Source organism: Hibiscus syriacus, unplaced genomic scaffold (assembly GCF_006381635.1).
Source record: "Hibiscus syriacus cultivar Baekdansim isolate YM2019G1 unplaced genomic scaffold, ASM638163v2 tig00110889_pilon, whole genome shotgun sequence".
NCBI lineage: Eukaryota > Viridiplantae > Streptophyta > Magnoliopsida > Malvales > Malvaceae > Hibiscus > Hibiscus syriacus.
In genome coordinates this window covers 179,749-251,837 of record NW_024062899.1, presented here as the reverse complement: position 1 = coordinate 251,837, position 72,089 = coordinate 179,749, and the positions used below count along the sequence as shown (strand labels likewise).

The 72,089-nt window shown below is 35.9% G+C and overlaps 2 protein-coding genes, 1 long non-coding RNA gene and 3 pseudogenes across 3 annotated transcripts; 3 read left to right on the top strand and 3 right to left on the bottom strand.

Annotated features, from left to right (window-relative positions):
- Positions 1-6,124: 6,124 nt before the first annotated feature.
- LOC120144362 (paired amphipathic helix protein Sin3-like 2) lies at positions 6,125-8,090 on the top strand. Its single transcript, XM_039158442.1, has 7 exons — positions 6,125-6,169; positions 6,284-6,457; positions 6,543-6,810; positions 7,323-7,459; positions 7,602-7,677; positions 7,762-7,791; positions 7,957-8,090. Exons 1-7 carry the CDS (start codon positions 6,125-6,127, stop codon positions 8,088-8,090), a joined length of 864 nt encoding a protein of 287 aa, XP_039014373.1.
- Positions 8,022-13,384, top strand: LOC120144361 (annotated as a pseudogene).
- A 4,453-nt stretch (positions 13,385-17,837) lies between these two features.
- On the bottom strand, positions 17,838-20,567 carry LOC120144409 (annotated as a pseudogene).
- A 16,432-nt stretch (positions 20,568-36,999) lies between these two features.
- Positions 37,000-39,956, bottom strand: LOC120144359 (annotated as a pseudogene).
- Positions 39,957-41,543: 1,587 nt separating this feature from the next.
- Positions 41,544-62,926, bottom strand: LOC120144394. Its single transcript, XR_005518028.1, has 3 exons — positions 62,686-62,926; positions 62,476-62,581; positions 41,544-41,989 (listed from the first exon to the last, which is right to left on the bottom strand). It is a non-coding gene; the product is annotated as an uncharacterized LOC120144394 (long non-coding RNA).
- A 6,550-nt stretch (positions 62,927-69,476) lies between these two features.
- LOC120144400 (U-box domain-containing protein 40-like) lies at positions 69,477-71,473 on the top strand. Its single transcript, XM_039158464.1, is given in 2 exon segments — positions 69,477-70,742; positions 70,745-71,473. Coding segments are annotated over 2 exon segments (1,698 nt in total). The 5' UTR covers positions 69,477-69,739; the 3' UTR covers positions 71,440-71,473.
- Positions 71,474-72,089: the final 616 nt, after the last annotated feature.

The window sequence follows — 72,089 nt, the reverse complement described above, 5'->3', positions numbered from 1 at the left end:
AATGGAGTGTTGGCCTCCTAACAATATAAAAGCTCAAACAAAGTTAAACGTGTAATAGTAATAACTTATTTATAAACATATGGTAGTATTTGTGTTAACTTACATTATTTATTGTAGTATACGGTAGTAAATCTTCCCATTGCTGCAATGATGTTTCCTCTTCCAGGAAATAGCCCTAGGAATATCATTAGAAGTTTTTAATGCATATGTTTGCATGGCGGGAAATGCCTCAAATATCCAAATCTACAAATAATATAATAACAAACATTAGTAATTGTTAAAGAATTAATTATAATTTTGGAAACATTATATAAAAATTATTACCTTAAAGGCCCAAATAAAGCCTGACAAAGTGTATTTGGAACCATCGCCACGTAAACTTTTCCGATCATCAAAGACAGACGACAACTTATTCCATGTAGCTTTCCATAGATACGAACCCCACGGAAACAAGTTCCATGCATTTAGGTCCTCTACCAATTTAATTAGATCATTAGAAATAGGTTATCTGGCCTCTCTGCCTAAAAAGCCGGCTTGCAAAAGTATTAGAAGGCATACTCGGACAACATCGACGTCAACCATCCGAGTAAAACCATCTTTCTTATTCAATAATCTCGTCAAGTCTTCCACGTGTAAATTCAACTTCTCCATTGACAGCTCAGGAAAAACTCGGGAAAACCATGATAGGCGGGTTATATGTCTAGTGTATCGATCTACATCATCGTGTCCGAAATGTAGACCGATGATTAAGCAAAACTCCTCCCGCCAGAAACACGTATACGCCGGTGGAAAATAAAACCATATCTCTTCATCACGAAGTTGTATAGTCTCTGGTAGATCGCTAGTCATGGTTTGAAGAAACAGATGGGTCAACATAGCATCTCCACCCGGATGTTGTACTTTCAGCCATGGCCTGAAGCAAGTATCCTCAAATATTTTTCTTTGTGCAGGTGAAAGCTTCGACGCAATTGTTTTGGCCAGGCTTACTTTATTTCTTAAGGTCAATTGAACCGAATAAAAGTTCTACAAAAACAATAAACATACCAAGTTATATATATCAAAAACTACACTGTGAATATATAACAAGAACAATAAACATAAAGAGTAGTAGTTTATTCTTCAAACTTAAATTTGTAACACTGTGAATTTAGTATTTGTCTTTGTTTTTTGGTTGAAGTAATGCAATTCATTCAAATTTCAATTTACAGAAGAATAATAGTTTCTGAAACTTAAAATTGCAACACGAAAAATGAAAATCGCTACACGAAAATGAAAATCGCAACACGAAAATGATTATCGCAACGCGAATTTGACTATCGCAACGACAGAATCGCATTGCGATAGTCATTCTCGGTTTCAAATACTAAAATTGAAAGAAACTTGAATAGATTGCATTACTTCAACCAAAAGACAAAACAAAGACAAATACTAACTTCACAGGGTTAAAGACTAAACAGTTTAGCAGTATTGGCAGCAATCGAATGAATATAATAAGCAATCTAAGTGAAATGGTTAATCTATTATTGAAAACACCCTGTAAACTTATCATCAATTTCAATATGAAAAACCTAATAATAATGCAAAAATTTTAAAATAAAAATAATTAAAAAAAACTAACCATCGGTGGTTGATTTGGTTGATTTTCCATTTCTGACCGTGAATGATTTCGCCAGAGATGGAGACTGATATCGTTGGAGATGGGGACTGATTTCGTCGGAGATGGGGACGGATGTCGCCTTAGAGAGTGAGAGATGGAGATGAGACTGAGTTGTGATTTAGGGTTTTAGGTTATGAGTTGCGATTACGGGATATATTGTGGACGGTTCAGTGTTCCGATATATTAATATATTCGTGTTTGGAATTTGAAAAAAAAATACGCGTTGGATACGAATGGCGCTATGTAAATCGCATTGCGATAGTCAGATTCGCGTTGCGATTTACGTATTCGCATTGCGATAGTCAGATTCGTGTTGCGATTTACATATTCGCATTGCGATTTACGTATTCGCATTGCGAATTAGGAAAATCGTAACGCGAATTTGGAAAATCGCAATGCGATAGTCAGAATCGCGTTGCGAATCTGGAAACTGATTTGCGATACCGGAGATCGCGTTGCGAATTATCGATCGCATTGCGATTTAGTTGGTTACTTTGGCAAATCCAAAAAAAGTTGGTTAAAATCGCATATTATAAGGCATTTTTTGTCACTGATGTTATTTTCTCTTTACAAAATCATCTCTCTATAGGAATGGTAACAAATCATCTCTCTATAGGAATGGTAACAAATCATATATCTATAGGAATGGTAACAAATCATCTCTATAATTCCTACACTCCCCCTCAAGCTGGAGAATATACATTGTATAATCCCAGCTTGAATAGGAATTTATTGAAAACAGGCTTTGGCAAAGCCTTAGTAAGAATGTCTGCAACTTGTTCTTCTAAAGGAATGTATGAAAGTGTGGCTGCCTTTTTGTTAACTTGATCAGCAATAAAATGCCTATCAATCTCAACATGCTTTGTCTGATCATGTTGAACTGGGTTCTTGGCAATTTGAATAGCAGATTGATTATCACACAAAACTTCAAAGTGATCCTCTTGATTAGTGACAAGTTCTTTCAGTAGTTTAAGTAGCCAAATTCATTCGCATATTCCCAATGCTAGTGCTCTAAATTCAGCTTCAGCACTACTTCTTGAAACGACAGATTATTTCTTACTTCTCCAAGTTGTAAGGTTTCCCCAAACAAAGGTGCAGTAGCCACTAGTAGATCTCCTTTCAGTAAGGTCTCCGACCCAACTAGAATCTGTAAAGATCTTAACAGTTCTGTCTTGTGCCTTCTTAAACAATAAACCGTATCCTGGAGTTTTCTTCAAGTACTTGAGAATTCTATTTGCTGCTGTCATATGCTCTTCAGTAGGATTAGTCATGTGTTGACTTATCACATTTACAGGAAATGTTATATATGGCCTTGTCAATGATAAATAAATTAGTTTCCCAACTAATCTTTGAAATTTCTCTTTGTCTACCAAGGACCCATCTTCTTTGTTAAATTTCAAGCTTGCCTCCATTGGTGTATCAATCGGCTTACCACCAAGAAAACCAGTTTCTTTGAGTAAATCAAGTACATATTTTCTTTGGTTGATCATAAGTCTTTCTTTTGACCTTGCCACCTCCATTTCTAGGAAATACCTTAGCTTTCCCAAGTCCTTGGTTTCAAATTCCTTATTTAACAACTTCTTCAAATTGCAAATCTCTTATTCATCATCTCCGGTAATAATTATGTCGTCCACGTACACAATAAGGATAGCTTTCTTATTTGTAGAAGTTACCTTGATGAAAAGAGTGTGATCGGCGAGGGATTGCTTGTAGCCGTTTTTTAGGATGACTTTAGTGAACCTCTCGAACCAAGCTCTGGGTGATTGTTTTAACCCGTATAGAGACTTGTTGAGCTTGCATACCTTGTTACTTCCTTCAACAGACTTTAAGCCAGGTGGCAACTTCATATAGACTTCTTCTTCTAGCTTGCCATTAAGAAAAGCATTTTTTACATCAAGTTGGTGTAATTTTCAATCGCAATTTACAGCCAAACTTAGGAGTACTCGAACAGTATTCAGCTTCGTCACAGGTGCAAAAGTTTCTGTGAAATCTATCCCATATGTTTGTGTAAAGCCTCTGGCCACTAGTCTCGCTTTGTATCGTTGGATGCTACCATTTGAGTTATACTTTACAGTAAAGATCCATTTATAGCCAACAACCTTTTTTCCTTGAGGAAGGTTCGTAACAGTCCAAGTAGCATTTTTCTCCAGTGCACAAATTTCCTCTTTAACAGTCCTTCTCCATTTTGAATCCTTTAGAGCTTCAACTATGCTTGTGGGAACCTGTTCTTTATCCAAGTTTGTTGTAAATGCTTGAAAAGACGACATCAATGAATTATAACAAACAAATTTTTCAATAAGATGCTTGGTGCACTGTCTAACCCCTTTTCTAATAGCAATAGGGAAGTCATCTAGAGTAGGGGAAGTGGACTTACTGATTTCTTCTTCTATTTTGGAAGCTGGACCCAAATCCAATTCTCGGCAAGCATCAGATTGCAAAACAGCCTCAGGAATATGTTTTCTTTTCCTTATATAGAAACGGAGCTGTTTGATTGGTGTTGTTTGTGGAATATTTTGAATGGGAGTAGGCGTATTTTCAGGAAGGGTATTTAAAGTGGGTATGGGTGAAGTAGTGATAGGTACTACCGGTGGATCAATGGGAGTAGTTACAGGTGACAAATCTGTAGGTAAGGACAAAATTGGTGGCAATTCTGAAGGTTGCGAATGAAGAGTAGGATGAGATACCTGATGTGGTTGAAAATCCTTCCATGTCTCCCCCTGAATTTCAGCCTGAATGAAATAGAGATCCTGCTCATAAAATGTTATATCTATAGTGGTAAAAAATCGTTTTGAAGGAGGATGATAGCATTTATAACCCTTCTTAAGTGAAGAATACCCAACCAGTACACACTTTAATGATTTAGGATCTAACTTGGATTTATTAGGAGCAATGTTTTGGATAAAAACAGTACAACCAAATATTTTAAGTGGAAGAATGGAGGAGATAGGTTTAAAATGGGGAAAGTATTGCAAAAATATAGATTGAGGTGTTTGAAATTGTAAAACCTTACTAGGCATTCGATTGATTAAATATGTGGCAGTTAATAAGGTTTCTCCCCACAAATATTTTGAAACATTAGTGGTAAAAAGAAGATAACGAGTAATTTCAAGGAGGTGTATTTTTTCTTTCGACAATACCGTTTTGTTATGGGGGTGTCAACACAAGAACTAATCTGAACTATGCCCTTTTCCCTGAAAAGCGCACCCAAAGACTTAGCAAAAAATTCACTGCCATTATTAGATTTAAAGAGTTGAATTTTTTACCAAAATTGAGTGAGAACCATGTTATAAAATTGGGTAAAAACACCTGCAGTTTCAGATTTATCTTTTAGCAAATAAGTCCAAGTTATCTTACTGTGATCATCAATGAAAGTGATAAACCACTTACAATTATCAGCATTCTTCACCCGAGAAGGACCTCAAATATCACTGTAGATCAAAGCAAAAGGGTGAGAAGGCTTATATGTAGAAGGAGAATAAGTTGATTTAGTATGTTTGGCAAGAGAGCAAACTTTGCAAGAAAAAGAATTTAGCCTTTTATGAATGAATAGAGTAGGAAAAACTTTTGCAAGATAGTGAAAATTAGGATGACCTAAACGATAGTGCCATAACATAACATTATCAACTTTTTCTAAAGCGGTGAAAGATTTCGAGATTTCGGTTTTAGTAGAGGCGGGAAGAATGTAGAGACCATTCTGCAAGCTGGCCTTACCAATCATCTTCTTCGAGTTCAGTGCCTGCAAAGTACAATCAATATCATTAAAAATTGCAGAGCAGTGCAAGTCGGTGGAAATTTTACTAACGGAAACGAGATTGCAAGCCAGATTTGGTACGAAGAGGACATTTTTAAGTACAATCTGATCATTGAGAATAACAGTGTCATGTCCTTCTATTTTGCACAAAGAACCATCAGACGTTTTGACAGCTTTATCAAAGTTTGGAAAAATATTGCAAAACAAATCTTTATTACCAGTCATATGATCCGTAGCACCAGAATCAAGGATCCAATTAGGGGACGACTGGGAGGAGAAAAAAACTGTAGCAAGAGGTTTACCTTCTGGTTCTTTCATGACCAAATTACCTACTGATTGAGTAGCAGAACCAGAAAAATTTTCTGGATTTGAAGTGATCTCCGGAGTAGGAGAAGAAGTTGTGGACATCATCTAGGTTGGAAAGAAACCGTAACCTAAGCTGATACCATGTAGAAATCAGAGTAATTCTCTGTAATTTCTTATTCTTTTCAATATGACAGACTACATATTTATATACAAAATCTCTCTCTAAAATGGGAAACTCTAAGAAAGGAAAAATAATAATCCTAGGATATGATCCCTTAAAATAAGAGATTGTAGAAATCTATTTACAAAATCATATCTCTATAGGAATGGTAACAAATCATATATCTATAGGAATGGTAACAAATCATCTCTATAATTCCTACAATAAGTCATTCTTGGATATCTTGAATATGTACCGGAAGGAACACAAGGACATAAATGAGGTCTACAGTGAGGTTAAATGTCTTATTTGGCTTGTTACCAAAGTTAATTGGCTATTTGATACTAACCAGATCTTATAAACATATTTTTCAGAAAACGTCACTTGTTTGTTGTTTCATCACTTCCAGGTTGCTTCTCTTTTTGAGGACCATTCAGATCTGCTTGAGGAGTTCACTAGATTTTTACCAGATTCTTCTGGTGCACCTTTGACACAACAAGTTCCATATGGTCGAAACTCAACTCAGTGTTATAACGAGCGAAGTTCTGCCACACCCAACATGCGGCATACACAAATGGACAAAGTAACTATTCTTTATATAATTTTTTTTGTTAGTTGCCATTTTTACGTGTTTGTGATATGAAATAATACTTATCTTTCCTTTTCAGCAACGCCGGAGGGATAGGATTACTTGCCGTGCTGATCGGGATCTAAGTGTTGATTGTCATGACCTGGATGATGACAAAGCTATTGTCAAAATGCAAAAGGAGCATAGAAAGCATGTGGAAAAGGAAAATAGGGACCGGAGAACTCGTGATCAGGACGAGCCTGAGCATGAAAACAGGGATTTTAACATGCAGGGTTTTTCAGATAAGAAAAGATCTGGAAGGAAGATTGAAGGATTGGCTTCTTATGATAACAAAGATACTTTAAAAAGTGAGTTTTATCAACCTTTTTGACAGCTCTTTTTTTCTTTTGTTATGATAAAAGAAATCATATCATAGTTATATATATTTTTAATGGTGTTTAGGATGACATTTTTGTGTTCTTTTGTTATATATTTCTAATAATATATCCTTCTCAATGCCTTTCTCCATCAATCATTAGTGTGATTTTCTGGTAAGAATGAGCTTGTTGTTTTATTTATGCTGAGATATGCTTTCATCATGCTTGTTGCAACTTATAAATGATGCTTTTGACTGTTAAGGAATTTCCATTGGCATACAACATATGTTTCATGTAATTTTGAAGCAACTGATATCCAGGAGTGAGCAATATTGGGTTAGTTTGTCTATCATGATTTTGCATCTTGATGTTCTTAGCTAAATCAGCTCTTAATTTTTTTATGTGCTCTTATGGGGTGTTATCATATTTAGGGAAGATACATTTTTTAACCTGAGGGAAACATATCAACCTCTTGAAGTTTTAGTTTTTTATTTCAATCTCAGGTATGTGCAACCGAGGGTTCATATTCTGTGAGAAAGTTAAGGAGAGACTGTGCAGCTCAGATGACTACCAAGCATTCTTAAAGTGCCTTAATATTTATAGCAATGGAATTATCAAAAGAAATGATTTGCAAAATTTGGTATGTTTTACAATATCTCTTGCAGTAATCTTTGAATTTTCGTACCATTCTTCTTATATTTGTAGAATTATCAAGAAACACAACTCACTTATCTGTGTTGGTAGTCTAATTATATTGTTACCTTGCTTTATGTGTATTTCAGGTGACAGATTTACTTGGCAAGCATCCCGATCTTATGATCGAGTTCAATCAGTTTTTGGAATGTTGTGAGAATACTGGTGACTACTGAAGTTTCATCATTGAGTTGTTTCATTTGATTATTTATCTTGAAGGCCATTTCTTAATTTAAATGTTTCCTGCAGATGGGCTCCTTGCTGGTGTCATTAGTAAAAGTATGTAATTGGTAGCTTACTTTTCTTTGTAATTTTTTTATACATTTCTTATTCTTATTGGTGTTTTCTAATTTTCCATAAACCTGTTTGTGCTAGTTTAGTCTTGTTCGATGCGATTTCTTTTCTTATATGTAAACTGCAATAATGTTTACCTCCTGATTGCAGAATCACTTAGTAGTGATGCACATGCATCAAGGCCATTCAAATTGGAGAAGGAGGGAGAGCATAAACGCGAAATGGAGGAACCTAAGGAAAAGGAGAGATCCAGGGAGAAGTACATGGAAAAATCCATACAATAACTTGACCTTTCTGACTGCCAATGTTGTACTCCAAGCTATCGGCTTCTTCCTGATGATGTATTAACTTTTGATTTTTTTCCAACTTGCAAACCATGCATGGCTCGGTACTGATATCGACGTCCTTTGGTGTTTTTCTCAGTATCCAATACCTTCAGCAAGTCAGAGATCAGAGCTTGTTGCTCAGGTGTTGAATGATCATTGGGTATCTGTGACTTCGGCAAGTGAGGATTATTCTTTTAAGCACATGCGCAGAAACCAATATGAAGAGAGTTTGTTTAGATGCGAGGACGATAGGTAAAATTTGTTGGTCTTCCTTTATTTGTCCCAGTACCCTGTATGCAATCAATATCTATGTTGCTCTTGACTCTTCATTTTTCTTGAAGCACGTGTCCAATGCACAGTCGGATATGGATATGACCCTCCTAAGGACTCTCCATGGAAAAACTTTTGAAAAATAAATTGAGCATAGCCATATGATAGATTAGACACATACCCGTTTCTGACATTCACACTTGAGTTGGAGTAACATAGATCAATATAGTGATTATTTGTCTCTTTTTTGTAATTTATTTATTCTGTTGCTTGTAAGGGTGAGAGCGAGTTCTGCTGAAGAAAAATCAATGTGAACTTATTAGTTATGTTTTCTATTCCCTTTGAAATTCTTGATGTTAAGTCCAAGATGTAATTAACTTCTTGCTTCATGGTCTTAGATTTGAGCTGGATATGTTGTTAGAATCTGTGAGCTCAACTGCCAAGCGTGTGGAGGACTTTCTGAACAGCATTAATGAAAATAAAGTCAATATGGAGTCTCCATTTCGTGTAGAAGAACACTTAACTCGTTTGTTCTTCTACTAGATTGATTAAATTATGTGCGTGAGTCTGCTATGTGAACGTATTCATCTTTGTAACGTTTGCTTCTGACCCACTTACTGCAGTTCTAAATTTAAGGTGCATTGAGCGTTTGTACGGTGACCATGGTCTTGATGCATTGGAAATAGTACGTAAAACTCCTGCTCTTGCATTGTCAGTCATTTTAACGCACCTGAAGCAGAAGCAAGAAGAGTGGAAAAAATGTCGTTCAGATTTTAACAAGGTTTGGGCTGAAATTTATTTGAAAAACCATTACAAATCACTTGATCACCGCAGTTTCTATTTCAAACAGCAGGATTTGAAGAACTTGAGCGTAAAATGTAAGTGGAATTTCCATATGATAATATCATGCTGCATTTTCGTATGTTGCAAAATTGATCGAAAGATTGATTGATGATTCTTAACTTGTTTTTCTAATATGTTGTCTAAAAGAGTAGATTTAGAAACCATATGTGAAACCATTTAACTACATGTTTAATACTTATCTTTCAAGTGTTGCAATATCCGGCTGAAGGGTTTTAATATTTTCATTCGCACTAAATCCAAAAGTTTGTTGGATTCTAAAAGTTTGGTCACATCACGCATGCTTTGCTATGGTCTCTTGAGGATAGTGCGTTGATTCCTATGCCTTTCTATATTCTTATCACTTATCTCATATAGTCTAATTGATCCCATTTTCTAATTGCAGCCTTAGTGGCTGAAATCAAGGAGTTGAAAGAGAAGAACCAGAAAGAGGATGATGATCTTGTGGCTAGCTTTGCTGGTCACCGAAAAACTGTAGCTCCACACCTCGAATATGAATATTTGGATGTCGACATTCATGAAGACCTATATAAACTTATAGAATATTCGTCTGAAGAGATTTTCTCAACCAAAGAATAAATAAAATCATGAGGCTCTGGACCACTTTCTTGGAGCCAATGTTGGGTGTTCCTCCTCGACCTTATGGCAGAGAGGTTACTAATGATGCTGGTAAAGCTCTGAATCCTGTCGTAAACTGCACCACATCAAGCATTACTGAAAGTGATGGAAATCCTGGAGCTGTTGCTGCTGCTAGTTATGGAGATGGGAACAGTTCACCAGTACAAACTAATTCTTGCAGAAAGGGCTTTACAAATGGGGAAACTTCACCCAACGAAGAATGCCCGGACCGTGTATGTAGAGACGATTCAAAGATAGAGAAAGAGATCACATTTATAGATGATAAAAGGCCGGCAATTAACAAGCATACAAGTGGACTTGGAGCCCTTGCAATTGAAGCAGAAAATAATCAAATCAGAAACAGTGTTCAAGGGGCTTCAGGTGCGAATGTCAGAAAAAAGTTAACAATCACTTGTGATTTTCTTGTCCGTTAACCTAGTTCTGTTATTACTTTCATTCTAGTTATTACTTCCTTCCCAAAATTATGTTGCAATACTGAGAGTTTAGTTTGAATTTCAAGGGTGTGATGCAACAGCATCTAAACCTTGCATTTCTGCCAGCGAGGATCATGAACCTGAAGCTAATGCTTGTCTCGTACATTCATTAGAGGTATGGATTTATGCATATCAACTTCTTTATTCCTTTGTCACTTGGACTCAGTTGCGAGTGTCAGATGTGGGTATGTGTTTGAAATGGTTATACTCATTTTTTTTTCTAAGTTTTTTATGTATTTGAAGGGTCCATAAAGAGTTATAGCTTCGTCACCATGCCCATACATGTTGGTCACGGATGCTTTAAGAAAAATGACTATACACAGGCTACATAATCCTTGTTGAGGGCCTTGAGGTGGAAAAGCAAGGAGGTTTTTTATTTACTTCTTGTTGTAATATGCTTACACAAATTTGCTTGGTACTTCAGGGTGGTGATGTAACAAAACACGTTTTATTAGCAAATGGGGGGGCTACTGATGGCTCCAATGCAAGTAAATACCATGACGAATCCATTGGTCCATCAAAAATTGAAAAAGAAGAAGGTGAATTATCACCTACTGGTGATTCTAAGCGGATAATTTTGTTGCATATGGTCTAAATGATGTGCCCAAGGCAAATCATGGTGGTGAAACCAGACAGTACCGGCCTGTAAACAGGAAAGAGAATTACAAGGATGTTGGAGGTGAAAACAATGCTGCTGATGAGGATAGTGAAAATGCCTCAGAGGCAGGTAATGATGCATCCGGAAGCGAGTCTCCAGGTGATGAGTGCTCCCACGAAGAGGAGGAAGAGGGAGAACAGGATGAAGTTTATGGTAAAGCAGAGAGTGAAGGGGAAGCCGAAGAGATAGCTGATACACGTGTGGGAGGAGATTGTGTACCCATGTCAGTTTTGGAACGGTGTCTTCTCTCGGTGAAGCCTCTTGCAAAGCATGTACCTCCACTTTTATCTGGAAGAGCTGTAAACAGTTCTTGCGTGTTTTATGCAAATGATGATTTCTATGTTCTTTTCAGACTTCATCAAGTATGTTGAACATCTAAAGCCTTTTAGTTATTTCTTCAAATTTTTGTCAGGCATTTAATAAGTATTCTTTGATGTTTGATTTTTTATTAGATCCTATATGAAAGAATATTGTCTGCAAAAATAAATTCAACGGGTTCTGAAATGAAGTTGAAAAATTCAAAAGACGCTAGTCCAACTGATTTATATGCCAGGTAATTTACATATAAATTTTATTTTGAAACAATATGAAAGGTCCAATGCATTGTAATTTCAAAAACATTATCTCTGTACTATTCAGATTTATGAGTGCACTGTATAGTCTGCTAGATGGATCTGCTGATAATGCGAAGTTTGAGGATGAATGTCGAGCTATAATAGGAAACCAGTCGTATGTGTTATTCACATTGGACAAGTTATTATATAAATTGGTTAAGCAGGTTTGCTTTATTAAATTGTTTGTCTTTCATTATTTTATTCTAATTTCTCCTGCAATTGTTCTGAATTGTAGTTTTCATTCCAGCTTCAAGCTGTCTCTGTCGATGATATGGATAATAAGCTTCTCCAAATGTTTGAGTATGAAAATTCCCGAAAATATGGGAAGACAATGGATTCTGTGTATTATGAGAATGCTCGTGTGCTCCTCCATGAGGAGAATATATACCGACTGAAATGTGTAAGTTTCCATGCTTCCCTATCTTTCTAATTCTATGTATGTTTATGCAATTTTTTTGTCTGGGTTTTGTTTTTGCAGTCACCTTCGCCATCTCGTTTGTCTATTCAGCTGATGGATAATGTCATCGAAAAGCCAGAGGCATTTGCAGTTTCCATGGAACCTAACTTTTCAGCTTTTCTTCACAATGATTTTCTCTCAGTTTTTCCCAGCAAAAAGGAGCCACGTGGCATTATGCTGAGGAGGTAGTAACTGATATGTAAATGTTAGGTTTTGTCAGCCTCTCATGTTATAACTACTATTAGAGATGATTTTAGCAAAGGACAGATTAGTAATGCTTATTCTGATACTGCTTCAAGTTTCAATTTTTCTTGAAGTATCTGCATGCAATTGTATAACTTAGAGAACATTAGAAAAACTTAGATCATTTAAGCATAACCAAATTGGACACATACCCATATCTTATATTAACACCCAAGTCCGATTCATGCATTCCTAATCTGCTTTTGTTTACTTCCCATTACAGACACGCATATGAAGACTGTTTAACTATGTATTTATTTATTTATACATGCATAGCATTTTATCATTATTTTTAATTTTTTGACTGCCGGAAGTCTTCCACGGAAGCTGCTTTCAACCTGACGTTGGGGGCATGCCTACTATTCTACCTCCCCCTTACCCCATTGCATATGGGAATAGGATTTTGTTGTTGTTGTTGCAGAAACAAGAAAAAGTATGCAACTCTAGATGAATTTGCTGCTATTTGCATGGCCATGGAAGGTGTTGAACTGGTTAATGGTTTAGAGAATAAGATAGCTTGCAACTCATACAAGGTATTTTGCAGTTAAGAATATGCGGTTTAATCTTTACCTCTCTTTCTTACATGACCTATTATGGATTATCGATGTGGTCGCATGCATATCACTTCGTCGGATCTTTTTTTCTCTTATGATCTGTGTATTATATCGGCAGATTTCCTATGTGTTGGACACTGAAGATTTCTTCTTTCATAGAAGAAAATCACCTCGGAGCAAATCTTCGTATGATAATCAGGCAAGAGTACAAAGGTTCCACAAATTTTTATATGCTTCGTTTTTATATTCTTCGCAATGATATACAATTGTGCCTCGCTCCGGCAAAATGGTAAATAAGCAAAACCAATATCCTTAAAATCTTGAGAGTTTTTCGGATCCGGTAGTAGCCTTCATTGTGTTTACTTTGTAGAGAGGCCTTTGGTGCTACCAGATCTTGATAGTTTTCGGTAACCGGACATGATGTTGCTTGTACGTTAGCTGCTGCTAGTTGGTCATGCAAGTAGTTAAACAAGAATGGTTGGGAAATGTAGCATATTTGTAAGTTTATATGAGCAAAGGTCTACCATTATCGTGTACAGGGTTGCACATAATTCGGATTTCAATCCGATCCGGATCGGTTTTTATCCGATCCGGTTTTTTCCCATAGAAAAAAAATCGGTTTATAAAATAACCGGTTCAGTTTCTAACCGGTTTGGAGGGCCGGATATCCTAACCGGTGTAACCGGTTTCGGTTTTAAAAAAATCGGTTTTTTTAAAAAACCGGTTATAAAAAAACCGATTTTAATATTCCAGATTGCTCATAGGGAACCGATTCCCCCCAAGGGGGTACCGATTTCTCACTGAATGGTTTGGCTCCGAGATTTCCAGAATGCTCGGAGGGAACCGATTCCCCCATAGGGGTACCGATTCCCCCTATTCAACGGTCGAAATATTTGAATTTTACACTTAGGGAACCGATTCCCTATGAGAGGGTACCGATTCCCCCACGCTCTAAGCATTTTTATTAAATGTTTTCACACTTAAACGGCTATATTATCTTCATTAATTATCACTAACGTTCAGAAGTGATTCAAGGTGTATTTAAGCAAAGCTTAGAAGTCATTGATCAAAGACAAGAAACATCAAGCAACTAGAATCAAGAGAGAATCAAAGAGAAAGCATCAAACCTCAAGTTCGATAAATTCAAATACTTAATTGAAATACTTAATTAACTCAACATAATTGAAATACTTAAATACTTCCAAGTTTGATAAATTCAAATACTTAAAAACTTCCAAGTTCGATAAATTCAAATACTTAAAAACTTCAAGTTCGATAATTGAAACAAAGTTTACGATAATTGAAATAAAGTTATAAAATAAACTACATTGCCATCTCTTCTTCATCATCTTCGCCTTCTTCGTTTGGAGGGGATATTCCAAGTTCGACTTCTTCAATGTGTAAGTTTGCTTTCAAATCGGCATCAATTGCATCTTCTAGGGTGGTGATATGTTGCTTACGAGCCGCTCCATCCAAATAATCCTTTAAACAAATGCATACTTCCACCGACTCGGGACTTAGTCTTGATCTCCGTTGTGATATAACCCTGCCACTAACAGAAAAAGCGGATTCCGAAACTACCGTAGAAGCTTGGACGGTTAGTAAATCACGGGCCATGGCGGCTAGAATCGGAAATTGTGCTTCCTTTTCTTTCCACCAAGCCAAAATATCCAAACTTTCAAACTCTTCAAATGTCATTTTTGATAGAAAATCGCATGACATGTAATTTCCCAACTCGCTACTTGGGGTGGTAGTACGTGATCGTTTGGATTGGGAATTTACAAGAGTGTTAAAAAGATTCAAATTTATGTTACTTGGACGTCTACTAGATGATTCCGCATTCATTCTCATTTGATCGTGTATTACACTACTTGATCCGTATTTAGTTAAATAAATTGCAAACATGTCTCGAAAACATTTGTTAAAATAATTTATTTGGTTTTGGACAAAGTTGGGTTCATCATCGGTTAGATTAAAAGCAAACGCAATTTGTTCAATTAGTGTTTCAACCCCACCAACATTTAACGTTGGGTTTAAAGCGGCGGCACAAGTAAAAATGGGGGGAATCTCCTTAAAATATTTTAAAAGTTTTTCCTTCATTGCAAAGCCAATTTCTTGAAAAACTTCGGTTTCAAATTCAAAGTCATTTAGTCGGGTAGCCAACAAAAATATTTGATTAAGAACCAACGGGCTAGTAGGGTAATAAACACCGGATAAAAAAGTTGTTGCATTTTTAAAAACCTCAAGCAAATCGGTTATTTTGGTTATAGTTTCCCAACTCGAATCCGGATAAATGTTTGGGACATGACCCCTCTCGAAAAGCCGATCGTGAAACGTTTGCAATGTTTCCCTTTGCCTTAAGGCAGTATGCATCATCATCCAAGTTGAGTTCCAACGAGTTGGACAATCCAAATTAGGACCCAAAAGCTTTTTTATTAACAGACTTACAAAATCGTTTATAATCATTTAGTCTTTTGTTGTTGTTACAAAGAATCGATTTTATCATTGTTTTAAATTCTAATCTAATTGGCTCAATAACCTCCAAACCGGCTTGCACGGATAAATTAATTATGTGTGCAACGCAACGGGTATGAAAAAACGCACCGTCTAAAATCGGTGAAAGTAATATTTTTAATCTTGGAACCGCGTTTGTATTATTCGATGCATTATCAAAGGATATAGAAAAAACTTTATTTTCTAATTTATAAAGACAAATTACCCGTTTTAAAAGTGTAAATAAATTAGCACCGGTATGCGGCTCACCGAATAATTCAAACGCGATTGTTCTTTTCATCATTTGCCAATTATCTTGATCTAACCAATGTGACGTAACGGCTAAAAAAGAATTTCCGGTATTATGAGGGGAACTACAAACGTCACATGTAAGCGACACACCATAACGGTGTTCTTGGAATCCTAAAATCATTTTTTCCCTCGCCGTACGCCACATTTTTATAGCATCTCTTCTAAGGGTAGTACGACTTACTTGAGTATAACGTGGTTGCATTAGTTGTTGAATTGTTGTCGTGAAATCTTCATCATCAAAGTGGTCGAACGGCAATACTTTTGTAATCACGAACTTTGTAAATGCTTCTCGTAATTTTTCGTTGTCGTAAACAAAAACACCACCTTGCGGTGTAAGATTCGATTGACTAGGATCCGATCTTGAGCGAAGTACCTTGCATGATTTTGTCAAATGGTTCTTCAACGTTGTGTTTCCTTCCGATGCAAGAAACTTTAGACAAAGTTTACAACGCGCCCTCCTCGAGCCATTTGACATCTCACATAAATCGTAGTAATCCCAAATATATTTGTTTCGAGTGTGTTCGATCACTCTCACGACTTCAAGGTTTCCCCCGACGGAAGATTCAGCAGTGTTACTCATGATGAACAAAAAATTACAAAACTAAGATTTGAGAAATGTTTAAGTGTTGTGTAATAAGATTTGAGAAAGTTGTAATCAACCAAATACATCCCCAACTTATTTATACATGTTTAGGGTGGTAAAATGGTAATTTTTTAAAGAAAAAAACGGTCAAAAACGGTCACAAACGGCTATATTAACGGCTAGTTTTTTAAACCCAGACCGGGTTTTTTTTTCGGATAAAAACCGGTTTTTTAACCGGTTTTTTTCAAACCGATTTTTTATCCGGTAAAAAAACCGGTCTGGGTTTTTTTCTCCAAACCGGTTAAAATAACCGGTTTAAAAAAATCCGATCCGGTTAAAAAAAACCGGTTTTTCCCAAATCCGGTTTCGGATATTTTTTTCGCAAAATCGGATATTCGGATTTTTTGTGCACCCCTAATCGTGTATATAGATTTATAAAAGAAAAAAGGGGGTTTGTGTTATTCTCATCTTTGTTCGCTTTTCTTCATTTCCAAGGGCTGCATGTTTTCCTTTTCCCTTGAATCTCCCCACCTGTTTCCAGGAAAGCAGCTCATCTAAAGTTTCATAGTGGATCTGTCCGAGAGGAAAGAGATCTATATACATAATCCCTCACTCTGCCTAGCTCTTAGGCTCTGAACTGGAAAGAAAATAAGGAAAATGAAATGATGGAAAACCGATGGACATTAGCAAAATTGAAAAGATAGAAGATTGAAGAGTAACAAGGCCAAAAGAAAGTATACTGTTTCTTTCATTACTGGTGAAAAAATTGAGAGGAAAATATTTTTCTTTCGTCATTACTTGGTAGAGGTGAAGAATAAATGAGAGTTTATTTGGTAGAAGTGAAAAACAAGAAAGAAAAGAAATAAGAGTTACTTGGAAAAGAAAAATATTTGCTTGGATTAGGAATGGTAGGGGCAGCCTCATTTTGGACATTGAACTCCCTAATAACTTCTTTTTAACGACTTCCTGATATAATTACTTATCCGGAAACAAGGAAATTGAAGTGCTTTCTGCCGATGAACCTATATCAGCTCTTCCAATGATAGTCTTGACAAGTAAGAACCCATTCTGCTGATTTTCTTTCTTCCTTTGTTTCTGGGGAATAATTCTATTGAAAATTTCAATGGTCATTCAGTGATAGAAGAGAGAATAAGATGTGGCAAATTTGTAATTACACTCTTTGAAACCAAAGGATTTCTACAATACTTTACATTCCTTTTCAGGAAAGGAATTGAAGGGAATCAATATTTTGCACAATTTCAAAAACGAAATCGAGAAAGCATCGCTACAGACATGCATGAAGTACCAATATATTTATTTTAACACCATAAACAAAATCATGACATCAAAAATAACAGAAAAAACATAGAAAATTCATACTACACCAAGTTCGAGCAAGCTTAAAGTTTTATACAATATGCTGCCCGTATCATATAGACAAAGAATCTGAGATAACCATGCAAACGTTCATACTTGGTCTCACCTTCAATTTAGATAAGGGGAGGAAACAAATTTCAAATGAACAAGGTTTATCAACTCTTCATATTTTCTTAAATTACTCGTACTCAGATTCTCATATATGAGTACGAGATTATCCTCCTCCAAGGATTCTCCAAATACATAGAAAAATTTAGAAAACAGTTAAACATGCCACATCGAGCAAGTACCTATATCTTACACACGTCCAAGTCCGAGTGACATAGTATAGAGCTGCATATAGGTTAGTTATTTTATCCTAGATTTTCAAGTTCTAAAAAATGAATCAATAATTTATGATAAAGCAGGCTGCAGAAATTTTTGGTGTGATACTCATTAGTATGTTCAAGAGAAATGCATATTATCGCATTAACCAAAACTATAACCAGAAAGAAAAAAGACAGAAATGGAAAATATTATACATTAGTCATACAACTTACTTTACAATAACCCAATAACACAACTTAGATGCAATCTGTTTTCCAAGCCTCTCAAATGATGACCTAATAGCATACACCTGCGGGGAAAAAAAAGTCAACTTTGATGTCATCATTTGTAACCCAAATGCAATTGTTGGAAAGAATACGGAAAATAATAGAATTAATACATTTGATATATTACAAGGGGTCATTGATCCTTTTCTTGTTCTTCTTCATTTTTTTTATTTTATTTTTTGTCCTTCAAAACAAAGAACTTGCTGCATTTTTAGGTACGCTATGAATGAAAATCCAGAATATCTTTCAAATAAAGAACCTCCTAGATTTTCCTATTCACCCTTCTTCTCGACAACTACAATACACTCGAACCTAACTTGTAAAAAGTGAGGGCATTAATTAATAAAATGGAAACATACCAGAAAAGCAGCTTTGCAAGGTAATCACGGGAAGTGCCAAAAGTGCCACAATTTTCATCAGCAGCATCTTGATGATTTCCTGTATTACTATCCCTGAATCTCTCATGTGGGCATCCTTGAAGAACCTTTGCAATATATTTTGGACAAGCTGATGGATCATTTCCTCCACTTGCTCCGATGATGGTTGGGATAATTCTGTCACCTGAAAATGAAGATTATAAATAATGAGATGATGTTTCGAGTTAATTGTGGTATCAAAACGAAGCTAATTCAATCTCATAGCAAGATAATCTAAAAAGTACCACTTTATGGCCATTACCATGTCAGCATCTAAGGATCGTAAATACTCCAATAAACCATTCATGTTTTCCCTGTCACATTTTATTCGCACATTGTCCTTCTTTTGATCACTTAGTTCCTGAAACAACACACAACAATCATCTTATATCAAGGGAATCCAAAAACACATTATATCAAACTATTCAAAATGTGTTGGGTACTATGATCCATCAAAAGGAGGAAAAATGGATTCACCGTTAAAGAGCAGCTGGAATATGTAAAAAATTTGAAATTCGGTAAAACAAAGATCACTATAACAAGATAAGGAGTATTAAATCGATAGCCAAAACATGTTTAGCTCGGATATGATAAACTTTGGAAACTGGTACAAGAAAGTATAATATAACAAGCTAAGGACAATATTAAATCAATTGAATAAACAGGTTTGCTGCTAGAGCACTTCCAAAGACACAGTCAGGAAGAAGTAAAGTAATCACTGCAAACTCAGCAAACAACCAAACTGTAAATAACCAATTGGCATATTTCGAAGCAACAAAATCCACAGGTAATTCCCTCAAAGAGATAACTACTTCTAAACTCAACATTAATCATCAAATTTCATATCCTTTTCATTAGCTTCCTATTACATATTAAGCATGCATAAAAATCTATGGTCTTTTCTCAAAATATATGGAAAAAGGCTTCAAATGTTGCATCTTTCAGTCCTCAATTAAAAAAGAACATAATGTCTATTATTACTTACAATTTATAATTGTATATACTAAAATCCTCACCTCCTCCATATCAGATAATTCAGCTTGCAGCTTCTCAATATATTTCAAAGCCTCGGGCAACAAATCCCCGAAAACCCTCGGCCATATATCCTCCAACTCATCGTATTCACCATTTTCACCCTCTACCTCCTCCCTATTCTTCTCCACTACTTGTACTTCTCTCTGTCCCTGCTTAACGCCCTCCTCCGTATGCTTCGCCACCTCATCCGCCGGTGCAGATCTTTCCAGATTCCTCGCCAATGAAATCCTATACTCCGCGTTCCACAACGTATATCTAAAGAAAATATAATCTTTTTATAAATAAACTAATTAATCAAATCATAAAAAAACACTTTTTGGAAGCTGAAAATAAGATATTACCCGGTGATAATAGATGAGAAGAGGAGGCGATGAAGAGGAGGTTCCGAAAGGGAAACCAAAACGGAGAATTGAGCAGATGGGAAAATTCCAAGCATGGAGGAGATAGTACGTTTCATTGCTTCTTTGGCCAAATCGGAAACCCCTTTGGAAATAACGGAAGTGTCGAGTGGTTCGATGTGTTTTAACATGTTGGCTATCACCATGAATCCACGATCCAAATTCGATTTCTGCGTTGAAACAGAGTAGTCATCGCAGCCTCCGCCATCGTTCAAGCAACAGCTGACGGTTACAGCGGGAGAAGGACGGTTGCGGAAGTTAGGGAGGAAGCAAGAAATAGAAGGTGAAAGAGGTTTGGCTGGCAGCATGGTAACGCGGGATAATATGAGAGCTCGGACCGTGGCTATCGATGCCATCCGAGACAGCGCTTCTGGAGCTTTCTTTTTTCCTCTTAATTTTCTTACCCCTATTTGCTTGGTTTCATGTTTTTTTTTATTCAACAATACAACTGCGGTTCCGGTGACTGGGTGAGTTTGGGCTACGGCTATCACCCGATATATATATAAGAGTAGGGTCAGTATTCGATAGATTCGAGTTAAAAAAATTTGAGTTATTCGAGTTTCTATACTAATTTTATTATAATTATTTATAGTATTATTACAAGGATTTGTTTCAATTTTTTGACTTTCTATATATATATATATATATAGGTACAAAAAAAAGTTTAGGTTATGGGTGACTCTCCCAATCCAGAGTCAGGATATACTTAAGATTCAATTGGAATTTACATAAGATTTTACAGATTGTCCACTAAGAGTGACGGAGGTGGGATTCGAACTTGACTTTACAAGCTTAAATTAATAAATCTCAACCACTTGTGCCATCAGTCATTCACACACACACACACACACATATATATATATATATACACACATTATAATGTTATTTAATATATAAATACAATCTAAATTATAAAATATATTCATAATATTATATTTTAAAGAAAATATTTTGAGGGTAAAATATTGATTAGAGTACAAAGGAGTCAAGGGATTGATAGGAAGAAAGAATTTGTAAACAATTGTAATCAAAAGACCAAATTGAGTAAATTCAAAGTTAAGGGATTAAATAAAGAGAGAAAGAGTATATTTTTAAAAGTAGAAATTGAAGTTATATAGGTATTCTATTGTGGTATATGAGCATGGCGTTTAAATTTAGTAAAGACTTAAAAATATAAATTGAAGAAATAAAGAAATTTTGAAAAATGATGAACTAAATTGAAAAATAAAATTTTTATTATAAAAAAGATTAATTGAAAGTATATATGTATTCTACGATGTTTTAGGAGTACATGGTTCAAATTTGGTAAAAATAAACTTAAAATGCAAGAAGAATTAAAAGAGTAATGAAATCAGTGACTAAATGATAAAACTGACAAAAATACTTAGTTAGATTTTTGATTTTTTGAGTAACTCGAAATTTCAAAATTTCAACTCAATTCGAACTTGAAAACCGAATTAATAATTTGAGTTGACTCAATAACTTGAAATTGAAAAAAAATCGAATTTTCGAGTCGAGTTTTGCTCACCCCTATATATAGGGGTGTTCAAATCCGGGTACCCAGATTTTCAAATACCCGAGTCTTTTAGTAGTTGATTCTTCGGCCCGTGTCCTGACTTTAATTACAAAATAAATTTTATATAATAATTTATGTTAGGTGGGTGAGTTTTTTTTTTAATTTTATTAGTTTAATTTAATATATAAAATTATTATTAATTAAATATGTAATATTATTATATATAAAAAAATAAAATGTAACCGGATACTCGGGTACTTAAAAAAATTAATTTTGTGACTCGATCCCGACTCTAGAAATGTCAAGCGGGGTACCCGGCCAGATCAGAATTTTGTTTTAGATAATTACCCTGTTTTTTAGTTCGAGTCGTCGGATCAACCGATTCAAGCATTTTTGAACATCCCTACCTATAGAAGAGTCGTTTAATTCTGTCCAAAAGGATCACTTGAATAATTATATGGAGTAATTTATTTTTAAGAAATTGTTTATGAAATTTTAGTTTAATACTTCCTCTGATTCTAATTATTATTATTTTTTATCAAACTTAGGTGATTAAAAAGTAGTATATGTTTTAAATACTCTTAACCATTTGACAATGAACGTTTAATCACCCTATCGCAGTCGTTGATGCTCGAACATATGACTCTTAAAAACAATAACAATTCTTTTAACTACTGAAGTAATTTAATTAGTGTCATTCTAATTATTATTAGTAGTGGTAGGACTCGGTTGTCAAAATATACTAAATTCCCACCACGGAGTCTACACTTTCCTTTCTCAAAATAAGTAAGTCGTCCGCAACCCAAAGGGAGTGGTCTTAGAATCATATTTAAAAAAAATATAATTGATTAATAAAAATATTATTCTATTTATAGATTTTAAATTTGAGTATTATATTTATAAAATATGTGGGTGTATATTTTTAATTGATTGAGAACAAACTAATAAAAAAAAATCATTTTCCAGAGCAACATCTGTAGATATAGCACATTCGTACAAATAACAAAGAGGTGGATGACACAAGGTCTTCTTATCTAATGTCTCTACCTTTCCTGAATACTCTATTAGATCGAAAACCTAGAATCAATAATACAGTTTTCTATTTATTTTATATTTTGATCAGAAAATTCAATATTCATAATATAAAATAATTTAGTTTAGAAAATTTATAAAATTCAATTAAATTTAAATCATTTAAAATATATATATATATATAATTACAATCACAATCGATATATATTCATTCGTACAATTATAAATAAAATCAATTAATATGATATAAGAATAGAATAAATACAATGTTAAGGGCAATTCATGTGGCCCTCATGGCTTCTCATCTAAGGCTTAGAACCACAGAACCTTGTGATTTTGATCCTTCAAGCTGCAACTTTGCCACATAAAATAAGTATCTTCAAAGTTTCAAATGTATGATGACAAAAAGCTTGATAATGAATGCGCCGGGATTGGCTGAGGTTAGAGAAGATGAGGATAACAATTCAGGTTTGGACAAATTTAGAATCCGAAACAATGAAATAGTGACTTTTATATGGGTAGTCCCTAAATTATTTTAAGGGTAAACTACATCAACGGTCACTAAACTTTAAGTAAGTTTTTATTTTTTTTATTGAACTTTTAAAAGTTATAAATTAATCACTAACATTATCTATTTATAATAAAATAGTCACTTGACATTAACCACCGTTAACGTGAGTGACAAAAAGCTGAGTTGGACCGCTAACTGCTTTCCTAGCCCATTGATCGCTTACCTAAGGTGTTGACAGGTCAATAATGGCCAAACCAGAACCCAATCTTCATCATTTCTTGTTTTTGTAAACCGTTTTATTCTTCATCAATTTGAACGTCAAGACTCTTATTGGAACCCATTTATCTATACTTACATTCATTTTAAGAGGGAATTATACCCATTTACTGACAATTGTCGTCTGCAACTCGCTACTACCGCTTAAACTCCTTCTCTTGAGTCTCATGAAATCCGTTATCAAAGTGCAGTTTAAAAATTGCTTCGATGACCCATCTTCAACTATCGAGGAACAACCCAAGCAATGGCAAAACTAAGCGAGGACTTAGTAGGGCCATGGCCTCCTCCTTAAATATTAAAAATTATAATACATATTAATAAATTTGGCCTCCTCAAAAATATGTGTTTTAAATAATTAAATTTGATTGCTAAAAAAAGCATATATATTATTTTTTAATTTAGATTTCTTTTTGAGTAGTGAATTTAGAAATCATTTAAATATCATTTATTAAAAAATAATATTTATTATTTATTATTATTTTATTTTATTTTTAAATTAATAAAATCTATTTTCCTTTTTTATTTTTGATTTTAAGATATAAAAAAATATGTGCTTTTTTTTATGTTTGTTTGTTATCATCTTTGAATTGTTCATCTTATTTAAATTTAGGACTTCAATCAAGTTATCAAATATTCTATCTCAGATGTTAATAATTTTTTAAAAAAAATTAAATTAAATTTATATTTATAATTTTATTTCAGATATCTATACTTATTATGTGGGTACATAAATTTTTATCTCTATAAAGAAAAACATAGGTATATATATATAAAACTTTACACCGTACAACGAGCAGCAACGAGCACCATCAATTTAATTTATAAAAATTTAAATTCTAAAAAAACTCAACATTTAATTATAAATTAATTAAAAATTTAAAGAGAAAATATTTAATATAAAGGGTAAACTATATCAATGACAACCTAACTATTGCCCCTTTTCATTTTGACCAATATTTTTGAAAAATTTTCAATCAGGTCAGTCAACTATTTAAATGCATTCAATTAAACCACTTGTCGTGAATATTTTAACGGAGAAGCTGATGTGACAGTTAAAATATTTGGTATAATTAACAGTTGGTCACTGTTACTTATATATTCTATCAATTTTGTCCTAATTTTAATAAATTAAAGTAAACTTAACCCTTAAATCCTTAATTTTAAAAGATTTTAAAAGTTACGACATATTCTACATTTATAAAAAAACAAAATTTTTACTAGAAATCTATTTATGGTTCTCAGAAGCATCCCGTCAATGGATTAATTTAATTACAAATAATTATTGTTCAACCGAAGCACAATTGTTGCATAAATCTACATGCATGTTGTGAATTTTCAATAGGAAATTTGTTACAATTAGGAGTGCAATTACTGAGCCAAACTTATTAAAGGAGTGGAAACTCAAACCAAAATCAAAATCAAACTCGAAATGGAATCGATCACTATTCAAACTCGATTACAACTCGTATGAATAGAACATAATATAAAGTCTAATTATAGCCTATCTTACTAGAACATAATATAATCATGTGAACATGGATTAATTTAATTACCCACAGAAATAATATGAATATTTCAGCAAATATATGAAGTGTCTAAGTAACATAGTTTTTGTTATGTTATAAATATAGAATATGTTGTAACTTTTAAAATCTTTTAAAATTAAAGGTTTGAGGGTTAATTTTATTTTAATTTATTAAAATTAGGGCTAAATTGATAGAATATATAAGTAACAGTGACCAAATGTGTAATTATACCAAATATTTTAACTGCAACATCAACTTCTCTGTTAAATTTTAAAGGCAAGTGACTTAATTGAATGCATTTAAATAGTTGAATAAACATGACTGACAATTTTTCAAAAATATTGGTAAAAAAGAAAAGGGGCAATAGTTAGGTGGTCACTGGTATAATGTACCCTTTATTTTAAATAATTTATCTTTAAATTCTTAACTAAATTTATAATTATACGTTGAGTCCTTTAAAATTTATTTTTTTATAAATTAAATTAATGGTGCTCGTCGAGCTTAGAAGAATCGTCATATATATATATATATATATATTATGAAAATGTTTTAAAATAACTTTAAATATGTTGATTATATAAATAAAAAATTTAAAATTTATTGGTTAAATTTGTATATATGTGAATTTATTATAAAATTAAATTGATATATTTTTTATAGTTATGTGTTACAAATTATATGATATCATGGGTAAACAAAAATGACTAGATAAATTTTAAGAGCTTATAAAATTTTATTTTATTAATATGATATTTTGCTATATAATTTACAGCGATAAAAGTTCTAAAATATGTAAGTTAATATAAAAAATAAATGACCCCTCAAAAGATAATATTGACTTCCGTCACTGAACTCAAAAGCTTCAAGATGATTATTTGAGGTGTCTTTGAGAATCTATAATTAAATTTAAAGAGCTTAAATATTGCATACCGAAATAAAGTTGAACTGGAATGTGAATCAAGGTTTGAAGTTGAAGGAAATGAAGAAGTGGATGAGATAAAAGAGAGAGAGAATATTCCTTTAAAGAATAGATACTACTATTACATTCATCTAGAGATGCTGAAAATGAGATTCGTTACTGCATCCTAAAAACAGATGAATACTACTGGCTCATGAAGAATATCCCTTTAAAAAATAGATAAGTGTGAGTTGATCAATGTCTACAACAACAAGAATGAATTAAAGCAAGCAAAATGAAATGGAAGTTCTTCAAAGCATAAGCCACGTGACAAACATAGCCCCAGCACTTGCAGTCTACAAATACACTCTGGAAGAAGATTGAATCAAACATTCTAAGCTTTGATTTGATGGGATCCCATCATATATATATCTATATATATTCACTGTGAGAAGTCGAATGTATGCTTCAGATCTTCCAATGTTATGCTGTTCAGTTCATCGACATGAATCAATGATGGATTAGACATTTAAGAATTAGGGTAAAAAGTTTTAATTTTCTATTCATAAAATTAATGAGTGTACAAAAATTTTATTTTTTTTATTTTTCTTCAACATATTATATTAAAGTTCACTTTTTTTTGCTTAAATAATGAGATGCACTTAGTCCTACGTTAAAGGTTCTTCCCAGCGTTAACTAGCATATCTCTGTTCATCTCTTTGCGCTGCTTGTCTGTTGTTTCTCTCTGTTAGTCTTGCCATGGCATCTAAATTGCATGAACTATGCAACTTAAATCCATACAACAAACTCTGCTCTGTTTGATTATTCATCTTGATACGGACATAATCTTTGTTGAAAAAATTGTATAAATCCCCTCTTAAAATGATGAAGTTTCGGTAAATGGGTTTCGGTAAGAGGTTTTTGGGACTGTAACATTTAAAGTCTTTAAACCCAATCCTTGATTCTCAAAGACTCTTAAATACGCATCGTTGAAGCTCTTAGGTTGTTCCTCGATAGTCAAAGATGGGTCATCGAAGCAGTTTTTGAATTGCAATCCTATGGTGCATTTCATGAGATTCAAAAGAGGGAGTACAAGTGGTAGCGGCGAGTTGCAGACGGCTATTGTCGTTAAATGGGTATAAATCCCCTCTTAAAATGGATGAAGTTCCGATAAGTGGATTCCGATAAGAGTTTTGGTGTTTTAAGGATGAAGAAAGCGTTTGTAGCGGTGAGCAAGGATAAAGAAGAATGACTTCTGGTTTGATCATTATTGACCGGTCAACGCATTAGGTAAGCGATTAATGGACGCAATAAGCAATTAATGGTCTAACTTGGTTTTCTGTCACCTATATTAATGATTGTTAACGTCGAACGGTCATTTTATTATAAATTGATAATGTTAGTAATCAATTTATAACTTTTGAAAGTTAGTAGGGAAAACAAAAATTTACTCAAAATTTAGTGACCATTGGTGTAGTTTAGCCATATTTTAATTTAATTTAAAACAATGTACAAATAATATAAAGACTTAATTTAAAGATCAGACTATCCAATTTCACCTATGATGAGTTGCGTTTGAATTTTATGAATTCAACCCAACCCAATTTATCATTCACAAATAAAAATTATTTAAATATAATAAAATATATAAATATTAGTACACAAATAATTTTAACATTTAAAATTACTACGATAATTCTTAACATATGCTTAAAGTTATAAATGAACAGAACGTTCAATGAAGTTTGCTTTGGAATGGTTTCCTTTTGGATGATTTTAAACCGTCTTGAGGTATTCGTCAGGGATGTCCCTTATCCTCGTATCTGTTTGTTCTATGCATAGAACGGTTGGGGCATAGCATTGATTATGCCTTGAGAAAAGGGTTGTGGGAACCAATGGTTTTAGTTTGCGGGGCCTCCTCTCTCCCATTTATTTTGCACCGATGATCTTATATTGCTACTTGAAGGCCAATCTCCTACAAGCCATACTATATCAATTCAGTCGTTTTTCAAGGCCATCGTTAGTTGGAAATCTATGTCAGTCGAATACAAATGGAGTGTTCGGAATACGACCCCTCGTGTGCAAAATGATGCTTTCATAGTTAAATTGGAGTATAACTTCCTTACAAACCCGAATACTTTGTGGTTGAAGATTCTTCGCACCAAATACAAGGTTATGGAATCGGTTCCTGAGCAATTAGTGACTAGAAATTGTTCATATGTTTGGAGGTCTCTTGCTCAAACCTGGCATCTTATCCGTGGTAATATATGTTGGTCAATTGGCAACGGGCTTACGGTTAAATTTTGGACCGATAGTTGGATTCCAAACATCCAACCGTCAGCCGATCTCTTACCGCCGGACCATAGTCAAAATATGAACGAGTCGCTAATGGATTTCGTTACCCATGATGGACAGTGGGTATCAGAAACTCAACCCATTTCTGAACGGTGATATTATTGACCAGATCATTGCAGTGCCCCGCCTCTCCAGGCGCGCGAAGAAGCAGGAGATGATATTCCGACCTGGTGTTGGGATTACAAAGGAAACTGTACGGTGAGCTCGGCTTTTAAAATTTTGCAGGAAGGAGAGTGGGATCCTTCGGATACTATGTGGAACATAGCATGATCGTTCGATGGACCTCAACGTGTCAGACAATTTCTATGGATGGTGCTTTGGAATCGACTCATGACAAATTCGGGGAGAGCTAGGAGAGGCATTGCACCTGATGGACACTGCCAAATCTGTGGCTTTGGCGATGAAAGCACGCTCCACGTTCTTCGTGACTGTTCTGCTGTCGGCTGGTATGGAACTTGCTAATCCCTCTCAATCTTTCTTCACGTTTCTACTCTGCTCCTCTAAGGGATTGGCTGGAGGAAAATCTTAGTAAGAAGTCGAAACTTGATAATAACGAGTGTTGCTGGAGACATCTGTTTGGAATCATTGTATGGCGAATTTGGAAGCAGCGAAATAGCTTTATTTTCAAAGGGGAGACATGGGCGCCATTGGAAGTTTTCAAATCAGCTTGGTCCTGGGCTTGCCTTATTCGTAATTCGCACTGCAGTATGAGCTTGCCTTATTCGGAATTCCCGGTTCTTCTGAAATAAATCCTTAGTTGCAGAGAAGATAGGGAAATCAAATTCAAGTGAGATTTGTTTCAGTTTAATCTGGGATGTTTGCACTGTGAAAAGAGTTCAATTAGTTTGAGTGACAGTCTTAACCAACTTTGTTCAGACCAAACACGATGCTGTCTGCCACCGTTTCAATGTACAACTGCTCCAACTGCTCCATAGGCTCAAAGTCCATATCTAGGCACTACTAGTTTGGTTGAACCGCCTAATTGCTATTTTAAAATTACTCTATATTAAATAAGGGTAAATTACTTCATTCATCACTTAACTTTATTCTTACTCCTGATTTAGTCAATCAAATTTTAAAATTTTCAATTTAATAACTAAATTTTACACATTATTTTTTTGTCACTCATCCGTTTTTTCAATACCAGCACGATGATGTGGATTTATCAGTATTTAAAATAAAATACTACTCTCAAATTCTAATTTTAAACCCTAAACCTCAAATCATAATCAGCATCCTCTCCTCCTCTTTGTTCTTTTCTATTGTATGATGATAATTACTCTCATAATTTGAGTGAGGTTGATGCTAGTGAAGTCACGGGAACTAAAGAGTTATCTCTTGCTTGTTGGTGTAAACCCGAAAGCCCTCATGAAAATGTTATTGGGTGGACATTGATGAAGAATTGTTGTTTTGATATTGCAGAAAGGACATGTTGAATATATTGTGACTCTTTATGTATCTGTGTTTTGTTTATAAAACCATCTTCTTTAAGTTTGAAATGGTCAAAATTGTTTATAATTGAATATTTCTTACTTTCATTTGTTGGTTGCCAGCGGTGAAGACTCACCCATTTCAGCAGCTTAAATTATATGAATTTGTCACATTTATTTTAAGAGAAAATATTCTCAGTGACCAAAAATGCCTTATAATATACGATTTTAATCAACTTTTTTTAGATTTGCCAAAATGACCAACAAAATCGTAATGCGAAATAAAAATCGCAGCGCGATCTCCAGAATCGCAAATCAGTTCCCAGAATCGCAACGCGATTATGAAAAATCGTAATGCGATAGTACAAATTCGCATTGCGATTTTCCAGAATCGCAACGCGAATATGAAAATCGCAACGCGAACATATAAATCGCAACGCGATTCTGACTATCGCAACGAGTATCCGTAAAATCGCAACGACAATACGTAAAATCGCAACGCGTATCCGTAAATCGCAACGCGTATCTGTAAATCGCAACGAGAATACGTAAATCGCAATGCTTATCCGTAAATCGCAACGACAATACGTAAAATCGCAACGCGTATCCGTAAATCGCAACGCGATTTTTAAAGCGCCATTAGAGTTTCATAAGTTAACTTTTTTAATGACAGTTTTAGTTGAAGATTCATGGGTAAAGGCATATATTGTAAAACACCATGAACATTCTCCCATGACCCTCCAAAACACAAATCTATCCAAACATGATTAACATTAGATGATTTCATTATTGTAAATTAATTTACTAAACAAACGAGCTGCGAAACTAAAACATGTTGCCGGATGGGGAAGGATGTCGTTGGATATAGGAACGGATGTCGCCGGAGAGAGTGATAGATGAAGATGTAATGAGTTGCGATTTAGGGATTTAGGTTATGAGTTGCTGCTGCTGCGTAGTTATATACCCAAAACATTTGTGTTGCGAAATTAAAACCTGTTGCGAATTCAGAAATCGAGTTGCGAATTTGAAATTCAGTATTGCGATAGTCAGAATCTCGTTGCGATTTACAGATTCGCATTGCGATTTACGTATTCGCATTGCAATTTACGTAATCGCATTGCGAATTAGGAAAATCGCAACGCGAATTTGGGAAATCGCAATGCGATAGTCAGAATCGCGTTGCGAATCTGGAAACTGATTTGCGATACCGGAGATCGCGTTACGAATTATCGATCGCATTGCGATTTAGTTGGTCATTTTGGCAAATCCAAAAAAAGTTGGTTAAAATCGTATATTATAAGGCATTTTTGGTCATTGAGGTTATTTTCTCATATTCTAATTCAAATATTATGGGTCATGTTGCAATTCCGTATGGAGCTCTTGGAACATAATGTCTTAGGTAATCTTCTAAGTTTGATTGCCAAGAAATATTTTATATATTTGAAGCTTAGAGAGCTAAGAATAGAATTGAAGTGATACCAACTTAGATTTATGAAGTTTAGGATGTTTTTCAATTAAACAAACATCAAAATTTGCATTCAAAATGGTAGGATGTATTCGGTGGGAGATTTTGGTCATCGACAACGACGACCACTTGTAATTAGAACAACGGTTAACCTGGTGGTCGAAATATGAGTTCATTCAAGTTAAAGAAAGAAATGGAAAGAAAAAGGGAGCAGGAAGAAGAAAAAGAAGGAAAAAGTAGAAAATAAATGAAAAGGAAGAAAAAATTTATTTCGACCAAAATAACATCGTTTTGGTCTAAATTTAATTTTCTATAAGGATCTAAAATTACATCATTTTGGTAGTGGTTATCATGTCATACAACAACAACAACAAAACCCAATTCCCATATGCAATGGGGTAAGGGAGAGGTAGGGTAGTAGGCTGCCCCCAACGCCAGGTTGAGAGTAGCTTCCGTGGAAGACCTCCGGCAGTCAGAAAAATAAAAATATAGATAAAATGCAATGCATGTATAAATAAATACATAAATACATAGTTGTACAGTATTCATATGCAGTCATTAATATCATTAATTAATATCATTAATATCATATGCGCGTCTGTAATGGGCAGTAATCTTTGTATAGACAGAAACGTAAGACCCGACTAAATTTAAAAGTGGGAGAAGATACACAGAAGTCAAACGATAGCAAGCCCAGTTCTAAGCCTTCATAAATACCAATAACAAAACGGAATAAAAAGTAGAAGTTATGTAAATTACTACAAAGGCATTAAGAAGACAGAGATGATACACCCTAGAGATGTGACCCACACTACTCGACTATCCTAGTCTTAAGTCTCCATACTTTCCTATCGAGGTCATGTCATCGTAAGGCTAAATCCATCAAATCAGATCTCAAGCAGTCTTCCCACTTCCGCCTTGGTCCCTCTCCTTCTGGCAACCGTCGACTGTAATCGACTCTACCCTCCTGACCACATCAGATGGTAGTCGCCTGAGGACATGCCCAAACACCGTAGTCTTCCTTCCCTCAATTTCTCGGAAACAGGCACCACCCCCAAGGACATCCTAATAGCAGAGTTTGTTGTCCCAAGGACATCCTCACTATCCTCCTTACATGATCTTCTTGGTTGCCCAACATTCTGATCCATACAATAGTGCTGGTCTAATTGCCATTCTATAAAATTTTCCCTTAAGTTTTAGAGGCACCTTCTTGTCACACAAAACTCCAGTAGCGGCCCTCCACTTAGCCATCCCGCCTTAATACGGTGTGTAACGTCATCATCTACACCCCCACTTTATGTATCATAGACCCTAGGTACTTGAAACAATCATTTGAGGGGAGAACGTGTCCTTCTATGCATACTTCTACATCGTCTTCGTTTTGGTCCCTACTGAAGTTTGAACAAATACTCTGTCTTATCAATATTGATCCTTAGACCTTTTTCTTCCAAAGCAGTTTCCAGGTAGCCGTCTACTATTCAACTCAGATTTTGTTTCAGCCACTAGGACAATGTCGTCAGCGAAAAGCATACACCAGGTACACCGTCTGGTGTCGCACAAAAGTGTCGTCCATAATCAAGGCGAAGATGTAAGGGCTAAGAGCCGACCCCTGGTGGAGTCCGATTTTTACCGGGAATGCTCGGTGTCGCCAACTGTAGTCTGACGTATGTAGTAGATATCAATACATATCACGAATCGTCCGGATATAAATAGTTGAATCCGTCTCGTTTCCAAAGTCTTCCAGATCATATCGCGGGGAACGCTATCATAAGCCTTCCAAGGTCAATGAACGCCATGTGAAGCCTCCGTAGTAGACCTGCCTGGCATAAAGCCAAAATGGTTTTCCGAAACCCTAGTAACTTGTCTCAACCTAGCATCTATCACCCTTTCCCATAGCTTCATGGTATGGCTGAGTAGTTTAATACCTCTGTAGTTACCACAACGTTGGGGATCTCCTTTATTCTTATAGATTGGTATCACCGTGGACTCTCTCCACTCCTCTGCCATCTTGGCAGTCTCTAAAATAATATTAAAGATGTTGGTCAACCACTTTACTCCCTCTTCTCCTAGGGCCAACCACACAGTGATAGGAATTTGATCAGGACCGACAGCTTTGTCCCTTCCCATCTTTCTAAGAGCCATTTTGACTTCCTCAAACCCAATCCTACTTGTAGGACAGTCATTGGCCGATGTATGATGGTCGGTGACCCATCAACGGTACTTTCTCTACAGGGAGAGGCACCGTCATTAAATAAATCAAAGAAATACCCCCCAAACCCTCTTAATATCACGATCTTTCGCTATAAGAACACCATTGTTGTCCTTAATAAATCTAATGCTACCTAGATCCTTTTTCCTATTCTCCCTAGATTTTGCAAGCCTGAATATGTCGTTTTGTCCTTCCTTGGTGTCTAATCTCTTGTACATTTCCTCGTATGCCTTATCCTTTGCTTTAGCCACCGTTTTCTTGGCTTCCCGCTTTGCCTCCTTGTATCTTTGTTTAGCTCTCGACCTTTCTTCGTCGTCATTGCATTGTAGAAACTCCTTGAAACAAGTTTGCTTTGTCTTCACCTTAGTTTGGACATCGTCGTTCCACCACCACGATTCTTTATGCTCCTTGGCCTTCCCTGTCGACAACCCCAGGGTGTTTTTGCCCACCTCTCTGATGGAATTTGCCATATTTTTCCATAACAAATCTGTATTATTTGAGTTTGTAGTTCCAAAACCTGTATTAGACAAAACCTTACTCCTAAAGTCATCAGTTGTCGCTCCATGTAACTTCTTCCAAAGGATCCTAGGTTTACCCAGTTTAGCCCTCCTATGAGTGTTCCGCCCGTGCGGTACGCGGAACACCAAAACCAACAATTTGTGTTGCGATGCACATGCCTCTTCAGGGGACACCTTACAGTCAATGCAAGCCCATCGATCCCGATTTCGGACCAGGATGTAGTCGATTTGGGTACAATGTCCCCCGCTATGAAACGTAAGTTCGCATCTCTCTTATTAAAAAGGAGTTAGTGATCACCAAATCGTGAGCAGTAGCAAATTCAAGCAACGTACGCCCCTCATCGTTCCTGCTACCATAACCGAAACCCCCATGAACACCGTCATACCCGTCGGTTGTACTACCTATATGGCCATTGAAGTCTCCCCCTATGAAAACTCTTTGGTCCTCCGGAATGCTCCTAAGTACATCATCTAACTGATCCCAGAAGCAACGTTTCTCCCCCTCCCCTAGGCCAACATGTGGGGCGTACACTGAAAGGACATTCACCACTTCCTCTTCTATAATAACCTTAATCAACATGATCCTATCCCGGTATCTACAAACTTCAACTACATTTTCCTTGAGCCTAGAGGAAACCAAGATACCCACCCCATTTCTAGCGTTATCTACGCCTGAATACCACAACTTGTACCCATTACACTCTCTGGCGCGAGCCCCTTTCCACCTAGTCTCCTGGATACATGCAAAATCTATTTTCCTATTATTAAGTGCGTCGGTCAGCTCTAGAAGCCTAGCATTTAATGTGCCTACATTCAACGAGCACACTCTAAGTCTAGTCTCCTTGTCACCACTCTGTCGAGCCCTCCCCCTATATGCCCCATGGGCTCTAAAAGAAGGACATGACCTCAAGAAATCATCTATAGTCGAAGCTATGAGAAACTATGAAAAATGAATCCAAAGAAGACAGAAGATGCACCAATAAAACGCTAGAGAATTGAGGGGTACTAAAAAGCCTAGTTGGTTACTATTGTTATTATTATTGCTAAAAGCCTAGTGTTAAAAGGGGAGGAAATAGAATAAAAATGATTTTTATCTTCAGATAAAAAAATGATACTACTAATTAGAAAATTAAGCACTACGCGATAACTAGCCCTAGGTTAAGAAAGAAGAAAGATTAAGAAAACAAATAAGAATACTTAGCTGGATGAAGATAATAACAGACTGGAAAACAAAGAGCAGAAGTTAAGTTAATTCCAACAAAATCTAATCAAATAATATTGAGGTATTTACTGTTTCAGAGAGTAAAATAGACCAAATCCAATAACAGAAACTATAAGTTGACAAAACCAGTGAAGATGAACATCAAACCCAGAAAATTTTGCAGAGAAAATGATAATAAGCAAGCATATATATCACTATTGAGGTATTCACTGTTCTTGAGAGTTTAAACAGACCAAACCCAGGGGAAAAAACTCTAAACTACCATCTGAAGATGAAGATGAACATCGAATCAAACCCAGAAAAATAAATAAACCAAAACCTCTAAATTCTGAAGCGAAAAGGAGATGGAAACAGAGCTAAAAAAGTTGCTAGGGTATTTAGCACAAAATTTAGTCTTTGGTAATCAAAGGGCCTCTAACTACCAAACAGTAAAGCTAATTGATGATTCTAAATATACAGTTCGGATTAAACTTCAAGAAAATAACAGATTGAATTTAACGGAAACTATAAACAAAGTTAAAACAAAATCAGAAATTGAAGTGAAAAGAGTCAAAATCACAGTCAAGATTTTAGGCTTTATGGGTCTCAAAACAAACCAAGAGAGATTAAAGAATTAAAGGAGAAAAGCAGCATAATCGAATATAATTCAAGAATTCAAGAATCCAGATCACAAAGCTATCAACCAATTAACTCTAAACTAAAACTAACCCAAAACCAACCGAACATTAGATTGCAAGATAAATCAAGGTAAACCCAGAGGTAAAAAGGGAAAATCTGAAATACCCACAGAGGGATTATGAGCAAACAAACCGATTCAGATCAGAACCTTTGGAGAATTGGAAGGCATAGCTAAAACCACCCCTTGGAATTTCAGAGCCAACAATGGCGGTGGCACCAAAGAGGAACGAGGAAGAAGATAATTGACAGAATGATTAAAGAAGAGAAATTCAAAAGTTGAGTGATTAGATTTTTTTTTTTAATTTTAGTAGTCAAAATAGGAGTGTAAAGATAATTGAGTGATAAATGATATAATTTACCCACTAAATAAATGTATTTTGATCTTTTTTACATATATATTTTCGCTTAAATGGTATTTATTGATTAGCTACCAAGTGTTTTATAACTTTTAAGAAAAATTAATTCATTATTTATTGTAAAGATGTATATTAAATGCATGACCAATAAAAATAAATTAACTGACCCTATTCCCATATGTAATGGGGTAAGGGGGAGATAGAGTAGTATGTTACCCCCAACGTCAAGTTGAGAGCAGCTTCCGTGAAAGACCTCCGTTATGAATTGCCCTTAGTGAGACTCGATTTCACGACCACAAGGTTAAGAGCCTTGCGCTTGATCAATTGAGCTCCGTTATGTATTTTAAATGCATGACCAATAAAGATATTATTAATAGGAAGTAATGAGGGATTAGGGATACTATCTGTTTGATGTGAAGTTAAATTCTAGGCTTGAATTAAATAAAAATTACTTAAACTGTCATTTTTTTGTTTTAAGTGCTTAAATTATTATTTTTAGTCAAAGTAAGTCTTTAAACTATGATTCTTTTTGTTTTAAGAACCTAAAGTTAAGACAAGCCTAGTTTTATACGACGTATCAACATCTTATTGGTTGAAAAATATTTTTCTAATTGAAAAAACGATAAGACTTAAAATGATTAAATATTTTTACTTTAAGCCTAAATTCTAAGCATAGAAAAATTAAATCCCACCAAAATGAGCATCTAATTAGTTAATTGTATTTTAAAGCAAGTTAGGCAAAATACTAAATAAACAAGTCTATAAATTGATATCTCACCGATGGATTGTAGGAAGCATCCCGTCTATGAATCTCTCAGATAAGTTGGTGAAGAATAAAATAAAGGATGATGCAATCTGATCTTAAAGAAAAGGATTGCAGATCACGCAAAAGGTAATAATGTAACATTGCCTGTTTCATCACATAACCAATTAAATATTTTTGTTTGGAGCTGAACCTCTGGGAATTTAACAGTCCTATTTGGTTCTGAAGACACTACCACTGATCCATCTGTGGCAAATATAAATGTTTACCTTTCTTTCTATTCCTTAATGAAAAGCATCGATGCTGAACTCGATTATTACGAGTATATACATGCTCCAAGATAGAACCGAGAACGCCGCACTCCTCAACAACAGCGCATATCAGTTGGAGCAATCTGTTGCCTTAGATCATGATTAGATTCAGTCCTACAATGAATGAGTTAGTAGTTTCTATTCTCATCAGTGTAACCTAGGATCGGTTCAACACATTCAACTTGCAACGTCAAGTCCTTGATTCCGGCATCATGTAAGATATGCGACACTCGTGATTTCATAGCAGCCTTGTCAGTTCCTGCAGATATGTGAAGGTGAACTGTTCCAATGATATCCGAGTTTGTAAAGCTCCATACATGCAAGTTGTGAACACGACATACCCCTTTCATGTTTGTAATATCACTGATGGCCTTCTTCAAACCCTGCTCCTGCGCCCTTGGAACTCTTTGAAGCAAAATTTCAGCGGAGTTCCTAAGTAACGGGATAACTGATGATTAATTAAAACCGAAATGAATATTGAACATGCAGGATCAGCAACAAGCCTCCTTTGTACTTAATTAAGGGTCGATACAACAACTCCAACACTTCCCATGGTATCTGCCAGAACATGCAAGAAGATTCCCTCCATATTGTGGTCTATGTGTTGATGCTTGTGCTTCTGTCGTAAATTACCTTTAGGTTCGGAATAAAGAGTGTGGAGTGCAGGCCTTGATCATGATGGTGGGCACATCAGGTGGTCATGACTATGAGCATGATCATGTTTATGTCCATGGTCATGGTGATCATGATGGTGGGCACAATCATGGTTGTCATGACTATGAGCATGTTCACGTTCATGTCCATGGTCATGGTGACCATGATGATGGCAGAATCATGGTTGTCATGACTAGCATGTTCATGTTTATGTCCATGGTCCAGGTGATCATGATGGCTGGCACAATCATCTGGGGCTTGATTGTGATCATGGTCATGGTGGCCATGAAACTCACGTTTCTTGTGATCTTTGCCATGGTGATTGTTTCCGCGATGCTGGTTACTGTGATGGTGTTCATGGCTGGAGCAAGAATCAGGGCATCCGTCGGAAATATTTATAAAATCATGATGTTCAACATGACTTTCACGATCATGTGAATGCTGATGATGATGGTCGTGAGAGTGGGAAACAGAATGTGAATGCGAGTGCGAGCATGATCCGCCATGTGCATGATGATGCTCCTCATGAAAGAATATCAAACCGACCACATTGACAAGGAGCCCTCCAATAGAGACAGTTAACAGACTGTTGGTTGATATTTCTTGAGGATCCAAAATCCTCTCAAAGGATTCCAACACAATTAATGCCCCAACTAGAACTAGAAAAACTGCATTAGCATACCCTGATAGAATCTCAATCTGCCTCTACCATATTGAACTGACTATTAGCAGGCAACCGTGAAATATAAGAAGCATAAAGACCAATTGCCAATGCCGCACAATCAAACAACATGTGACATGCATCTGATATCAACCCCAGACTATTACTCATGAAGCCAGCAACAAATTCCACAACCATATATCCGGTATTAATCAATAGAAACAATGCAATTTTCCGAGACTTTCGCTCACACAATATATGTTGAATAGGTTTCATTATTGGCATACTAAAAGACTCGGAAGATTCCATCCCCAATTCAATATAACTCGTATAAACAGGATCCAGCTCTCGAACAGCAATGTACAACAACAAGCCGCACAACAACAATCCTGAAAGTGATAACTCCTCAAATAAAACAACTCCAATATAATAGTACAAAGTAACCACAAACTCCCTCCGGAAATCTTTAGAACTCATTAACTTATCATCATCATCACTGAAATTCTCACTCAAATCACACCGAAGACAACAATATTCATCAGAGGCCAACCTAAATTATCAATAGAAATATTGTCTCCCCCTTCACTTTCATAAACAAATAAACTAACCACAGCAGGAACAAAAAGCATAAGGGTAGTGAAAAACAATGAAATCAATCGAACCCTTTTTGGACCAAGCTGTCTAATGCTCCCCCCAGTCCATGGAAACCTTCTCATAACAACCTAAAAAATCCAGATAAAAACGGCAATAACATAGCCAAATTCTAACACAGCCTTCTCTAGGATACATGGAAAACCCAGTCTTATTTAAAGGAAAGCAATCTACTCTATCCCAACTTAGAGATAATAGCATCAACCCAATAAATAAAAAGAAAAACCCAATAAAGTGAGACCTTTTCTTCGGGGTTTTCTCTTTGGAAAAAAGCCTGCCAGCAAGGTTTCCGGATAGTTCAGCTAAGATCATAGCAGCTGTGCCAGTATCTAAGAGCTTGGAACCTGAAGTAAGATAATCGACAAAATGAAAGACTTGGAGAGTAGAAGTTTGAGCTGAGGGTTGGTGAGAGAATAAATTGGGAAACTAGGAAGATTTCTGGGGCTTTTTTTTGAGAAGAGGGTAAAAGAGAGAGAGAGGAGGAAGGAGAGGAAAGAGACGAGGAAAGAGAAAGGGAATAGTGAGAAAGAAGGAGGAGAAGAGCGGATCAAGGGATGAGAGTAAAGAGAGCGGAGGGAAAGGAGGAAAGAGGAGGAAAGAGAGGGAGGATTTCTTTTGGGAAGAAGAGGAAGCGATCGAAGATTGGAGGGAAAGGCGGTGTTTGGAGGGAGTTGCAATTGGGGTTGTGATGGAAAAGGATAGGAATACGGAGGGTAAGATCTCGGGGTGGGGGCTTGGGTTGTGAATCCGGTGGCTCGTGGAGGCGGAGAGGCGGTTGAGACGGTGGTGGTTTTGATGCTTCTTGTGATCCGCCATTTTGGTTTTTTCCTTTGGGTGATTTTGGGGTTCAAGTCGATGGGTCTAAATCTAAAAGACTCGGGCAAAACTTTTATATGAGATTTTCTGTTCTTCTTTTCCCTCAATTATCCAATGAAATAGTGAAACCTGTCCAGTTTAGAACTACAAGTGAGATGAACAGGTGTCATTATTTCATTGGAGATCATAACTAAAAGGATCCAATGAAATGCAAGTAAAATTTTGCTCCGATTTGCCGGGGCTGAAAATTATGACTTGACTCGGTCATACAGGGCAAAATGGCAGAAATAATTCATATGGGAGGTTTATTTCCCCAAATAATGCACTTTTCTTATTATTTCCTTAAATGGGATAAAAATCTATAGTACTTACCTGAAATTTTTGAGATCTCTGACGTCTTCAAGCCAAAATTTCTCATGCAAAGGGGCACGTGAAATCTCGACATCTTCATACTTAATAGGGTTGAGAAATTTTATTTTAACTAATAATTGAGGGTTCTCTCTTTATTCTAGAAATATAACAATTTTAAAATTTTTAGCTAGTATATACATTTAAAACTATTCCAAAATATCTCTAGTGAAATTATAATATTATTTTAAGTTGGATTGAAAATCTTTGTTCTATATTCAAATCAACTCAATTCTAACATTAAAAAAATTTGAGTTGATCTAATCTGACTTAAACCTATTTTTTTTTATAAAAAAAGGTATAAATTTTAAAAAAGAAAAAAAATTAATCTTAAGGAATCGATAAAAACTAGTCAGACTTAAATAACTTGACCATTCCTAGTTGCGAAGCACACTTTGATCAATAAACAGAATATATTCAAAGTTCGTTTGTTGCTGAATGCTAACAAGGATTTGAAAGTGTTGTATTTAATACATATGCTAATCGTGTTGCTCATACGCATGCTTAATGAGTTTTGTCGAGACCCAAACCTTGTTGGTTTTATTATGATGAACTTGAATGTATTAAGCCTGTTCAGACTTAAATAACTTGACCATTCCTAGTTGCGAAGCACACTTTGATCAATAAACAGAATATATTCAAAGTTCGTTTGTTGCTGAATGCTAACAGGATTTGAAAGTGTTGTATGTTAATACATATGCTAATCGTGTTGCTCATACGCATGCTTAATGAGTTTTGTCGAGACCCAACCTGTTGGTTTTATTATGATGAACTTGAATGTATTAAGCCTGTAATTCTTCTTGAAATAATGTTTTTCCTCCTTAATAAAAAAACATATTCAAGTAAATCAAAACTAATTTATAAACAATCATATATGACGAGATTTAAATCATAATTAATTATGAAGACTCCAGCTATTTACTCTAATACCAAGCTTAAATATTTAGAGACATATTTTATTTGTTTATTTGACAACATACTTTAAGATATACGTGCCAATTTTTAATTAAAAATAATTATATTAAAATATTGTAATGAATAGGAATTTAAGATTCATATTACTTGACTTTGTATCTAAATTCAATTGTTGAATAAAACAATAGCTAAAAGTTAATAATAAAAGTGAATTTTCTTTATCTAATCCTTTTATTACTTTTTTCAGATTTTGTTTATCGATGTTTAGAGACATTTTTTTACTATTCGCCATCATTAAAACTTTAACTTTTGACTTTTGGTTAACTAGGTTTGTTAATTTATGTTATTTAAATTTAAGGATTATATTAGATATGGTCCTATGGATATGAATTTCAGTATTTGAATATGGTTTTTCTTGAATTTTCTTCGTGCTTCCAATCTTGGCTACCAAATGGAGGAATCTCCGCCGTCACCGGGGTGACGATGGCAGAGGAAAACTCTGGGAGAATCCAACAGTAACAAGCGGGGTCGAACTGAGCCACTGATAATCATGAGGAAGATCCGCGTCCAAGATCTTGGCTTGACACAATGGTGGATCAACCTATTTTTTTTTCTGGAAATTTTATAAACTCAAAAAAGATTAGAAGATGAGAAACTGATTCAGATGCTGAGAAGAGCCAATTGAGATGGGATTTCGACGATCAAAATATCTGCAGAAATCAAATCAAGAATTAGGAAACCATGGAGAAAAACCCTCACAATCAAGGTTTTGGGAAAAATGATGGCTTATAAAGTCTTGCTGAACAGAATCACATCTATGTGGAAACTATCTGGGGATTTCGATAGTATCGATCTGGGTAATGGCTTCTATGTAGTCAAATTTCAGAATGCAAGCGACAGAATTAATTTTTTGACAGAGGATCATTGGAAGATTATGGATCATCACTTAACAGTGCAGAAATGGAAACCTAATTTCCACGCAAGTAGTGCCAGTATTTCGTCTACAGCAATCTGGGTTCACATTCGAGGCTTGCCAATGGAATATTTCGATGAAGGGATTCTCGCAAATATAGGGAAAATCATAGGTACTCCTATCAAGATCGATTATAGAACAGCTTGGTCAACAAAGGGTAAATTTTCTAGGATATGCATCGAAGTTGATCTAAATAAACCGCTGATTTCAAGAATTGAAATCGGAAATACTATCATTAATGTGGAGTATATCCATTTAATTTGTTTCAAATGCGGGATGGTGGACACAGGACAGAGCAATGTATTTTGAAGGCTTCAGAAGATTCGCAAAAAGAAAATCAAGATTCAACCCAACATGATCAAGAACAAATAAGTCGACAGGAGGAAGAATCGATCCACACAGAGAAACAAAACTTGGAGGAAAACAACGAGAATAAGGAATATGGCCCTTGGATGTTAGTTCAGAGAAGACGAAGGTTAGCCAAAGGGAATTAAAAATTCAAATCCAAATATGGGAAAAACTTAAAGAGGAAATCACTTCAGTATTCTAGAGAAGAAGAAATACAGAGCAGGAAAATCATTCTCAAAACTCGATTCCTCAAACATTCCCATAAGGGAAAGTGATCAAGGAACAATTTTCAAAGAGATAATCTTAGAAGAATGCAACGGGAACCAGGAATGTTGAGAACAGTAAGAAGAAGGAATTGGAAAAGAAGACAGAACAAGGAAGAGGGAACCGAAAAGCCCAACTTGAAAATGTGAGGAAACCAAAATTAGAGTAAGTAAATTGAAAGAATCAATTCTCTCGCAGGTAGGCTCCTCTAAAGATTTTGATGCTACTGAAAAATGAATATTGATGGCTAGAAGATAGAAGGAATGAAGATCGAAAACAGGAACAAGTAACCAGCAAAGCTCCAAGACAACAGATGGTAATGAAATGGGCCACATGGTCACGACCCTCCAAACCTCTAGAGAGGCAAACAACCACATAACTCTCGTCAATGAAAGTTACGTGGAATTGCAGGGGGATTGGGAACCCGAGTTTTACTAGAAATAGTTTGGATTCAATGAAAGAAGAGATCCGAAAGTTATTTGCCTTTTGGAAACGAAAGATGATTGGGAGGGAAAGCCTTCGGAGAAAATTAAAGCTTGACACAGTATTTGAAGTTCCGGCTGAAGGATTTAGAGGTGGTCTTGGCCTTCTTTGGGACACTAACGATATTGAGATTACCATTAGACATAATACGGATCATGTTATACATTGTGAAATGATAGAGAACGACAAATTTTGGCTAATGAGTTTTGCTTATGTTCAGCCTCATGAAAAAGAAGAAGAATTTTGGGAAGACCTAAGCTGTACTCGGACCAGAATAATGATCCTTGGATCAGTATGGGGATTTTTAATGACATAGCTGCTCTGGATGAAAGGAAAGAAAGTCAATCGAATAGAATCAACAAAATCCTGATGTTTAGAGAATGTTGGAATAGGTGTAACATTATGGATTCTGGCCGGATGGGTATGAAATTTACTTGGGTTAGAAATTAGAATGGGATTCCCACTCTTCAAAAGACTTGATAGACTTTTACACAACGCTGAAACTATTAATCTGTTCCCTTGCATTCGGCCTACCACTCATCAAAGATATTCAGATCATCATCCTATTCTTTGGAACTCTAAAGATTACGTTATTGATAAAAGCAGAAGGCCCTTCAGGTTCGAAGCGATGTGGCTTAACCAAGAGGATTTCAATGAAATTTTACCGAAGCTTGGAATAGAAAAAATAGCATATTATGGAAGCTATTGAAGAAACCAGTAAGCTGTGAAGATTTGAAAGAGAAAGCTTTTGAAAATATCTTAAAGAGGAAAAGGAAAATTAGAAATCGTTTAAAAGGAATTCAAAGTTTGATTCATTATAGCTACTCTAATTATCTTCAAAACCCGGAAAAAGAGCTGCTAGCAGATTATCAAGAGGTGCTGAACCAAGAAGAGATCTTTTGGCTCTAAAAATCTAGACTTGATTGGGTTTGTAAGGTGAAAGAAACACTCGATTTTAACATTACAATGAAGATCAAAGAAGAAATAACAGGATTTTAGGTTTGTTCGTGGATGATGATTGGGTTAATGATAAGCTTCTCTTGAAAGGCATGTGATCGAATTTTATAAAAAGCTTTTCAGACGAAAATAGATGGAAGACCTCAACCCAAGCTATAAGAATTTCCTTCCAATGTTAAACAACATGGAGAAACTTGATCTCAGTAAAAAAGCTTCAACGGAGGAAGTCAAACAAGCTCTGTTTTCCATGAGGAACCTAAAAGCTCCTGGCCCAGATGGAATTCAACCAATTTTTCTTAAAAAACAGTGGCCGACGATGAAACAGACCCTTCTCAATTTTGTGAATGAAAAGCATCGAAAACAGCAGGGGTGGAAAGAGTACTGAAAATCAATATGGTGTTGATTCCGAAAACAATGGATGTAAACAGGATTTATCTGTTTTGCCCTATTAGTTTATTTAATACTACTTATAAATTTTTATCTAAAGTTTTGATTAACAGACTTAGACCTATCCTCCAAAGTGTAATTGGGTCTTATCAAAACAATTTTTTATCTGGCCGATCTTCTACTGATAGCATTCTTCTTGTGCAGGTAGTAGTTCACTCTATTATGAATAGAAAAGGGAGTAAGGGAGCCATTATCATGAAAATTTATTTACAAAAAGCTTACGACAACGTAAATTGGAGTTTCCTAAAAAAGACATTGGAAGACTTTGGACTACCACAAGACACAATCTCCCTAATTCTTTACTGCATCTAAAACAGCAAAATTGAAATTCTATGGAATGGTGAAAGAACAGAGGGTTTCAAACCAAATCAAGGATTAAGACAGGGAGACCCCCTCTCACCTTATCTTTTTATATTAGTATGGATTATCTCACATGATTCTTGAGAAAGTGAATAATGGTTATTGGAAGCTTTGAAAATTACTAGAGGGGGAACTAAATTGAGTCATCTAGTTTTTTGCAGACGATCTCTTACTATTCATGGAAGCAAATAAGATTCAAGTAGGAAGAGCGAAAGAATGCCTAAGAAAGTTCAGTAAGGCTTCGGATCTCGTAATTAATCTCCAAAAGTCAAAGCTATTCATCTCCCCGAATGTACCAGAAGAGACTCTACCTATTTGGCTTCTATAAGCAAAATCCAAATCACTGACCATGGAACATACTTAGGTGCTCCCATCATTCATAAGAAAGCGAACACAAACACCTATAAACACTTGGCAGACAAAGTGATGCAGAAACTAGCGGGCTGAAAAGGAAAAGTTCTCTCTATGGCAGGAAGAAAAACTCTTATAATAGAAATGGTTGGAAGCTTCATACAAAAAGGATGTTCTTTGGTGCAAAATATTTGAAGAAAAATAATTTTGAAGTAAGAAGTTTATAGAGTTTGATGGAAATAGTAGAATGTCAAACGCGGGCAAAGGATTTCTAAAAACCAGGCATATCATAAATACAACAACAAAACCCTATTCCCATATGCAATGGGGTAAGAGGAGGTAGGATAGTAGGCTGCCCCCAATGCCAGGTTGAGAGCAGCTTCCGTGGAAGACCTCCTACAGTCAGAAAATTAAAAATAAAGGTAAAATGCAATGCATGTATAAATAAATAAATAAACACATAGTTGAAACAGCCTTCATATGTAGTCTACATATGAGCGTCTGTAATGGGCAGGCATATCATAAATAAAGGCTGTAAATGGAAAATCAAATCGGGGGTTCAAGTGAGTTTTTGGTATTGAAGACACTTAATTTCGACTATGAAAATTGAATTATAATATTACTATGTAATATTATAAATATAATACATATTTTGGTTCTTTTTTTCTACAGGCCCAAATATTACAAGTGGTCCAGCAGTGACCCAAAGCTCGCAACCCACCTGGAAACTAGGGTTTCCAGAACCCTAGTCCACGCGTTGCTTCCAACAGCGCCGCATGGCCGAGAATCCCACGCCTCACGACTCTCCCTCCGAGTTTCACGGTGCACGTCTCTCACCTCCAACAGTCCCGAGGCGTCCGGCGAATGAAACCCATTCATCACCAACAACACAAAGATTGCATTAGTGTTTTATTCGGTTGTAAATACCTAAAAAGGATTTTTATTCCTATAAATATAATTCAGAACCCATTGAGGGGGACGAAAATAACAAGAGATTTTTCACACGAAATAGATACAAAATCCTAGCAAATTCGCAGAAAATATTAGTGAAACAGAGGAATTCTCGCAAAGTTTTCGGAAGGAAAAGGTAAAAGTTTGTACCTTTATCGCTTTAGATGCTTGCATGCATGGTCTCTTCGTCATTTTGGTTCGAATAGAACCCAAAAGAAGCGTTTTAGCCGATGAACAAGGGGCGTTTTCAGGATCTTCTTTTGTAGATCTAGCCCCCGAGGCTCATTTTTTATAGAAAATATTTTGATTTTTGAAAACTAGATTTAAAAAGCTTTGAAAAACAAAGAAAAAATCTGGTTTTACCGCCGATGAACGGCGGCCGTCACCGTTCAACGGCGGCGGCAAGGCGACGCGGTGGCCGTGTTCTGGGAACCACGGCCCTTGTTCTTCATACTGAAGAACAGTTGAGAGAAAAGATAAAGGGGAGGGCGTTCTGTTTGGAGAGAAGGAAAAATAAAATTTTAAAACCAGATTTTGACACATATACACCCTGAACCCGCGTGTTTTTTAAGAAAATGGGGTAAACTACCCTTTTGGTCCCTCTCTGCTTTTAAAGAATTATTTTAACCCCGAATTTACTTTTGAATTGGTTTCTAAATCTGATTTTCTTTCAATTTAGCTACCCAACTTATTTTTGATTCAATTTAATACTTATACTGACCCTTTTATTTATTTCATATTATGTAATTATATATATATATATATTATTATATATATATATATAATATATATATAGATACAGTATTTCTATATATTTCATCTATATTTTTATTAATACATATATTTTTAATTAACTTTGGTCATTTCTTTATCTAGCTCTACGTCTTATATTTATATGTTATATATGTATTTTTTATTATTTACCAACCTTACTCATTTATCTTATAATTATATTTCTATTAACATTTTTTTTTTGTATTTATGTATATATATATATATATTCATTTTACCTATTATTGATATTTTCCTTTCTAATACTTTAATATATATATATTTCTCGTTTCATTCATTAATTATTTATTCCATTTTTATTTAATTTATTTCCCCTTTTTACTTTTTATTTTTTTCTTTCTTCCCCTTTATTTTATATTATTTTACTTTTTATATTGCCTCTGTTTTATTTCTGTCATTTTTTGTTATTCATTTTAATTATGCCATTTATTTTTATCTTAATATTTCTCTTGATTATGCGTTTCGTTTTCCTTCTTTATCTTATTGTCTTCATTTTTATTTGTTCTCCTCACCGTTTTCCCTAATGTTATTTTCACTACTTTTTAAGGGTATTTCCGCAAACTATCAAAGGTAAGTAGTTTGGATCGACATTTTTGTTTTACCTTTTGATTTAAAATTACAAGTTTCTTAATTAAAGACAACTGGAATTACGTAGTACCGAAAGGCGGTCAAGGGTGCTAATCCTTCCTTGACCGTAACCGACTCCCGAGCCCGACATATTCTGGTAAGACGCAGATCAGGTAAGAAAGAGTATCCGATCAACCCATTTATTTTTAAATAAATGATCGGTGGCGACTCCAATCCACATTTTTCAAGTCGAAGCCCAATTTCGGGGCCCAACCGAAAGACGGTTGCGACAGCTTGGCGACTCCGCTGGGGACACAGGTGAGTGAGTCAGGCTAAGGTAATTTCCAGTTGTTTTTTTAACGAAAATGGTAAGTTTAAATTTTAAGGTAATATTTCGATCCTTATTACTTATTTTTTTATTATATTTTTTCAAGTAAATAGTTGGACTGACCGTTTTCTAATGATTTCAGCTTTCCAAACATTTTTCATCCAAGGCTTTAAACCCGAGCTCCGAACCCGTTTTAAGTGGGGGTGAAAGCGACGCCTTCGTGTGAATTTATTCACCGTATGGGCCTAGCAAGTAGCCTTCGGGATTCATATACCTTATGCCTTCGTGTGAATTTATTCTCCGTATGGGCATAAGGGAATGTGTCCTCTCGAGTTTAACTTAGTCCACACAAGCCTGTGATGGGTTTCGGACTAAGGGTCTAGTCGGCCCAAGGGGGCGCTAGCAAGGAGAACTCGAGTACCGTTTTTAGAACCTAAACCGGGAGACTTTGAATAAATAGAGCCTACCCCAAAACCACATTCCAAAACCTATGACATTTCTTTCCTAACCTTTTTTTTGTGTCCTTATGTTTTTTCCTTTACCATTTATTTTTTTTAATTTATTTTTATTTATTTCTATTTTACTAACATTTTTGCCTTTGTGTTTGTTTTTAGCATTTGCATCATAACAAGAGGCCATTGATCCCTAAAAAGGTGTTTATTAAAACTCAAATAATCTGAATTCATGGACAAAGGTGTTGTAATACAAGAGATTGAAAACGCTGAAGCACGACTATGGTCCGAGAAGACTCAAAGTGAAAAGGGAGACAGTCTTCAAGGAAGCTATGTGTCAGAGTTTGTTCGCTACACCCCTATCAGCCTAAAACAGAACAATGTACAAGAGCTTCGAGATATCTAGGACAGTTGGAAGAATGATCGGAGACAGAAGTTCAGCCAACGATACGGTGACATTGCACTCTTTCTTCATGTTAAAACTGATGAGCCCTTAATCAGAGCCATGGTTCAATTCTGGAACCCGGGATATAGTTGTTTCACTTTCAACCAAGAGGACATGGTGCCCACCATCGAAGAATACACTACACTGCTGCATTGTGAAAGCATCAAGCTTGAGCGAGCCTACATTAAACAAATCAAAAGCCAGCCCTTCAAGAATGCACTGGCCAAAGTTGCAGGAGTAGATGAGAAATGGGTAATCGATCGGACTCAGCGTAGGCAGTGGAGAAGGAATTGAATGGATCCACAAAAGCAACTAATGAAAAACCACCCTGATGAGTGGAAGACTATAGACCTTTTTGCACTGGGTCTGTACGGTTTGATCATCTTTCCGAAAGCTTTGGGGTGCATTGACGCTGCCGTGGTGGAACTATTTGAGCAACTTTCTAAACGGTTAACCCAGCACCAGCCATCTTGGCCGAGACCTTTCGATCTCTCAACCATTGCCGAAGAACTGGCGGAGGAAGATTCACCGGGTGCATTCAGCTCCTCAGCTGGATTCACAGCCACTTCTGGAAGACTAACGGGGTTGCCTACCGCCGTTTTAGCACCACCTATTCACCTCTAGGTGAATTTATCACCTTAAAATGGCATGAAGGTGCCTCGAAGGAAAAATGGATGAAGGTCTTTACGCATCTTCAGGACCGGGATATTGTCTGGAGAGCCCCCTGGCTATTTCTCAGTGACGTTCTTTTCCGATGTGGTGACTGACACTGTGACCTTACTTGGACTTTGGGGAGCAGTCGGGTATGCTCCGTTATTAGCACTTAGACAGTATGGAGCACGTCAGTTTGTTCCAGCAACATGCGGGTTGGTTAGGTCAGAGTTTGAGTATCACGACGACAGCTATAAGAAGATGATCAAAGAAGCAGCCGATTCGTGGAGAAAAGTATTTCAGATGGATGTTGTAGCTGCCAGAAGCATGCTCACTCCGGATTATGTGTAGTGGCGAAGATTGATAAAAGAATGACAACATCCATGTGCCAGACTGTGATGACACCCGAACCATGGAAGAACATCTCAGGCATGTCCTTTCTGAACTCGAGATAGCCAAGACCGAGTTTGAAGCCGTGAATAGCTGAAGCAAAGGATAAAGGAACTTGAAGCCGAGCGCTATCAGTGGAAGCTAGATGCTGACTCTCAGAAAGACCGGGCAAATAAACTGGAAAGAGAACAGAAAAGAGTCTGTTTTGAGTTCGAAGACTTAAGAAAGGGGTATCAAGATAAGGTCAAGGATAACGCCAAATTGAAGGTAACCTCTGAATACTGGAAAGACGAAGCTCATAGCCTGAAAAGGAAGTTTGAGGGGCCGGATGAGAAAGCTTGGAAGGAACAGATGAAGACTGCCCAAAGACGCTTGGCAGATAGTCAATATCAGAACCAGCGCTTGAGAGTTCGGGTAGCTGACTTAGAAAAACAACATGAGAAAGATGGCAAGACAATAGCTGAGTTAGAAGCTATTGTAGATGGGTTCAAGAGGCAAGCAAACGAGCTTCAGATGGTGCCCTTCGACGGAGGATTACAATGGCGTTTCCGTTGGGAACAAGCACAACGAAGGGTGAGGGCCCGAGACGCAACCATCCGAGATTTCCTGGATCAAGTGCAAAAAGCAGTCCGTCATCTTCACAGCCTAGCAAGGGAAGCTGGTGTGGTTCGACAAGGCATTCAACCAGTGACAGATGAAGGCAGAAGACTTGTCAACCTACTGGAAGTTGTTCGGGGTCTAGAGGATTTAGTCCGAATGTACCTCTAATTTTTTATGTCTCTAAAAGATAAGACATTTTTGTCTGAACAAGAGTTATTTATAATAATGAACACTTTTCTGGATCAATGCCTCCAATTGCATACATCATGCATTGCATTTCTTGCATTTTATATTTCATGTCTGTTTATTTTATTTTCCATGTTTTTACATTCGTATTAACTAACAGAACATGTCTCAGACACCAAGCTTACCACCGCAAGCAATACGCATCACCCTCACAACACTCGTGTAAAGAAAAACAAATGGATGTCAGAATGGAAAAACTCGAGGAGAACATGGCAAGACTTCAAAAGGAATGGAGGACAAGATGGCTCAGAACAGTCAACGTACCATGGAATCCATAAAGAAAAGCACGGAGTCCCTAGTCGACCAGATCGTGGCTAAGTTATCTGGTTTACAACAACAGACAAGTGCATCCGGAAAAGCTCCATCTAAGGGGATAACCATACCACCGACCCCACAAGTGGTTGCCTCATCCGGACCTTACCCGGACTGCAAGGTGACTCATCTGCCGCTAGAGGGAAAGTTGTATCAACGGCAAATTTACAGACTTCTGCGGCAAAGCCTGACAGTCATCTGGACGACTGCCCTATCCCGGATTTTGACGAGGAGGATAAGGCGAAGATGGAAGAAAAGATCAGGATGTTAGAAGACCAAATGAAGATGGTCCAGGGAGACCATGATTATTATGGTGTTGATGCGATGGAACTAAGCTTGGTTCCCGATTTGGTGCTTCCACCAAAATTTAAGGTTCTTGAGTTTGAGAAGTTCGACGGGAACAGCTGCCCTTCGGCCCATATCACTATGTTCTGTCGGAAGATGACAGGGTACGGGGGAAATGACCAACTCCTGATCCATTGCTTTCAGGAGAGCCTGTCCGGTTCAGCTACTCGGTGGTACAACCAGCTTAGCCGGACTCACATCAAGACGTGGAAAGACTTAGCCAAGTCTTTCTTGGAGCAGTATAAGCATATCAACGATATGAGACCAGACCGGGTCATATTACAAAGCCTAGAGAAGAAACACAATGAGAGTTTCCGACAGTACGCACAGAGATGGATTTTATCTGTGCAAGTTCATCCACCCTTGGATGAAAAGGAAACAAGCTGTTTGTACAGACCTTGAAGGCACCTTACTTCGGGCACTTGGTAGCAATCACGTCGGGAAGTTTCTCAGATTTAGTCATGGCCGGTGAAATGATCGAGTTGGCCATTAAACAAGGAAAGATTGAGGGAGGAGACTCCAGTAAAAAACCTCCCGTGAAAAACAAAGAGCGAGAGATCAACAATGTAAACACCTACAACGTCAGCAAGGGGGTTACGATCTCAAGCTCAAATTCCACAGCAGCTGTGCCATCCGGTACTTCTAGACAGAATCAGAGAGAACCAAGAAGGGAAAGGGAAAGGGAGCAATTCGAGCCTATTCCCATGACATATAAAGAATTATACCAACAGCTCTTCGACACTCATGCAGTGTCGCCTTATCCTATGAATCCAATAAGTCCCCCTTACCCGAAATGGTATGACGAGAGCGCTCACTGCGAATACCATGGCGGTGTGCAGGGGCATTCGATTGAAAGTTGTCTCGCATTCAAGAGACTTGTGCAACGAATGCGAAACAAGAATTGGATCACTTTTAACTCTGGAGCACCAAACGTCGCCCAGAATCCCTTGCCCAATCATCAGGAGACAGGAATCAATGACATTACTACTGAAGGGGGAAGGAGAATTAAATCAAGTGTTTCAGAAATTAAAACTCCTTTGGCTTGGGTATGGAGCAAAATGGTAAATGCAGGATTTCCTGCACCATATTCAGATACGACAGAAAATGAAGATGGTAACCATTGTTGTTACCACAACAAAGAAGGGCATAAAGTGCAGGATTGCCCAAAGTTCAGATTTTTAGTCCAGCTCATGATGGATCGGAAAGAGCTGGAGTTTTACGAAGAAATTCAAGAGTCCTTGGAAGCAGATGTTTGTGCCACTGGAGAATCATCAGACAGAAGATTTGGTAGGGGTAGTCCTTCCCCTAAGGCAAGCATGACAGTAACAACACCAGCCAAGGTGGTAATCTCAGCACCTCGGCCTTTTCAATATAAGGACAATCGGCAAGTGCCATGGAAGTACGAATGTCAGGTGAGTACTTCCGGAGGATGTAATAGTAAAATGGGACAAAGACCACTTGAGCCGTTCAAAGAAGATGTGCTAGTTGTCAATGAACCTATAAAGGAGGAAGAAGCTAAAGAGTTCCTCAAGATCTTGAAGCACAGCGAGTACAACATTGTAGAACAGCTCCACAACTTACCTACACGTACTTCAATGCTAGCATTATTTTTAAGCTCGGAAGCACACCGAGAAGCGCTATTGAATGTCCTTAATCAAACGTTCGTGCCACAAGACATACCAGTCAGCAAGATGGATCGATTGGTGAACAGTATTCAAGCTGATAATCTCATCTCGTTTTCAGATGATGAGATTCCATCCGGAGGAAGAGGCCGAACAAAGGCGTTACACATTACTACCTACTGTAAGGGGCACGCTTTACCAAGTGTCTTAATCGATAATCGTTCGACCCTGAACGTGATGCCTTCGGTTACATTGAAGAGGCTACCAATAGATACCTCTCATATGAGAGCTTGTCAGAATGTGGTCCGAGCATTTGATGGGACCAAAAGAGATGTAATCGGAAAGATCGAGGTACCATTGACCATCGGACCAGCCACCTATGATGTTGAGTTCCTTGTGATGGATATCATGCCGTCCTATAGCTGTCTTTTGGGAATGCCGTGGATTCATCAAGCCGGTGCAGTACCCTCCACGTTGCACCAAAAAGTTAAATTTGTCATTGACGGGGCCTTAGTAATTATCAACGTTGAGGAAGATATCGTGGCAAGCATGACCACGGAGGCTCCATCCATCGAAGTAGACAAGGAAGCGGTAGAATGTTCGTTCCGCTCCTTGGAGTTTGTGAATGCCACATTCGTGGCGGAAGGAAAGAAGATTCCAAGACCCCGACTCTCCAAATGCACAAAGATGGAAATCAAGCAAACCTTGGGCCGAGGCGGCCAGGACTGGAAGAGGTTTTGGGAAATATTTGCAAGGAATGATTAATCATGTCCTTCCGATTTCAAAATTAGACCAGTTTGGGCTCGGTTTCCAGCCCAGTTATCATGAAAAGAGAAAGGAGATCCAAAAGAACCGGGAGAGAAAATTAGCCAGATTGACTGGAAACGGACTCAAATGGAAGCCTATGACATTCCCACCTCTTTTCAGAACATTCAAGTCTGGTGGTTATGTGTTTGAGACCACCATATCCGAGTTAGAAACGGCTCTGGAAGATTGGAACATCAATGCCGTGACCATAGAGGATGTTGACAACGGAGATAGATCCGGGATATGCCCTCTGCCACCTGGGTTCGTGCCTAGCAGTTGGTCGGTGGAAGAACTACCTGTGGTTTACAAGAGTCTTTCAGAGTAATATTCGAACTATCCCTATTTGCCTATACCCGGGGCAATAGGTGATCTTTTGTAAGGGTAAATAAACATTTTGTTTAAGGTTAATAAAAGATGCATTTTTCTTTTTCCAGGGCAAACAAATTTTTCTTTTATTTTTTGAATTCATTGTCTATTTCCTTCATTCCAGTACTTCATTTCCACTTACCCTCGAAGTTAATTCTTGTCTGTTCCGTGTGGGATATTATCCTCTCATACATGCACATTCTTCTTCTTTCAGGTCCACAGATAATGATAATGTAGACACTGATGATCCTGATCAGGAAGTGGGTTTTGAATCAACCATTTGTCTTGGGGAATTTGATGAATGCGATAATGAAGGGGAGTGCAACTTGCCTACTGAATTGTTGAGGATGATAGAAAGAGAAGAAAAGCAAATACTACCACATGAGGAGGCGATCGAAATCTTAAATTTGGGCACTGAAGAAGATCGAAAGGAGGTTAAAATCGGCACAACTCTTTCGACTGAAGCAAGACAAAACCTGATAATCTTACTTCAGGAGTACAGATATGTGTTCGCTTGGTCGTATCAAGACATGTCGGGACTAGACACAGATATGGTAGTTCACAAACTGCCAATCAAACCAGAATTCAAACCTGTGCAGCAAAAACTGAGAAGAATGCGACCAGAAATGCTCCTTAAGATCAAGGAAGAAGTTAAGAAGCTATTTGATGCCGGTTTTCTTCAAGTAGCCAAATACTCGGAGTGGGTGGCCAACATAGTGCCTGTAACGAAGAAGGACGGGAAAGTACGCATGTGTGTCGATTACCGGGACCTTAACAAGGCAAGTCCCAAGGACAACTTTCCTCTGCCACACATAGACACTCTGGTGGACAATACAGCCGGGAACGCCTACTTTTCATTCATGGATGGATTTTCGGGGTACAATCAGATCAAGATGCATCCCGAAGACATGGAGAAGACCACTTTCGTCACAATGTGGGGAACTTTCTGTTACAAAGTGATGCCTTTCGGATTAAAGAATGTTGGGGCAACATATCAGAGAGTTATGGTGACCCTATTCCACGACATGATGCACAAAGAAATCGAGGTTTATGTCGACGACATGATTGTCAAGGCACAGACTGAGAATGAACATATCGAGAATTTGAGAAAGCTCTTCCAGAGATTGAGGAAATTCCAGTTACGGCTGAACCCTAGCAAGTGCACCTTCGGGGTGACATCCGGGAAGCTATTAGGCTTTGTAGTCAGCAGAAAAGGCATTGAGGTTGATCCTGATAAAGTTAAGGCTATCCAGAGTCTACCTCCACCACGGACATTAAAGGAGGTCCGAGGTTTTTTAAGAAGATTGAATTACATAGCTCGGTTTATATCTCAGTTAACCGACAAGTGTGATCCAATCTTTCGCCTTCTTCGAAAAAACAGCCCTAGAACATGGGATGAAAACTGTCAGATTGCATTCGAGAAGGTAAAAGAGTACTTATCTCACACTCCTATCCTGATGTCCCCTATCCCAGGCAAACCTCTGTTCTTATATCTCTCCATATTCGAGAACTCCATGGGGTGTGTCCTGGGTCAACATGACGATTCCGGAAAGAAGGAAAGAGCCATCTATTATCTAAGCAAGAAATTCACCGATGGCGAGATTCGATATCCTCCTATTGAGAAGGTTTGTTGTGCTCTGGTCTGGGCTACAAAAAGACTCCGGCAATACATGCTGTATCACACTACTTGGCTGATTTCCAAGTTAGATCCATTAAAATACATGATAGGTGTACCTGCTCTATCCGGAAGGTTAGCCCGATGGCAGATGCTTTTGTCTGAATTCGACATCGAATATGTGAGCCAAAAGGCGGTAAAAGGCAGTGCCATATCCGATTTTTTGGCAAGCAGAACTGATGAGAACTATGAGCCGCTGGACTTTGATTTCCCAGACGAAGACTTAATGACCATATCTTTAGAAGAAGCAAGCATTTCAGCGGACAGTTCCTGGAGAATGCACTTCGATGGGGCATCAAATGCACTAGGACATGGCATCGGGGCAATCCTAATCTCCCCAGAAGGGAATCACTACCCATTTACCGGCAGACTGAACTTCGATTGCACCAATAACATGGCAGAATATGAAGCCTGTGTCTTGGGAATTCGGGCTGCCCTGGGGCAAAATATAAAGATCTTGCGGGTGTATGGAGACTCAGCCTTAGTAATCTATCAGCTCCGAGGAGAGTGGGAAACCAATGATATAAAGCTGTTAGAGTACCGAAAACTAGTGTTGGATCTGCTCGAAGAGTTCGACGAAGTCACCTTCCACTACGTGCCTAGAGAAGAAAATCAAATGGCTGACGCTTTAGCTACCTTGGCAGCCACATTCAAGGCTGGCGGGGAGTCTGAAATGATGCTAATTAACATGCAGTCGTATGAGTACCCGGCTCATTGTTACCAAATTGAAGAAGTGAAAGACACTAAGCCTTGGTACTACGACATTCTGCAGTATATCAAGCATCAGAGTTATCCAGAAAAAACCACTGAAATCGAGAAGAGAACCCTTAGAAGGTTGGCAGCTGGATACGTCCTTGACGGAGAGGTTTTATACAAGAAAGGCCATAACCAAGTTCTGTTAAGGTGTGTCGATGCTGAGGAGGCGAAAATGATAGTGGAAGAAGTACATGATGGAGTTTGTGGAGCACATGCAAATGGGCATATGATGTCAAGACAAATAATGAGATGCGGATATTTTTGGTCCACACTGGAAAGCGATTGCATCAATTATGCTAGGAGATGTCATAAATGTCAGATTTATGGAAACAAGATAAATGTTCCACCTCATCTGCTTCATGTAATGACATCACCATGGCCTTTCTCTGTGTGGGGCATGGACGTTATCGGGTAAATCCATCCGAAGACTTCGAATGATCACCGTTTCATTCTCGTAGCAATTGACTATTTCACGAAATGGGTAGAGACTGCGTCATACGCCAGTGTCACTCAATCCACTATTTGCAAGTTTCTGAAGAAAGAAATTATATGTCGGTATGGTCTACCTAAAAAGATTATCACCGATAACGCAACAAACTTAAACAACAAGATGATGAGTGCTGCTTGCGAACAATTTAACATAAAACATCACAATTCCACTGCTTACAGACCAAAGATGAACGGAGCAGTAGAAGCAGCAACCAAAAATATTAAGAAGATAGTGGAGAAAATGACTGAAACTTACAAAGACTGACATGAGAAGTTGCCTTTTGCTTTGTTCACTTATCGAACCTCGGTACGAACTTCGATTGGGGCAACTCTATTTTCACTAGCCTATGGAATGGAAACAGTGCTACCCATTGAAGTCGAGATTCCGTCTCTCAGGGTCTTGTCAGAAGTCAAACTGGATGATGCAGAGTGGGCACAATCCAGATATGATCAGCTTAATCTGATAGATGAAAAAAGACTGAAAGCCATTCATCATGGTCAAATCTATCAGAAACGAATGATCCGAGCACATGACAAAAAGGTGCGCCCAAGAATATTCCGCGAGGGAGATCTAGTGCTAAAAAGAATTTGGCCAGTCCAGAAAGATTTCCGAGGAAAATGGACGCCAAATTGGGAAGGACCTTATGTCGTGAAAAAGGCTTTCTCCGGAGGAGCCCTCATCCTGGCTGAAATGGACGGACCTAAACTGTCACATCCCATCAACTCGGACGCAGTCAAGAAATACTTCGCTTAGGATGAAAACCCGAGAGGGCGTCCTAAGTTGAAAAAAAAAAAAGAATGTTTAGGGTGAAAACTCGAAAGGACACCCTAAATTGAGAAAGAAAAAGAGGAAGAAAGAGAATAAAAGAAGAGAAAATAAGGTAAGTTCAAGATGAAAACTCGCAAAGGGCGTCCTGCAACCAATGATGAGCCCAAGTTGAAAACCCGGAAAGGGCGATTTGGATATTAACAGTGGAAATATCCCGGCACATGAATCTTGTACAAACTCAACAAATCGGAGAAATGTTGCACTCTCTCAAACGTTGTCGTATTTTCAAAAATCCTTTGGCAAAGGCTGCATTCAAGGTCACCAAACGACTTTTCAGCTCAGAAGTGCCCACATTATCGATATCTAAGACGTTCATTTACACATCATCGTGTATTCGTTTTCTAGAATGTTTGCCATGTATTATTTGCCCTTCTCCTCCCTTATGAATAAAGATCATCTTTCCTCTCATTCCTTTTGAGCATCTTGAATTAGATTTAAACCTAATGATTTATTTATTTTTTATGAAAGATAATCGCATATTACTGTACAAAGATTCATTGAAAAGTACAGGTACCCAAAAGCCGATCAAGGCTCATGCACATACTTGAGATAGTTGAGGAGTATCTCCCAAATCAAGAAAAAACAGAATGTGCACATCAGATTTAAACATTTGAAGAATTCAAGTTCAGAGATCGGAACTTCAAGCTTTCAAAATCAAGAGTCAACAACGACAGGCCACCGGAGATCAAGATTTCTCTCCAGAGCCCAGAATAACATATGTTGCCTATACATTTTAGGCATACCTAAGAGCATGACATCCCTAACATCGCATATATGCATATCTTTGCAGGTTTTACCCAAAGTCAATTTCAACTTCACAACGAAGGATATTGGACTCCAGACAACGCAAGTTCAACTTCACGATGAAGGGACCGCTGGTTGTCAACAAACATTTCTCAAATACAGAGCCAATTTCAACTTCACAACGAAGGATATTGGACTCCAGACAACGCAAGTTCAACTTCACGACGAAGGGACCGTTGGTTGTCAACAAACATTTCTCAAATACAGAGCCAATTTCAACTTCACAACGAATGACATTGGACTCCAGACAACGCAAGTTCAACTTCACGCTGAAGGGACCGCTGGTTGTCAATAAACAGGTCTTACCCAGAGTCAATTTCAACTTCACAACGAAGGATATTGGACTCCAGACAACGCAAGTTCAACTTCACGACGAAGGGACCGCTGGTTGTCAACAAACATTTATCAATTTCAGAGCCAATCTCAACTTCACAACGAAGGATATTGGACTCAGACAACGCAAGTTCAACTTCACGACGAAGGGGCCGCTGGTTGTCAACAAACATTTCTCAATTTCAGAGCCAATTTCAACTTCACAACGAATGATATTGGACTCTAGACAACACAAGTTCAACTTCACGACGAAGGGACCGCTGGTTGTCAATAAACGATTTCCCAGTTCCAGAACCAGTTTCAACTTCACAGTGGAGGGTATTGGACTCGGAACAATACTTGGATTTCAGCTTCACAACGAAGGATATCCAATTCTCAGACTCAACCTCGCGACGAGAGAGTCATTTCGTGATTTAAAGTGACAAACCAGTTTCAATATCGGATTTCAACTCTCGAACTGATAGCATTCGATATGGACGAAATTTGTGTCTTTTAATCTTTGCTCTATTGTCGTTACACGATAATGAGCAAAGAGGGGCAACTGAAGACACTTAATTTCGACTATGAAAATTGAATTATAATATTACTATGTAATATTATAAATATAATACATATTTTGGTTCTTTTTTTCTACAGGCCCAAATATTACAACTGGTCCAGCAGTGACCCAAAGCTCGCAACCCACCTGGAAACTAAGGTTTCCAGAACCCTAGTCCACGCGTTGCTTCCAACAGCGCCGCATGGCCGAGAATCCCACGCCTCACGACTGTCCCTCCGAGTTTCACGGTGCACGTCTCTCACCTCCAACAGTCCCGAGGCGTCCGGCGAATGAAACCCATTTATCACCAACAAACACAAACAGATTGCATTAGTGTTTTATTCGGTTGTAAATACCTAAAAATAGGATTTTTATTCCTATAAATATATGTAATCAGAACCCATTAAGGGGGGACGAAAATAACAAGAGAGATTTTTCACACGAAATAGATACAAAATCCTAGCAAAAATTCGCAGAAAATATTAGAGTGAAACAGAGGAATTCTCGCAAAGTTTTCGGAAGGAAAAGGTAAAAGTTTGTACCTTTATCGCTTTAGATGCTTGCATGCATGGTCTCTTCGTCATTTTGGTTCGAATAGAACCCAAAAGAAGCGTATTAGCCGATGAACAAGGGGCGTTTTCAGGATCTTCTTTTGTAGATCTAGCCCCCGAGGCTCATTTTTTATAGAAAATATTTTGATTTTTGAAAACTAGATTTAAAAAGCTTTGAAAAACAAAGAAAAAATCTGGTTTTACCGCCGATGAACGACGGCCGACGCCGTTCAACGGCGGCGGCAAGGCGACGCGGTGGCCGTGTTCTGGGAACCACGGCCCTTGTTCTTCATACTGAAGAACAGTTGAGAGAAAAGATAAAGGGGAGGGCGTTCTGTTTGGAGAGAAGGAAAGAAATAAAATTTTAAAACCAGATTTTGACACATATACACCCCCGAACCCGCGTGTTTTTTAAGAAAATGGGGTAAACTACCCTTTTGGTCCCTCTCTACTTTTAAAGAATTATTTTGACCCCGAATTTGCTTTTGAATTGGTTTCTAATTCTGATTTTCTTTCAATTTAGCTACCCAACTTATTTTTGATTCAATTTAATACTTATATTGACCCTTTTATTTATTTCATATTATGTAATTATATATATATATATATACACGTATTTTCTATATATTTCATCTATATACTTATTATTAATACATATATATTATTTTTAATTAACTTTGGTCATTTCTTTATCTAGCTACTACGTCTTATAATTTTATATGTTATATATGTATTTTTTTATTATTATTTACCAACCTTACTCATTTTATCTTATAATTATATTTCTATTAACATTTTTTTTTGTATTTATGTATGTATATATATATATATATATTCATTTTACCTATTATTGATATTTTTCCTTTCTAATACTTTAAAATATATATATTTCTCATTTCATTCATTAATTATTTATTCCATTTTTATTTTATTTATTTCCCCCTTTTACTTTTTATTTTTTTCTTTCTTCCCCTTTATTTTATATTATTTTACTTTTTATATATTTGCCTCTGTTTTTATTTCTGTCATTTTTTGTTATATTCATTTTAATTATGCCATTTATTTTTTATCTTTAATATTTCTCTTGATTATGCGTTTCGTTTTCTTTCTTTATCTTATTGTCTTCATTTTTATTTGTTCTCCTCACTGTTTTCCCTAATGTTATTTTCACTACTTTTTAAGGGTATTTCCGCAAACTATCAAAGGTAAGTAGTTTGGATCGACATTTTTGTTTTACCTTTTGATTTAAAATTACAAGTTTCTTAATTAAAGACAACTGGAAATTACGTAGTACCGAAAGGGCGGTTCAAGGGTGCTAATCTTTCCTTGACCGTAACCGACTCCCGAGCCCGACATATTTCTGGTAAGACGCAGATCAGGTAAGAAATAGGGTATCCGATCAACCCATTTATTTTTAAATAAATGATCGGTGGCGACTCCAATCCACATTTTTCAAGTCGAAACCCAATTTTGAGGCCCAACCGAAAGACGGTTGTGACAGATATGATTGGTGGTTCGGCTAAGCACCTCTAAAAGAGCAGTTTCCTGAGATTGATCTTGTTAATAAGTTGGAGAAAGTGGCGTATTATCGTTCAGAGAATTCAAATTGGGGGCATGAGGAAAAGGGCACTTTCTCTGTTAGATTGGCGTTCAAGAAAATTATCAATAGAAATCCAAATGACCAGAATGACACTTCATTCAATTGGATTTGGAAGATAGACTCTATTGAGCGAGTTAGATTCTTCATTTGGATATGTTGCCTCAATAGACTGAACACGAACGAATTAAGAGCAAAGAAACAAATGACAATCGAGATAGACTGTAAAGAGTGCCCAGGGGAAATGGAATCGATAGAACACGTAATAAGATATTGCAAAATTGCAAAAGAAGTGTGGAGTATTTCAGATCAGGAAGTCTCTATGAAACCTATTGACTCCTCTGATTTTATAGTTTGGATGCGAAGAAACAGTTCGTCTAAAAAGGAGCTGAATGGCATTATTAGTTGGGGCACTCTATTCTCTTGTTTGGTATGGGGAATATGGAAAGAACGCAACGAAAACATCTTCAATGCAAAAAGCAGGAACCTAAACCATATTTTTAAATATGGCCTCAAACTTGCTATTGATACTCTAAACGCGAAGAATTACAGCAACAAAAACCTTACCAGAGAACCCAGGTGGATATGTTGGAGGAAACCCCCAGTAGGATGCTATACCCTAAACACGGACGGCGCTTGTAACAGGTCAACAGGATACGCTGGAGCAGGTGGCCTGATAAGAGACGATAAGGGAGATTGGGTTACAGGATATTTGATTCATCTAGGGAAATCATCATGTCTGTTAGCAGAAATTTGGGAATTGAAAAAAGGCCTTACCAAAGCAATAACTCTGAATCTGAAGAACCTGATTATCGAAATAGATTCGAGGGAAAGCAGAAGAACACGAGGACCCCCAAATCAGTTTGATGATAAATGAGTGCAAAAGTCTGATAAAAGAAATAAAGGTAAAGGAGATAAAGCATATATTTAGAGAAAGTAATGGGTGCGCTGATGGTCTGGCCAAGATAGAGATTAACGAAAGAGGAAGCAGAGAGTTTTACGAGAGTCGCCTGGAGAAATTTTGGATGCTTTCAATCTGGATAGATTAGGGAAAGATACCCTAAGATGGAAATAGGAAACGGTGTCGTTTCCATTTTTTTTTCCTTCTTTTATACCAAAAAAAAATATTTGAATATGTTTAATCTTTTTATATTTTTTTTATTTAAAGTAAATTTCTGACAAACATGTGCCAGCGCGTGTGCCAAAAAGTAAATACTTTATGTTATTTTTGAAAATATAAATTTAAAATTTTAGATTCCATTTACTTGTTCATTGTATATAAATTAGTTTAGGTTTTAATATAATTATATACTTAGAAGTACTGAATCAATCAATTAATGTGATTAGGATGAGATAAATTAGATATTAAAAGTTTATGGAAAACTTTTATAAAGATTTTAAAATTAACACAAGTAAATTTATTTTATTTTTTATACAAATACAAATAATTTTGGAATGATTTAAACATGTTCGTTTTTTAGTCTGGACAAAAGGAGCAACTGCCTAGACTAGAGTCTCCTCTTATCTAGTCTCTCTTGCGTAGGGTCCAACATTATAAACTCACATATACTTAGAAATGTCATCCAGCTCAGTTGGTAGAGCATAAGGATCTTAACCTTGGGGTCGTGGTATCGAGTCTCACGGAGGGCATTTCATAATTCGGATGTCTCTTACGGAAATTGCTCTCAACCTGGCGTTGGGGGCAGCCTACTATCCTACCTCCCCCTTATCATATTACATATGGAAATAAGGGTCAGCTAATTTTTATATACTTAAAAATGATAAATTATGTATTTAGTCGCTTACATTTTATTTTTTTTTTGTTTTAGTCATTTATTTATTATTGTTTTTAAAATCTTACTTAACATTATATATTTTTTGTTACGCATCATTTAAAAATTAACGATGATTTTGATGTGGCATTCTAAAATTATTTTTTTTACTTTTCATTAATTATTCTTTTATTATTTTTTGACAAGATAGAGTTAGGAGTAGATTAAAATCTAACTTGGGTCCTTTAAAGATGATCATGTTTATTTTGTGTGAGTAGCTTAATGTTAAATGAAATTTATTGATTTTTTGTTTAAAATTCGATGTATTTATTAGATAGTTTATTAAACGTAATAAAAAAATAATTTACAAGTAAATTTATTTAGTTTTGCTTGTTATCACGATTCAATTTTTTTCAATACTTTTTATAGGTGCTTAATTTCTATGTTCGTCTCGAACCACTTAAATCTTAGAGACGAATATGTGTTTAAATTTTAAATCAAGTCTACATCCACTGTTTTTAGTTAATCACGTTAAAGATTTCATAGATTCATTGTTAAAGATTTCATAGATTCATTAATTTGCATTGTGTAGTCTTATAACTCTATCAAGATTTACAACACCCTAAAGTATTGATTACACACTGTCTTAAAGAATAGTTATAAAGAGAAAACTATAAAAATCATCCCAATGTAAATATATTTGGACAAGTTCAACTCATACTCAAGAATATTATAACAAAATGAATATAAGAAAGAACAAACAATCGTTCAACAAGAAAAATGGGAAAAACATAAGTATATATGGAATTTTTAGCTTAATAATTGGTAAATAGCTTCCTTGAATGTCTTCATCTGATATAAGTTCCCTTTATTTCATCTAATAGATTACCAGCTGTTTAGAGTTGTTGGGAAAGTTTTCTAGTCGTTCATTAAAATCGAGCATTAAGTATTCATTTATAACTTTAATTTCGGAACCGAATAATAATATTTTAAAAATTATAGTCATTAGACCCAATTGGCCGATTGATATCAAAACCGTTGACTGACTTTCAAAACCTACTGGTTGATTACAAAACTGAGACTCTAATATTAAAATCGAGAAAGTAAATTACACGAATTAACTTATCTGAGTGGTTAAATAAATTATTGTTGTTTATAGAAGTCATGGGTTCCAGCACTAACGATTGCAATAGGATGATTGATCGTTCATTGTCAAATGATTAAGAGTATTTAGAGCAAATATTACTTTATAATCACCTTAACTTAATAAAAATAATCGAGAAAGCAAGCTGAAAATGATTTTAGTATTAGGTTAAGGTTTCAAAACTTGAGATCAAAATTAGGCTAGTTTCGTGTTTTTGACACTTCCAATTTAAGGTAGGCTACATAAGTGACCCTTAAACTTTTAGGACATTTGCATGTAATCACTAAACTTTCTAAACTTACAATACAATTATTAAATTTTTAATTGACTTTCATTATAGCTTTTGTCGTAGTTTAACGACCATTTGTAAATTTTATACTAAATAAATCTATATTAATCTTATTTTCACTAGTAAATATACATCTAACAATCTCAATTTTTTTTAAAAAAAAATTATATACATTGCATTCATGTTTTTTTGTGTGCAAAAGAATATAGTATTTCAAAATCAAAAAATTCAAACCGCCACTTAGGGTCTGTTTGTTTAGGGGGATTGGTTTTCCCCGAAATCCCGTGCTTGTTTCACGTAATTCGTTTTTCAGAAAATGTTTTTCAGTATTTGGTTGGAGGAAAACTGGTTGATCAACGTAAAATATTTTTCTGGTCAACAGAATTTCCTTTGTGTTTTCTGGAAAATGACTTACGGTCTGATTTTCCGTAAGTCATTTTCCGAACTTTTCACTTTAAATAATAAGTACTCAAAATAATTTTATTTTATGAATTTAATAGTAATAAAATATTTTAATATCGTTTTGAATCAAAATATTAATTATTAAAATATTTAAAATATATTTATTAATATTTATAATAATATGAGATATTGTATTTTATTTTAATAATATAATAAATTATTAATAAAATTTATATTATTTATTAATTTCACATAAATATATTATAAATTATTAATAATGAATAATTTTATTTATATTTGATATTAATATAATAATCTAATAATATTTTAATAAAGATATTTAAAATATACTAATTAATATTTTTAAAATATAATATAACACTATTACTTTAATAAATAATTAATATAATTTATAATATTTTTATTTCAATAAAATATACCAATATTAATATTTTTATTAATAAAATTATAAAATAATATTTATAATAAATAAATTATTTAATATTTTAAAATAATAATATTAAGTTTTATGATAAATAATATTATTTATTGTATTTAATATTTGTAATAAATATTTTTAGAAAAAACTCGTCAACTAGTGGAAAAAATGTTTAAACAACATCTTCCAAACATCATAAAACGTTTTCCAGAAAAATATAATTCATTTTACGGAAAATATTTTCCGGAAAACGTTTTCCAGAAATGTAATTCATTTTTCAAATTCATATTCCAATAATTCATTTTCTAAAATTTAATTTTTTAAAAAATCAATTATAACAAAACAAACATACCTTATAAAATCCAAATTACATACCAATCAATTGGTTTAGAGCCATTTATTTATTTTCTGCGTCATTCTTTGACTTATACGCAAAACATACAATCTTTAGTTAAAGATAAGAATTAGTAGAGCCAAAATCTAGAGTCCAACCAATTTCATATCAACATCATGGAACCCTTGCTTGTGTTGATTTTAGCCAATCCTTATGCATGAAAAAATATAGAATCAGATTAAAATAAATATTTTCTACTTATTTTTTTAAGGTTTAATTTTTGATCTCTTAAGTTAAGAAATTCAACAGTATTAAATTATAACATTAGTTGTTTATATCTCTTAAGAAAACATATCGACGTAAATTTTTTTTCTTCTCACAGTAATTTAAATTATATATTCGTTTTATTTTATTTGGATTCTAATCGTCTAGAAAAATAATATTCTCTTTATTATTAGAACTATTCCTCAAGTCCTAACAAACGTGAAGTTCAAATCTTCTCTTATTTGAAGGTTTTATTATTATAAAACAAGTGTTCCTAAAATTACTCATTACTTTTCCAATGGAAAGAGATGAGCGTCCTAAAGTGAATGCCAACCCGATTTCATTGTCCTCGACATTGAAAGTAAAATCACTAAAAGGAAGAGAAAGGAGGGTATAACCAAGGAGAAAAAGCGATGGCAATAAAGTTAGTGTACGAAACCATTCATGCAATGTGAAAAGAATAAATAAGTAAATAAATATACAGATATAATGATAGATCCATAGATCTTTTTGAGTAGGATGATAAACGAGTCGGACGGATATAGATATTCATTATCATCTCTTCATATCCACGTAATATTTTTGTATTTATTATCTATCTCAAGACGAGTAAAATTTTTAATTTCGCACCCATTCACATAGATATATTCTTAAATTTACCCCTTACTCACTACCCAACTGGATATCTACCACCCATCTCTTACCTAGTGGCAGATGCACTAAACCCCTATAAGGGTCAAGTGCATCCCATTATTTTGGAAAAGTGGTTAAATTTAGTTTAATGTGTTAAGAAAAAAAGAAAAAAATTACAATTTTTGCATACCCATTATTTAAAAAAAAGAAAATTGAAATTTTGGATCTCATTATTAAATTTCTAAATCATTTTGGATCCCCATTCTTAAATTTCTTTACCCTCCTGTACTAGCCCATACTTGCCTAGAAATAACCTCACAGATTACATAAGCAACAATATATATATATATATATATATATATATATATATATATATATATATATATATATATAAAGAAATTAAGGATTAATTGAGTTTATACCATATCATTTGGTTAAATTACAAGTAATGTTCTATAAAATCTTAAGATAGAATATCCTCTGAAATTAAACCTAAATTCATAATAATGCAAAATTTATACGATGGGTAATTAGTGGACGAGCAGATGTAGGGTAGCAGATGCAGAGCGAGTAAGGTATTAAATTCATCACCTACCCACTACCCATGGCGGGTATTAATTTTTACATCCACATCCGTTCACTATCCATTAAATTTATATCCATCCATATCACAATTGGAGTAGATGCGATGTAAAATCCACAAAATTATACCCGTCTATCATTCCTATTTTTTAGGTGTACATAAATATATTAATAACATAAAAAATATATTACTTGTGTATAAATAAAATTTCATGACGAATATAATCAATAAAATAAATAATTAAACTAAAAAACTTAAACTTTAGAGTAAACACTAAACTAGTTCTAAATATGCCATTGCATGAATGATAAAAAATAAAATTTCTCTCAGATTATCAACCGAATACATAATGTATTAATAAAAAAATTATATAAATTTTAAAATCGATTGAATAACTTTTTTTCTTCTTCTTTTCTTTTAATGAAAAATGGGAGTTAGCATATGGCTCGTGGCTCTGATTGGAAGAACACTTTGATAAAGAAAGAGACATCATCCAGCCTAGAACACTTCAAAAGTCTAAAGTAGAAACAAAAAAGAACAAGCAATAATCAAATGATGCAAAAAAAAAACTTAGCAATTAAGATTTCATTATTAATTTCGTGGCCTAAGAAAACAGAGAATTCATTAATAATTTAGTTAATATCGGTACAAGCATGACCATTAACATTGTGAGTACCAAAAAAAAAAGTTAAAAACTTTTTCTTTGACTTTTGGAATTAATCTACTGTAGAAGCAGTTTGACACAACACATAAAAAATGCCATATAATATTATCAGAAAGACTACCATAAAATATAAAAAGTATATAAACTGTAAAATAGAAACTAACAAAAATATGTATAAATAGTAAATAATTCAATATATATATAAATTAAATTTAGAAAAAGTAAAAAATATATATTCCTAAAAAATATTTGAGAATAACCTAATTTCTTAAGATTTTTTAAATTAGGTTGTCATTATTTTGTAACATAGTGTTTTCTAATAATGTTATGTGATATTCTTTGTAAAGTCACTCTAAACGGTTGTGATACTTTAAATTGATTGAAAGTGATATTTTAGGTATAATAATTGAGAAACAAAATAGATAGTTAACAAAAAAAAAGAGAGGCAGTATAATTTAAACCATCAAATATATACATAAAATTTATCAAAAAAATTTAAATAGTAAAATAAGTTTTAAATTCAAATTTTAAGTTAAGCTTGAACAAATAAAAATGACGGATAGAAATATGTAAATAGTTATATGATTATAGGACATTTTCAACAAAAAATAATATTACAGTTAATAAAATGTGCAGCATAATAAATCTAACCCTTAAATTTTATAAGTATTTATAAATCTAAACCATGTTTAAGCCAGAAAAAGAAGTGCAATTACACTAACAAGTGTGTTTTTTACAGCAGATAAAGCTGTCAACAGTGTTGTGAGATTCAACAGCACTAATAATTGCCTCAAAAGATTATGATTATGAATAGATTATTGATTTACTAAAAGCAGTTTTAATTAAAAACAAAAAAATCCCCAAATTGACGTTAACACTTGCTAATGCACTGACTAAATTATTTATCCTTCATTACTATATTTTAAAATAATTAAATTATCTAACCAAATATTATAAAAAAATGATAAAAAAAAGTTTTCAAAGCAAGTGGAGAGCTTAGTTGGGAGGAAGTAGCTACCAGAGTTTGGGAAATTCTTTCTGAAATCAGAGATTTGAAAAATAAAAATAATACAAAAGAATCCTAACAGTAAAACTGTAATCTCAAATCCCCAAATCATGGTTTCATCATCCAATCTCTTCTAGGACTTGGTCTCCGCCAACATTTTCCTCAACTTTCTCTTTTATGATTCCGTCTTCCTTATATCAACATTTGCACGAACTCACTCCACCCTTATTTTGTCTCTTCCAGTTTCATTCGCACATGTTGATTCAAAGCTTCAGTGTTTGATCTCCCAAGAATTTCAACAATGGAGTTCCAGGAAGCTTTGATGAAGATGGCGATTCATAAATCACCAACTCATCATAGACATTTTTTCCATTCTGTTCCAGGGAAAGAGGCGGAGAGAGTTGCATCAACGAAGCCAAAATGGAAGATTTTGTTCCGAAGATCAACGTCTGCAAGCGTTTCCGGGACATGTCAACAATCTCATCATCGAGTTCAGCCAAAGTTGATCCCTGAAGAATTTTCTTGCCCCATTTCAGGGTCTTTAATGGCTGACCCTGTTATAGTTTCCTCGGGTCACACTTTCGAAAGAGTTTGTGTTGAAGCCTGTAAAAACATGGACTTTGCACCAACCCTCAACGACGGTTCCGTCCCTGATTTCTCCACTGTTATCCCTAACCTTGCTCTCAAATCCACCATTGATAATTGGTGTCAGAATCGTTCTTTAAACCCTCCAAAACCCCTTGAGTTTTCCAGGGCTCAGGAACTTGTTCGTACATTATCGTCCAGAAACCCAAAAACCCACACCGGAGAAGAAGAAGAAAGGATATATGTTTCAGGGAGAAATCTGATCCAAGGTGTCAAAGATGTTCCTTCAGTGAAGTTGGATCATGCAGTCACTGAGCTAAATCGTTCCAGCTCCGATGAATCGGTTGCCGCTGCCGCCGTTACGACTCCGATCAATGTCGTAACACCGCCATTGCAACTCACGGATCGTCCGAGTTGTTATTCATCCGCTTCATCCTCCTCTGAAATCGAAACCTTAACGACCCCTAACATCAACGAAGAAGAAGAATCGTTTCTCACGAAACTAAAAAGCTCACAAGCTTTCGACGTCGAAGGAGCATTGATTGAATTAAGGAAGATAACAAGAACACAAGAGAGTTCCAGGGCTGTTTTTTGCACGCCACGTGTACTATCAGCTTTCAGGTCTTTGATCGTTTCCAGGTACGTGAACATTCAAGTGAACTCAGTTGCAGTGTTGGTGAACTTGTCGTTGGAAAAGATCAACAAGGTTAAGATCGTACGTCAGGATTGGTTCCCGTTTTGATCAATGTGTTGAAATCGGGATCCCGTGAGGCGCAGGAGCATGCTTGCGGTGCACTCTTTAGCTTAGCCCTTGATGATAATAACAAAACCGCCATCGGAGTTTTGGGAGCTCTGCAACCATTGATGCACATGCTGAAAACAGGGACTGAGCGGACTCGGCATGACTCGGCCTTGGCGCTTTACCATCTCTCACTCGTTCAGAGCAATCGGAGTAAATTGGTTAAGAACGGGTCGGTTCTTGTTTTGTTGAGTATGGTTAAATCGGGTCATATGACGGATCAGGTGTTCCTTATATTGTGTAACTTGACTTCGGGTTCGGACGGTCGGGCGGCAATGTTGGATTCGGGTGCGGTGGAGTGTTTGACGAGTTTGTTGAGGAGAAATGAGTTGTTTGACTCAACTCGGCAAGGTTGTGTGGCGGTTTTGTATGGACTGAGTCAGGCGGGGTTGAGGTTTAAGGGGTTGGCGAAGGTGGCCAGTGCGGTGGAGGAGTTGGCAAAGGTGGAGAGGACGACGAGTGGGCCGACAAGGGAGAAAGTAAGGAGGATATTGGAGATGTTGAAACGGGGGAGTGAGGAGGAGCAAGAGGAAGTGGACTGGGAAGCGTTGCTTGACTCGGGGTCAATGACTCGAACTCGGTTGCGACTCGGTGATGGAAAGACGGGTCATGAATGAACTCATCCGAGTTTTGAGCTTTTTTTTTTTAATTCTTTCTGTGGTTTTTTATTTATTTATTTTAATTGGGGTTTATGTAATTATTGGTGGATATTTTTCTACCTTTTATATAGAATTTTGTTGCTTCTTTTCCGTTTTTCTTTGCGACTTTTCTTTTTATTATATTTTCTTTCCTAAAGCAAATGGATAGTTGAAAAAAGTGTAAATAAACTGATGGAGAATTGATTCTGAAAAAGAAAGCTATGCTTTTTTCCTTAGCTGGATTCTGAATTGTATGTCTTACGTTTCAATTTACATTGTACTACATATATGTGTATTTGGTTCTCGACGTTAATATTAATGTTGACCTTACCTGTTCGTATTTATTATTTTTATTTTTTATTACTAACAATATGACATTTTTATACGTTATTGGTTTTCTTTATTAGTTGTTTGATTATTCTCTTCGTTTAATTTTTTTAAGATTTGATTTGACGTATCCTCGACTTACTAAGACACCGTTGATTTATTATCTTGTTGATCTTTCCTATTTTAGACTCTCGGATTGGAATTAGAAACACAATTTGATTCCAAAGATTTTTTTAGGATACTCGACTCTAACTTGTGATTGTCTGTAGTCTTTCAATATTTCGATCCTATACTGTAGTTCA

Excerpts from the sequence above, each read along its gene's own strand:
- LOC120144362 (XM_039158442.1), top strand. The coding sequence starts at position 6,125 with ATGTACCGGAAGGAACACAAGGACATAAATGAGGTCTACAGTGAG. Across the intron at positions 6,170-6,283 it reads TAAATGAGGTCTACAGTGAG|GTTGCTTCTCTTTTTGAGGA; the intron begins GTTAAATGTCTT and ends CATCACTTCCAG. Across the intron at positions 7,678-7,761 it reads GGAATGTTGTGAGAATACTG|ATGGGCTCCTTGCTGGTGTC; the intron begins GTGACTACTGAA and ends TGTTTCCTGCAG.